The 72,089-nt window shown below is 38.7% G+C and overlaps 1 protein-coding gene across 3 annotated transcripts; it reads left to right on the plus strand.

Annotated features, from left to right (window-relative positions):
- Nucleotides 1-3,658: 3,658 nt before the first annotated feature.
- On the plus strand, nt 3,659-25,221 carry snx10 (sorting nexin 10). Of its 3 annotated transcripts, none has more exons than XM_012964581.3 (7): nt 3,659-3,788; nt 10,266-10,318; nt 12,841-12,924; nt 13,506-13,606; nt 14,392-14,490; nt 23,411-23,614; nt 24,080-25,221. In XM_012964581.3, the coding sequence occupies exons 2-7, from the start codon at nt 10,295-10,297 to the stop codon at nt 24,183-24,185; spliced, it is 618 nt and encodes a 205-aa protein (XP_012820035.1). In that variant the 5' UTR covers nt 3,659-3,788; nt 10,266-10,294; the 3' UTR covers nt 24,186-25,221.
- Nucleotides 25,222-72,089: the final 46,868 nt, after the last annotated feature.

Genomic DNA, 72,089 nt, shown 5'->3' on the forward strand with positions numbered 1-72,089 from the left:
GTGAATCAGCAGAAAAGAAGATGGGGAGCTACTGGGGCATCTTTGGGGGCACAGCTCTTCCCTGCTAAAGGGCTGTGGTTGCCTTGGGCTGGTAGAAAACCCAAAACATAATATACAATATTTCTGCCTACTTCTTTAGTTGAGCTTTAGTTCTACTACCCCATTCTGTTGATTGCCTGAGCTTGACTCAGTTGCCACTTCTTTTTGATGCCTTGTATTCTATTTTTTTTCTGCTGTCCACCAAACCCTGGCCTGTTTTTACATTGATTCTGTTCTGACCTCTGCATGAAATAAAAATTTGCTGGTTTAGCTGCCTTGGCCAATCTCACTACAATTCTGTCTATTGAAACAGGAAATGGCTGATTATAATAGAGGCAATCTTGGTGGTCGCCCAAGGCTTGTGGCTTCGGGGGGCTCAAAGCCTCCTTAATCACCTCCATTATAAATCCATTACATGCACTGTGTACAGTGTCGGACTGGGGACCCAGGGGCCCACCAGAAAACCTTAGACCCTATTTTTCCTCCTTTCCTCGCCCAACCTCTTTATTCTCCTAGTCTCTTTTATTTACATGCCAGCATCTATCCATCCATCTATTTCTCCTCTTTCTTCCCAATCAGAAATAGGGAATGACCATGAAACAGGCCAAATAGTCAGGAGCAGGAGGGCCCACTGACACCTGGGCCCACCGGGAGTTTTCCTGGTATCCTGGTGAGCCAGTCCGACACTGACTGTGTAACATGTAGGGGAGAACCATTTCTCACCACAACCACCGTACATCTCTCTCTTCTGTCTTGTAAAGGTGGTTTCAGGCAAGTGGGGAGCCATGTCATATTATAACCCCCGTGGTTGTCTAAATTGTAACTTACTGAAGCATGTAGATATTTCTGTTTAAGTGTTCAGAGTCGGACAACATATTTGTATGCCTTGTTGGAAAGAAACCTTGTTGGAAAGAAACCAAGAAGAGAATCAAGTGTGAAGAGAGCTGGTAGGATTCATCCTGGATAAATCTATTGCATTAGTCAAGCTGCTCACCCTGTAGGTCCTAATCCACTTGCAGTTGGAGGTCTGCGATATTTAGAGGGAGCAACACAACACAGCTATGGAAGATTTATGTCCTCTTGAATGAGCTGGTTCACTAGAACTGGTAAAAGACCAGCTAAACTATAAGCACTTTCAAAGTTTAGTTGTTTTTTTTTGTAGAGGAGGGATTAGCGAGGGGACATGATAAATCTTTACAAATAAATTAAAGGGCATTGGGACAAAGGACAAGAAGCCATCTGTTTTTAGACTGAAGGAAAGGCATTTTTATCAGTAGCAACGTGAGTGCTGTAAGACTGTGGAATGTACTGCTTGATCATTTTGTGATGGCAGCTTTCCTTGGTGCATTTAAGTTGGCTTAGATGGGCTTACATCTATATCAGTATTGCGGGGGTTGACTCACACAATATAATATTCTATATCACAACATAGTTCACTTCTCATTTACACAGCATAAGCAAATTAAGTGAAATTCTCCTGACACCAGAACAGATTGGTATATCAACAAACTGCTTTATGACAGTGTCTCAATTAATTTCAAAACATTATAAATATTTGTGTTTTTGTTTCTGTTTGCTGTACTTAAAGGGGAACTCCGGTCTCTGTTAAACAGCCCCACACAACACATAAACCCCTAAAATACCTATCACTGTAATTTGTTCATTCAAAAAGTATAACTGGATTTGGCCAAGATTCTGCCTTTTTTGTCAGGATTTGGATATGGCCAAATCTATGTTCCTGGCTGAACCGAATCTAAATTCATAAAATCATGTGACTTTTCACCACATAATTGCAAAGGTGAACATTTTTCGGTGTGTTAGTTTATATATGCAAATTGGGATTTGGACACATCTTTCACAAAGGATTTGAGGTTTGGCCAAATCCCACATAGTGGATTTGGTGCATCCCTAATTTTTATCTGCAGAAATCCAGCTGCAAGACATTTGAAATCCTGGCAGGGGAGGAGGGACTAAAACATTGATGTTACAAAATATAACAACTTCTCCACAGCTTACAAACAGCATGCAGGAACTACATAACCCATAATGCAGTGCACTGTGATGTTCCTTTCATTATGACGTGCAGGGAATTGTGAGATTTGGAGGATGTGGGCTGAAGGCTATTGGCTATTAGGCAGCCTCTATGCACACTATCAACTTACAGGAGGCTTTATTTGGTAGTAAATCTTGTTTTTGTGTGTATGTGTGTGTGAATGAAGAGTGTAGTGAGTGAGTGGCACTAGTGTGTGTGTGCAGGGGTATATTTAGATCCGGTGCAACCCTAGGCCCTGGACGAAAATATGCCTTTGGGTGCCTCATTATTAATACAGCCCTGTGTGTGTGTGTGTATGGTATGTGAATGGAAAGTGTAGTGAGTGAGTGTGTGGTGTGTGAATGAAGTATGTGTGTGTATTCACTTTATGAGAGATGCATATCATACTGTATGAAATATGTGTGGTAATAGTAAATGTACATCAAGTACCCTGGTCTACCTCTGAGCACAGTGATGGTATGGATCTGAGCAGGCTGGTAGAATGGGAAGTCAGGGCATGTGTAGGAACAGCAGTGTCAATTTAAGGCTCTGGCACACGGGTAGATTAGTCGCCCGCGACAAATCTCCCTGTTCGCGGGGGACTAATCTCCCCGTGTTGCCATCAGTTGCCATTACACTGGCGAACATGTAAGTCACCGGGGATGGCGACTAATCTCCCCATGTGCCAGAGCCCTTAAGGCAGGGGACCCCAACCTTTATTACTCATGAGCCATAGTCAAATGTAAAAAGACTTGGAGAGCAACACAAGTAAAGTAAAAGTTCATGGAGGTGCCAAATAAGGGCTCTGGCACATGGGGAGATTAGTCGCCCGTGACAAGGGAGATTTGTCCCCGAACTACCATCCCACCGGCGAACATGTAAGTCGCCGGTGGGATGGTGCACGCTGCGCAGGCGATTTCGGCAAATCGCCGAAGTTGCCTCGTGAGGCATTTTCGCCGATTTGCCGAAATCGTGCCGCCTTGTGTGCCAACGCACCGGCGACTTACATGTTCGCCGGTGGGATGGCAACTGATGGCAACACGGGGAGATTAGTCGCCCGCGAACAGGGAGATTTGTCGCGGGCGACTAATCTCCCCGTGTGCCAGAGCCCTAAGGGCTAAGATTGGCTATTAGGGGTCTCTATGCACACTATCAGCTTACAGGGGCTTTATTTGGTAGTAAATCTTGTTTTTATCCAACCAAAACTTGCCCCCAAGTCAGGAATTCAAAAATAACTACCTGGTTTGGGGGCACTGAGAGCAACATCCAAGGGGTTGGGAGCAACATGTTGCCCCTCGGACACTGGTTGGGGAACAGGGATAAATGTTTTTAACTATTGCCTAACTACAGTGCCAACAATCCCTGACAGCCTGTCCTTGTGTGGCTTTACACAGCATTTATCTGTAGCTAATGGGGAGAGGAAAGCCGAGGACATGGTATCTTATTCTGCACTTAACTAGTTAATAATTAAACGGTAAATAACCCTGGGTTACTCTATCCCTGTGGCCCCGCCCCATCTGTCAGTCATCCTTCGGTTTCTCTCCTGCGTGGGCGGGGCTGGCGCATCTTCCTCTTACTGCCCGCTAAAGCCTCATTGCAGTCACGTGACTCCGGTATGGTAGAATACGGGAAGTTCTTTACCTTCATTGTCAGTCAGTACTAGGAGCGACGAGAAAGAGGAAGTCTGTGTGTACTGCTCATTCACAGTAGGTTCCCTGTACGTTGTGAGAATGATGTGGGTGGAGCGGGTCATATTGAAAAGTGCTCATGTGTGATTACTTATATATGCTTGTGTGCGATTCGAACTGAAATGCTCTTTTTGGTTTTGGTGCCATTGAAACGCCTCTGCGTATTATTTAAATGGAAGAGAGACTGGGCTACAATCGCATTAGGAAGATTACTCGCCTCTTGACAAATTACACTGAATATCTAGCAATATATTGATCGGTTACTGGAATAAGATAAGTGTCTGGCATTTTTCCAAACCCCCAAGTTAAAGCCTTGGCCCTCTTGTATATAGGGGATAGAGTGAGCTGTAGTTTAACAACATAAGTGATCTGCCTCAGTGCTAGACTTAGGGGATTGCTGGAGAGCTGAAATATGTGCTGTAATTTACTTTTTTTTTTAAAAATGTCAATTATTCATAAGGCTTTGCGCTAATAAGTGAGGAATATCTGTCGCATTATGCAGTGTTACACATATTTTCTGTAAAATAATGGGCTCCAAAGCTTATGTATAAGCATGTACACACAATTTAGATAATATGGGTTTAGGGTTGCCATCTGGCCAGTATAAATGTTGCTTGATGCCAATGTTATCTAGCAGGGAAGACAGAATAAAAAGGAAGGTATATTTTTCCAGGAAAGATGACAACCCTAAATGGATGAAATCAAGGTATCCCTATCTACGTTTCTGTAGAATGTACATTGTAATGCAGAAAGTAAGGCCTGCATATGTCCTGTATTATAAGTCATTGTTAATGGTCAGATAGTGTACAGATATTGGACATGTTATACAGAATGCTCGACCTGAGTTTTTTTTATGTATAAGGGTTCTTGGATATCCATAGCCAAAGTCTACTAAAAACATTACTAAAATAACTCTTAATAGGAACATTTTGCCTCAATAAGGATTAATTATATCTTAGTTAGGATCAAGTACAAAGTCCTTTTTATTACTACAGAGAAAATGGAAATTATTTTTTAAAATTAGATTTGTTTGGTTAAAATAGAGGTCTATGGCAGATGGCCTTCTGGATAATGGGTTTCCGTATACCGCATCCCATTCCTGTAGTATTTCTAGCTTATCCCATGTACTTTTCTGTACCTCAGTGAAGTTCACGTTTCTCCTGATCATGGCAGTCCTGGACCTTAGGAATGTGCAGTGCTGGCACTGACATTGCTCACAGGAAATAATCCTATCTTTGATCTGTGCTGAATGCTTCTCGCATATTTTAGGTTAACAGGTTGGCTCCAATTGAATGTGCTCAGGATGGTGCGTCTTATTTTTTAGTGGGGAATACAACATCGTGACAAGTGCTAGCTATAGCTGTCTTTGTGGGCTGAGCTTACAAAAGTTGATTTTAAAATAGAACTAAATGGAAATAAATAAAATGACAAAAGGGACTTGTGGCGTCATCCAATTTAATTGCTGAAAAAAACAAGTATTCATGATTTCAGAAGATTGAAGTCCTTCTTCCGACATGCTTACTATTTCTGAAACCCAAATAAGGGGACAAAAGTGTACTGTTAGCTTGACTCGTACTTGTTCCGTCTTCAAGTTTCTTTATTAGCGTTCTAAAACTGCTACTATGTAAGAAGGTTATTCTCATAACTCTATTTATTTACATTGGCCGTTTTTAAATACAGGTATAGTACCTGTTATGAACAATGCTCAGGAGCAGCAGTTTTCTGGATAAAAGATCTTTCCATAATATGTATCCCCCATACCTTGTCTACTGAAAAATAATTTAAACATTAAATAAATCCAATATAATTCTATTGTTTTTTTCCAATATGGAATCATTATGTCTTAGATGAGAACTTGTGATCAAGAAAAAAAAAAAAAATCAGATTTATTTGCTTAAAACGGACTGTAACAGAAATGGTCTTTCCATAATTCAGTGCTTTCTGGATAACAGGTTTTTGGATAACTGATCCCATACCTGTATATCTACAGCTTCTTAACAAGGAAATCACTGCAAAAAAAAAAAAAAAACCTCCAATATCAGCTTACAGTTTATTCAAATGAATATTGTCTGACAAGTTCAGTGTTGCAGAGAACCTGTTCTGTGACTTTACCCTTTCTGTGTTGGCTAAGTTTCCAAATGTGTATGGTGGCAGGTAATTTTTAAATGGCGCATATATCTACTACCAATAACAGTGTAAAATTGTCCTTCTCCGCACTTTATCGTTTTTCTTTTTAGGTTGTTTGTGCACTGTTAATAATATGAATGAAAAGCTTAAAGGGAAAATATACTTCCCTTTTCAAATTAACTAATTTAGGTAACCATGATAGTTTGCCTTTAACTCACTGGAACCGTATCCCAGTTACTCAGGGTCATTCATCCTCCTTCCCTCACCTTGTCCCATTGTGAATTGGTGGGTTCTGGGACTTGACGTATCTGTTTCCATAGTGGCTGGTGCACAGATTTACTGAAAAGCAGAGAGACATCAAGTCCCAGAATCCAACACTTCACAATGGGACAAGGTGGGGAAGAGCTTGGCATATTTTGTGAGCCAAGTTCAGATAGTATTTATGTACCCTTTGTATATAAAGCCAGCTGAATAAGCTCATATCAAAAAGGGGAATTTGTTTTTCTGATTGTTAGCAACAACAACAACACAGGCCAAAAAAATGCCATAAAATCACTTGCATAAGGCCTATTACATAAGGGCATTCTTTCTGCAGTGGATCCACCATGGGGAATATGCAGCCTGTACTTTTCATTGAGGTTTTACTCACTGTTCCACTGGGAAGCTGCATATAGGGTCGTGATGTCATGCTGACCACAGAAGGGGCTAGAATGTATATCTATAGATTGTTTGTTTATGAGTGATTTTAAAAATATACTTCTTTTAGGCTCTGCCACTGTATGTTAAGGTCAGGGAGAGAGAGACAGATTTACCTAATCTAACTCTATTCTAACTCTTTATATCATTGGAATGACCAACACTTCTCCTTTGGTCTTTTTGACTTTTGTTTAGGTTATTTATGTTGCAAAATGGGGAATTAATATTTAGTTCCTGCAATGTTGGACTTTCCTTTTAAAGCTGCCTGTACATTTTAGGGAAGCGAAAGTCTAACTAGGTGTATAAGTAAATGTAGTAATCCTAAGCTTATAATAAACACTACATACTCTTCCGTTAATAACCACCTGTAAGTTGCCGTTACATGTTCATTAGTGATCTTGGAATCAGTGACAAATTTGGATTTTCTTGCATTCTTTCCACATTTCATAGTATGTTTCAGGAATTAAACACTGATCCTTGATGAGAAATGTAAATCATTAAAGAGGGGTGCCCAAATATGGGTGGGTAAATCTGATATTGGTGTTTTGATTAAAATCCAGAGGGTGCCTGGTGAAATTGATACAATAATGAATAGGTTTGGTTTAGTTTACATACATGGAAAATGGTGCAACATGTAGGCAAGGACGTTGTCTGTTGAGTCAATAGTAAAACCCAATTCACCATGTGTATGGGGATCTATGGCCAACCCAGCTTTGCATGGGATCCTACTTTTGTGTTACATTTCAGGCTAATTGGTCAGATATGTGTATTAATGTGTTTCACCTGTTTTGTGTGTCTTTCGTAACACAGTCTGGTCAAATATTTTAACTACCTTCTAAAGTCTTAGACACCCTCAAAGCTTGTTGTTTTCTAAATGATTGGTGAGTGAGAAACGCTGCAAGCGTTACTGGAGCCGCATCAAATTTCACCGCCACTGCCTTATATGTTGGACCAGTTTTTTTTTTATATGGTATATAGAATTTCATTTAAATGTAGTTTCAGGGTGTTTTCTTTATTGGTTTTCAAGAATCATTTGTGCCCAGTTAGTTCGTAAGAATAATTAGATCTGTTGTATCTTTTCCCTACACAGCCAACTATGAAACAATTTTTGCCCTTGTATATCCCCTTCTTGGTTTTTCCTTCCTGCCTTCCCCTGGCACAATTAGCCAGTTGCCTGCACGTGAGGGTTGGCAAGCGCACAGTGTATGGAGGAGGGCACCATACCAGCAGGAGATAACCAGTACAGACTAAGAGCCAAGTTCCAAGGAAATGATGTTTGTTGGTGACAATAAGGGTTTAGTTGCCTTCTATCCTTTTGTATGTCTATGTCTCTAATATTGGGCAGCTTGATACCTTAAATGTTACATTTATCCACAGTTCATATGAATTCTGTATCTAGTTTTGCTATGTTTGCATTGAACTGGCAAAAGGTCTTTTTTTTTTTTTTTTTTTTTTAAATTGTGGATTTCTCTCCCTGAATCAGTCCCACTGGCTGATACATTATATAGCTTCATGAAGGGGTTGGATGGCTTTTTAGCAAGTGAGGGAATACAGGTTATGGGAGATAGCTCTTGGTACAAGTTGATCTAGGGACTGGCCCGGTTGTCATCTTGGGGTCAGGAAGGAATTTTTTTCCCCCTCTGATTCAAACTGGAGAGGCTTCAGATGAGGGTTTATTTGCATTTGTCTGGCTCAACTAATGGTTAAGGTGGCCATACACCTTCAGATCTGCTCGCTTGGCGATGTCGCCCCCACCAACACCTGGGGGATATCAGAAGAATCCAGGCTAATATGGTCGTTTGCCCCTGGGTCCAAAGATCGAATTATAATGACGGATATAGGCAAAGTTGGTTCGGGGACGAGCCGATGCGGTCCCCGATCCGACTAAATTTTTTAACCTGCCCGATCGATATCTGGTCGGGCAGGCCCATCGGTAGTGCCCATACACGGACCAATTATCGGCAGCTAGAATCGGCCCGTGTATGGCCACCTTTAGGCAGGTTTCATGTAGACATAAAAGGTTGCACTTGGTGGACCCGTGTCTCTTTTAAACCTAACTTGCTATGTTACTATTAACTATCAATGCCATCATGGTAACTGTGTTGGTTAAAAAAATTAGGAGAGCATTAACTTATTCAAATCAAATCTAAATTTCTCTTAACAATTTTTCCAGCTTCAAAGTAGAAAGCTTTCCATTGAGCGTAAAACTGTATATATTTCATTTTTAGGGCCTGCTTTTTGTAACTGCCAGCAAACAACCAGCTGTTGGAGGCTTGAATCACATTACATTTAATAACTGTAAGCTTCATAGACTGGAATGTATGGATAATAATATCAGGCTCTCGGTAACTGGGGCAAGTCTTGTTAAAAATCAGTGGGAAGTCACCCAAGAGAGTAGTCCTCAAACATGGCCCAGTAAGCCACTGACTTGTTCTGGAGGTGCTAAGTCTGCAGCTAATTCAGATCATGTATGGGCAGCTTTACTTTTATCATTACTTTGTCTTTCTGTTTAATGGGAAAACCTGCCTATAAATAAACTTCCTGTAATCTCACAAGTTGTTTGTCTTTATTTTGTAAGTCTATTAGTAAAGAGGCTTGTTGTAGGAAATCATAGGACTGCCTGTTAACCTTTTATTCTTGGCTTAAAGCCCCTTTGGTTAATAAACAACACACTTTATACAGTGCCACAGTAATGCCTTTATCACACTTATCATATGACATTAACATTACATTAAATGGTTTTTTAGCACACTTAAGGTATATGATCAAAATTCTGGAAAGATCCCTTATCCAGAAATTCCTTGGTCCCAAACATTCCAGACAATGGATCCTATACAGGTATAGGACCTGTCATCCAGAATGCTCGGGACTTGGGGCTTTCCGGATAAGGGATCTGTAATTTGGATCGCCATATCTTTAAGTCTAAAAAAAAATCATTTAAACATCATTTAAACCCAGTAGGATTGTTTTGCCTCCAATAAGGATTAATGATATCTTAGTTGGGATCAAGTAGAAGATTCTGTTTTATTATTACAGAGAAAAAGGAAATAATTTTTAAAAATTAGAATTATTTGCTTATAATGGAGTCTATGGGACATGGCCTTTCCGTAATTCATAACTTTCTGGATAACGGGTTTCCGGATAAGGGATCCTATACCTGTACCTCTAATAGCTTAGAGACTTTTATTTTAGCTTTTATTTACCATACCTCAAGAAAAAAAAATTGTGAATGTCTAAGTTCAGTTATTCCTTAGGGCTCGTACTTGTGTTTCTTCCCACACTTCCCTGCGGTGGCACAGGAAGTAACTCATGCTATTCTTTCTAATGGGGTTGTACTAACACAGGCGTGTGCTAGTATAGCATTGATTTACTGAATTGCACTCAGGTGTTTGAGTCAGTCCATATATTGCTTTTAAATGTCCACTCTGTATGTCCATGTGTCAGTATTTTTGCTTCTCTGCAGGTATATTTAATGGCAGTAACATTGTGCCTACCTTATATTTTGGGAGCTCTAGCCCTAGATACAATTCTATAAGTCTTTTTTAATTGAACCACTTGAAAAATCCTTCAAATAAAATTAATAACAAAAATAAAATAAAACTGCACGCTGGCTCAGTATGACCTTGTTGCATTTATTACAAAAATATTTGTTGAGTATTAACAGTATTCTTTTTCTATTGCAGATATTCTGTATTTCGGCTGTTATAGAAGTATGTTGCCAAGGGACCAAGAAGGTGTAAGTGATCCTCTATGTCTATTTTAACTAACGCTTACCCATAGCTGTCAAAAATGGTGAGCATATAGACCCCCCAGTTCTTCTCCGCCTGATGGCAGTGGTGGTCAATATATTCCATGTGCCTTCATGTACTAAATACATTAGTTTCAAGACGCAGTGCCCTATTTTATGCCTCGAATAATGGGTTTTCTAAAATCCATTATTTATGTTATGTCTATATGGTTAAATGCGTTTAAACAAGCAACATGGATATCTTCTCTCTGAACTGTTCCAGTATGATACATTAGTTGTTGGCATTTCCAATCAGCATATTTAGCCACTACAGGTATTGAACCCCTTATCCGGAAACCCAATTATCCAGAAAGTTCTGAATTGCGGAAAGGCCATCTCCCATAGACTCCATTGTAATCAAATAATTCACATTTATAAAAATGATTTCCTTTTTCTCTGTAATAATAAAACTGTACCTTGTACTTGATCCCAACTAAGATAAAATTAATCCTTATTGGAGGCAAAGCAATCCTATTGGGTTTAATTACTGTTGAAATAATTTTTTTAGTAGAATTTGTTTTTTTTGTTGGAGATCCAAATCACGGATAGACCCCTTATCCGGAAAACCCCAGGTCCCGAGCATTCTGGATAACCGGTTCCATACCTGTATTAATATTTATCCCACACTTGCAAGAATGACTACAACTAATGTATCGAGTTGTGACAGCTGATCTCTATACCTTTTTATAAAACTTAAAGGGCACCTGGCCCTAAAATTGTTTCCCTACCAGAGGTGCGGGCTTCCAGGCAGCTTGTGGTGTGAGCAGCTATGTTAAGTGGGGCAAACTCTGGTTTGGGGAATCAATAGTTTTCTTTATTAGCCCACAAGCAATTTTAGGGTGATAGGTGCTCTTTAAGAGAAACAGGAGTAACTTATATGTCAAATAATTAACAGTTTAGAGAGTTGGTTGCTACTAGAAAGGTGAAAAAACAAAGCAAACCGACTTAAACTGCATCATAGAAAAACTATGAAACTAAAAAGTATTTATTTTTGTGTACTATTAAAAAACAAGTGAAGGTAAGCGGTTGACATTTAGGGCAAAAATGCTTTTACTATATTCAACTTAATTGGCTCGTTTTTAAATTAGGCAACAGAAAAAGGCTAGAAAGTTTTTTTTTTTTTTTTTTTTTTTTAAATCACAGCTTCATGTTAATGGCAGCAGTCAGGAAGCAGCTAGGGATTGAGTATTTGGGCAGATCAGGTTAGGTAAGAACCACAAAGCAGTCAGACCTGGTGTCCTGGCCATTCATTTGGTCCATGGGCTGAATTCTATAATATATTTCTATGTATATAATATATATATATATATATATATATCTAATATTAATGTAGGGCACAGAAAATATTTTCGTCAAACTGACTGGAAGTATGGCCTGGCACAGTTGTTATTAAACCCTGTTTAATCCAAGTTTTGGTAAATAATTTCCTTACATTTTTAGAATAACTATTCTATGGTAGTTTTAAAGCATGCAACTCTATAGAAATTGGGTACGTTTATAGTGACAGAAGAAGTACTAATTACAAGTGCATTTAAAGAAATAAATGGGTGGGTAAGGGGTGAATAATAAGTCTTTTTCTTTTCCTCAGTACTATAATCTATAAATCTATGTTTTGGTCATCATATGGGATCCTGAGATCTCCAAATAGTGAGACAACCTCCTATTACTTTAAAGATAAAAGATACTTGGCCTCACAAATGCTCAGGAAAGAGGTTTGGTGTATCAGAGAGAGTTAGAGAGATTCCAGCAGTGGCAGCACATGAAGTGCCCATAAATACACAGAGGTATGCCTACCTTTTGAACAATAAGCAAATATTGTGGCTGAGGAGGTACTGTTCTGATCCATTAAAAATGCAGACAGTTGAGCACACCTTTTAAGTAAAGAAATATTTGTGACCTATAGACATGCAGAAATGATTATCAGCTTAACAAGTGTACTAAAATGTGCTATTGCAATACACTTACGGCTTAAACTAGCGTTTCATTGTTTATAGATCAGTTGCCTTCTTACGAACCAAAGTGCGGTAAATAGTTGGAAGCCTATTACTAATTTATCAATTGTGCTGTGTAATTTGTGGTCAGAAAACACTGAGTCTAGTGTTCAGGTAAACACATAACTCACTCAACTTGTTATTTATTTTATGTAAACTTGAAACAGTGCAATTATAGCTGGGAGTATTTTTTTTTAAATTTCTAAGCATTCTAGTTTTTAACCATTTTGGTAAAATGGCTTAATAGTTTTTTCATTGTTTTGCAATCTTAGAAATCCTTATCTTTCTTCCTCTATAGCTCTGTGAAGACAAAAATTCCAGGGCATGTTTAGTCTGGTGCCTTTTTGTTTTCCCTTCCCGTTTCTGACATTATATAAGGCAAAGTTTGCATTCACAGTGGAGCTGAGTGAGGCTGATCAGCAAGTGCAGATTGCAGGGCACAGTGGGTGCTGGACTAATTTCTAAATCATGATCTTACAGGAAACCATCTCTGTGTGGGTGCGAGACCCTAAAGTACAGAAAGAAGATTGGCATTCTTATGTGGATTATGAAATCTGTGTTCATGTAAGTATCAGGGTGCACTCTTTTCATACTAATGACTAAACAGGACTGTCCTGTTACAGCTTGAAAATATAATCCTTATAGCATGCTGGGTAGGAGCGGTTTAAGGTTGGCTGCCACAACTAACATGCTGTTTGTATTAAAAGTTGGGTCTGGCACCACCTTCCTCTAAACTCACCTCATGTAAGGTGTTTATTTTGTGGCAGTGAAACAGACCAGCCCAAGTCTGTGCAACAACAATTGTCAGTTGTGTGTGTGTGTATAAATATATAATTGATGTATATTTCAGAATATGAAATGTGTTTCTCAATTTTTTTAAAACCCTGTGAATGCTGTCACTTGTACTGTTTCTAGTCCATTTGGCATTAGCACCAAATCAGTTATTTTTTAATGTGTGTGTATATGTATATCTTTATTTATTTGTATATGTATGCAATCCCTTTATCTGGAAACCCGTTATCCAGAAAGCTCCAAATTAAGGGAAGGCCATCTCCCATAGACTTTATTTTAATCAAATAATTGAAAAACAATCCTATTGGATTAATTTGGCGTTTGATTGTTTGTTTGTTTTTTTTTTCCCCCAGACAAACAGTATGTGTTTCACTCTGAAAACTTCATGTGTAAGAAGAAGGTTTCGGGAATTTGTATGGCTCCGACAAAAGCTCCAGAGCAATGCTGTATTAACGTAAGGCTATGTTATTTTATACATTGTTATACAGAGGTACAGCTAAGTTTGTATAATACACTATGGCATCGATAAAGCCCCTGATTAATTTTGCTGTGCAGCAGATCTTCAAAGAGACACCTTCTCTCTATGCAGCCTATACACAGACTGACAAAAACAAACTCCCCCTGCCCCGGCATGAGCTGAGGCTAAATGCTAATTTTACTAACTATGTAGGTTGTCCTGTGTTGAATTTTTGTATGAAAGTAAAATCGGAAGGGTGTTCACTACTAAATGTCACCAGGTACTTAATGCTGTGGTTAATATGGTTGTTTTTATGGTGTCTTACAGAAGATGGAAAGGTTAAACCACCTCTGGGCTGGTGGTTCTGTTGGCAGAAAACTGCACCGGGCCCGGGGTGTTTCTCAGCGAGAACCACTGAGCGATCTTCTTTCTGCTTCTTTCTGGGTGGTCTTGCACCGTGGAGGGAAAAGGTCTGTCTTTAAGCAGACTTTATCACTCTGCTGGGCATGTGTAGGTACTGGGTCATTGAAGAAACGGAAGAAGTTTGCTCTGTGGTACTGATAAGTATGGCCGGCCAGTGCAGTTTTGTGTGAGCAGGAGCACTAGCCCAGTGGATAACAGGTAAGTAATTCTGCCTAACATTTTAGCTCCCCCAAGTAATTTAGCCTTTCCTTCTCCTTTACTGCTAGTAGTGAATCTGTATTAGAGAGGAAAATGAAAATGTAAGCCATACTGTAAAAAGTCAAAATAGCTAATTTTTATAATGTGTTTGCTTTCTGTAGTCAACTACCAGAGTTGCCTCCCAGAATCCCATTTTTTAAAATCAGTAATAGTCAAAATTTGGAGCATCGTGTCCGTGGATTGCAAGAGTTCCTAAACAAGTGAGTATATAAGCTCGATATACATGGTATAAGTATAATTCATGCACTGTGTAACAGAGCCATCTTGTGGTTATCAGCATATGGAGCCCAAGAGGAAACTGGCTCATTTAGCTGGTATTTGCACAGGCCTAACCTGGAAATAGGCCAGTGGAATGTTTTTCATAACATTTTTTTCTAACACTTCTTCCTCTTGGCACATTTTTTTTTGTTTTATGTCTGTAAAGGGAGGTGGGCTGGCTCACAGAATATAGTGAGTGTGTGGAAAAAAATTGTATATCTGGTTGCAAGCATCGAAAGGGTAGGGGATCATTGACAGGGTAGCTGCCTCACCACTGAGGCAATGATATCTCTGAAGCTATTGATTTGTAGAAGTTGTAACCCCATTTGCTTTTTTGTTAGAATAAAATCGAAACTGAACCGATAAATGACATATTGGCACCTTTTTTTGGTAGAGATTTCCATAATCAGACAATGTATGTTGGCGAAGCCTCTTTTTCTCCAGTCTCAGTAGCTGTCCTCTTGCTAATTTTTCACTGCCCAAGAAACTTACTAGTTTTATTGACCTAATTTATATCAGTCTGTTAATCATAAGTAATGCATCACAACCCCTTTCTAAGTTGCTGTATCTGTACAAAATTAGTTCATGATAGGTGGGATTAAATTACATTGTAAAGTGGCCAAGCATATTTAGGTTTGACTTGAATGATCATAGCATGGTTTGAAATGTCCTGCTTTTCCATTTAAAAAGCACAAGGGACCAAGTGTTTACCAGAGTTACCATCTGCCTTTACCAACACCATCTCTTTTGTAACTCTAACCCATGTAAAGCTGTGGCTCTGGAGGCATACCCTCTCTCCATTAATGGCAGTAGCTGGGTTAGAATGGTTGAAATAGTATAATATAACAATTATAGTATATGTACAATGGTGTAGCTTTGGCTTAGGAAATAGAAATGGTATATAGCAGATGTTTTGCCCACTATTTCATCTGTTTTTGATCATTAAAGGGGTAGTTTACCTTTCAATTTACTTTTTAGTAAATCTGAGACAATTTGCAGTTAGTCTTTTTATATTTTTGTGGTTTTTGCATTGTCTAGCTTTTGTTCTACAGCTCTCCTTTGAAATTCAGCAGTTTATCTGGTTGCTAGGGTTCAATTTGCCCTAGTAAGCAGGTGGTATATGACCCTCTCCTACAGCTGGTGTGGGAGAGGGTCTAAATAGGAAGGTAAGTAATATAAAATTGTAGTCTTGGAGAGTGATTATGTGTTGGCTGCTGGGGTCAGAGACCCCTCTCTGGAAAGCTGCAAATAGGCAGAAAAAAAGCCATAGGACATTCTCTTACATAATAATTGCAATTAAAAGCAAAATATGTTTTGTTTACTTTCTCTGTACACATGGCCGAAGCCATCTTATTTAAGATGATTAAAATATCTGGGGGAGAACTGACTCCTGTAACATTGTTTTAAGATTCATAACCAGAGAACACAAATGGATAAACAAAAACTGCAATTATATTTACAAATAACTTTAAAACCATTTGAAAAAAGAAGAAATACATTTTCCATAATTGATAAAAAAAAAAAATCTGTTTCTCCCAATGTACAGCTGATCTGTAATTTCCTGCTCTGTACTGGGAAGGTTGCAGCAGTTCTTAGAACTACCCTTGCAGAAAGCAGAACTTTGTGAAAACATTTACTTTAACTTTGGACTTCGGCCAGTAGCTTTAACAGACAGGGTAGCATGTGGCGAGAGTAAATCCTTACACAGAAATCCTTATTTTAAAAAATTGTGCAGAATGTTGGACAAGCACAGGCCAAAATGGTTAGCCAGTCTGATCATTTATAAGCTTCTATATAAGGAGCATTTGATATTCTAAAAAATGAAAGATTTCTGTATAACATATAACAGATATACAGGGCATGCTTTAAAAAGCACAAGGGCTGGTCCTTGATGTGTGCGCACAGTTCCACTCATATGGGCATCAGACTGGGTTGCCATTCCCTTATTCTGGCCGTACCGATCTAGCTTCAAATGTTCAGGGAGGTGTTCACTTTTGCCATTAGGCAGATGGCAAGGGCCCGATGTGCCAGAACCTTTGCTGGCAATTTACGTGTTTGGCTGTAGTTTTCAATGCATGATTGATTGGATGTTTATTGGCCTAAGTACCAATCTTTTATTTGCAGTTTGTAGAAATCGTTATTCAGAAAAACCTAAGCTTTTAATGTCTAGTCTAAATCCTAATCAATATTCATTCTTGAAGCTTCACCTATTCAAAACTGTGCAAATGTTAACGTATACCCATCAGTATTCATTTTGTTTTTAAAAGTGTAAAAAAAAAATATATTTTACCTTGTGGCTTTTAAAGGACATGTAAACACCACACACAAAAATGTAATCAGTGAAATATTTCAATACCTGCCACACTGGTTGTCCAGAGGTTAATAGTAAGGCTGCAGCATCTCCTTAATCACTTAGATTTCCTTCTCCTCCTGTAACCCACTCACCCCCCTTCCTCAGAAATTTGCTTTGACTTCTGGCTTGTGGGCATGCTTAGTTGTTCTAAACACTCCCCCCCCCCCCCCCCCAGTCTAGCAGCCAATGAAGAGATGGCATTGCTGGTTCCCATAGAAACTCAACTCTAGCTGTCTGCTTCAGTTTTTTTCTCCTAACTTTCTCTCCAGAGCTCAGCTCAAACAAAGCAGAACTTTTATCAGAGACATTCTTGATGAAATGTATACTGAATGTATGTGTGTGTAGGCTGTTTGCAGATTTAAATGTATCTGATTATGTATCAGAGGAAAATGGCCTCGGTTGAAAGCTGCTATTTGCTTTAGGAAAATGTGATGGTGCAGGCAAGCGGAGGGGATATATGCAATACAAATATTGCCATTTGGGTGGGGGAGACGTGCTCATCTGATATATATATATGTAGGCTTTACATTTCCTTTAAGTCCAGAGGACTCATTTACTGTTGTTAGGTGTTAAATGGCTATAGAGTTGTACCATGTAAAATTACATTTAACAGAACTACTGGCACACGGGGAGATTAGTCGCCCGCGAATCTCCCCGAAATGCCATCCCACCGGCGAAAATGTAAATCGCCGGTGGGATGGCATACGCGGCGACGCGATCTCGGTGAAATCGCTGGACTTGCCTTGAGAGGAAACTTCCGCAATTTCACTGAAATCGTGCAGCTACGTATGCCATTCCATTTTTCGTGGGCGACTAATCTCCCCGTGTGCCAGAGCCCTTATTTTGGGAAGGGTATAGTTAAATATATAGCTAGTTCAACCTTCTAAAGATGCACTGTTAGGATAAAAGAAGCAGTAGGAGATAAGGGGGGAAGCCAGACCTGATAGGCTGACCTTAGTTTCAGGTAAGTGTGGGTAGACTGCAACCAGTATACAGTGTAGCATGCAAGCAGTCTATCCCTGTTGTGTATTATGAGTGGTTGATAGCAGGCTTGATAGCCTAGGTGCTCAGCAGCAGTAACCATTATATAAGACAGTAATACATTACATATCAACTCCAAAATTAATAAAAGAATACTTGCACTGGGGAGGGCTGATTCCACTTTAGGCTTTTATGTTCATGTTCATTAGTAAAATTGGGGTGCATGTCTGAGCTGATGCCAAGACAATATCAAGCATTCACTGTCTTTATGGGCTGCAAATATGGGGTTATTTCTTTGTGGGACCTCATGAAGTGGCAGTTGCAAGCAGGAAAAAAATGAAACTCCACTGTGCCCCACAGATATGTCTGCTGACAAGGCTCCAGCTGTGGGATAGTGTATATAGTAAAGCTGCACTTTACATCAGGGCTTGTATAGCAGGCCTAAACTGGCAGTCTGTGGGTTCTGACAAATGCCAGAGGGGCTGCTGTAAGACGCCATAGCCAGTAACTATTTATTGGGCTGGTGGGGGGCTGTATAGGCCTCTGTTTACCTGAAATGCCACTGCCTATTTTTTGTATCCCAGTCCAGACCTGCTGCTTAGAATCTGCTGGCACTTCTAGTCAGCCTATTCTGCTTTTAAGTCCTAACAGAGGCACTGGCCTGGTGTATAAGGTGAGTGATCACACTACTTTTAGAATCCCCCTAGTGACTGTTGACTTTCCATCTTCTGTAATCTAGGAGATGCAATCAAAATTGGATGGTGTGCCATTATACCATTATCATTTGAAAATGCTGGAGCTAGCCATGGAAAGGGACTTAAAGGAATACTGTCATGGGAAAACATGTTTTTTTTTCAAAACACATCAGTAAATAGAGCTTCTCCAGCAGAAAAAATAATTTTGTTTTCAAAAACGCGAACGGGTTTTTTTATATTTAATTTGGAAATTTTACAGGGGTCTAGCCATTTTCTTCATTCCCAAGGGTGCCACAACCATGTGACCTGTGCCCTGATAAACTTCAGTCACACTTTACTGCTGCACTGCAGTTGGAGTGATATCACCCCCCTCCCTTTCCCCCCCCAGCAGCCAATCAGCAGAACAATGGGAAGGGAGCAAGATAGCAGTTCCCAGTAGATATCAGAATAGCACTCAATAGTAAGAAATTCAAGTCCGGCTTGGGACTCCTGCAGTTACATGGGAGTAGGAGAAACAATAGGTTACCTGAAAGCAGTTCTAATGTGTAGCACTGGCTCCTACTGAAAGCTCAGACTTGGGCACAATGCACTGGGATGGCTGCCTACACATCTATATTACGACTAAAAAAAAATATATTTGTTGGTTCAAGAATAAAATTTTAAATGGTAAAGTGAATTATCTGCTATGTAAACAGTGTAATTAAAAAAAAAAGTATACCATAAAAACATCACTTTAAGCGTATTGGATAAGGCTAAATAAAAGACTTGCAAGTTCTGCTTATGAACTTTTCTTCCTTTCCTGAAGGGGTACTGTCCTATGTGATGAGTAGGCATGAATCCTGCTATGTGTGTATTTTAGCTGAATATACTCAAGAGAGGGCGCCAGAGCACTGATACTGTTTGTTCTGTGTCTTCATCTGGCTGAAATTACGATTCGTTAACCTTGTTTATAGGGAAGGTTTGTCGATTCTGTGTGGGGAAAAAATTCAGAATGTAACAGGTGCTTAATATGCAAACCACAGTGTTTTCAGCTGTAAAAATAGGAAACTACAGCCTATAAGCCACTTATGAAATAAAGCTGTGACTTATGTGTTTCCAAAATAACTTATGATTGTTTATACCTGTATTCTGTTCCTTGTAAGGTCTCTTCTATACACATTGCTGTTCATTGGCTCGGAGGGCTCTTGTATTAGCCTTCAGTAGTACATTAGTGGTAACCAAGGTATGCAAGTGCTTAGTGTTTGCATTCCAGTTATGGTCACAGAAGTTGTACCCTGGGGATTTTTTCTGTTTGAGTAGAAAACACGCATCTCTTTCCTACATTTTAACATTTTGAACACTGTTTGGGAGAGATTTCATTTTTTTTTTTTTAAAAAGATTTGCTTCAGGTTAGTAGGATATTGCTTGTGCACCTCAATTATCAAATGGTGCCCCAAGTTCTCTCTTTGGCTGAGACCAGAGATTTTGGTTGGGATTATATGCTTATGCTTAAATCTTTAGTGGTAGGTGTGGGACCTTGCTGTCCCCTCTCCTGCCCCCTACCTGACACTTAATGGAGAAGGAAAGGTTAAATTACTGGTGGGTGCAAAATGTTAGCTCGTTCTTCAATAGTCCTGGGCCCATGCATGCACAGTGAAAGAGACAGCTTTTTGCTTAAAGGGACACTAAAGAGCTCCCAGTATGCCTCACCCTTCATTATATGTTACATTATTCTGGGATTTGTAGTCCAGCAACAACTGAGTAAAGTTTGGTTGAGCAGCGCTGTGCAGCAGGGTTTAGTAAATTACAATAATAACTTGGGGGTGCCTAAAATTTGGCACCCCCCAACCCCCCAGTGATTTAACCTTCCGTTCTCCATTAAGCAGAATGAAACTGTTCTCTTGCAGTATTTGACTGTATTGTCCCATTCTTTCCATCCCGATTATATACTCCAGGTCCCATAGCTGGGATTCTTTGGTGGCTAGTAAATGACATCTTTACTTCTGATGCTTTTATGGCACCAACTCTTCAGCCTCTCTCCAGCCTTCATTTATAGAAGTATTAGGCTGTTGTAATGATTTAGCTTGGGCCATGTTTGTACTTGTTCTTAAAAGAGACGATTTGTTATTATGTGGCACAGTTGATATTTATTTGAAGGATATGTATTACATTGTAGTTAAGATGACTGAATGAAGTATTATTCAAGAGAAACCGCTGCAGCTGTGATCATTTTCCCTGTATAAATTAGCATGATGGATCTGGCCTTTGTATCTTAGAGATACAAATAATATACACCCTTTTCAGGCATTCATGACTGTACTGACCCAATCTTTAACAAGATCAGAGTGCTGGTGCTGTTTACAGAATTGATAAGATGAAGATTAATCAAATAATCCTTTTTCTACAAAATATTCTAAGAGGAAACTTCCGCGATTTTGGGGAAATCGTGGCGCCGTGTATGCCATCCCACCGGCGATTTACATACTCGCTGGTGGGATGGTATTTCGGGGAGACTAGTCGCCCGCGACAAGGGAGATTTGTCGTGGGCGACTAGTCTTCCCGTCTGCCACAGCCCTAAGGGTGAAGACACACAGAGCTACTTAGTAAGTAGCATGGTCTATTTTAGTAGCTGTGACTAGTAACTCAGTGTGTCTTCATCTTATTGCTAACAAGCACAAGTGTAACGGGACTGCTGTGTATTGTTCAGGATGTTATTACATCGCATTTTGGTTGTTCAGGGGGATCTTTCAGGCACCACTCAAACTGTACCACCTTGGTACCACTTTTGTCTTTTTATGCATGCAAGCTTTGCAACACAAATGTGATAGATCGTCACATGCTTTATCCTAATAAACCAGTAATACCAGTCTGATGATGCCAGATTGTTCTTCACGGTGAGGGTAGTGAGGTTGGAGAATGCCTCCCTGGATGATATTGTGATGGCAGATTCTATTTGGATGGCTTCTTGAACAAGCACACTATTCAAGGTTATTGTAATACTATAATCTACAATTAGTATAGTTATTGGTACAAATACTTAATATATAGATGTATAGATAGGTACCTCCTAAGAGTTTTGGTAAATTTAAATATGGGAGCAGCCATATTGTTCTTCTTTAGAGTCCTATTCATAGACTACTATGGCCAAAGGTATTGTTACCTTGGTTTTGTTAATAATAAATATAATTTGCTTAAGAGTTGAAGGCGTATTTATCAAAATTCAAATTTGTGGATTTTAGATATATTTTTTTTTTTAGTTCAAATAAACTTGAAATGTTATCAAATTCAAATGTTTGCTTATTTTTAAAATTTGATACTAAAAATGTTATAAGTTAATATGTTATGCATCATGTTCTACCCATCCTTTTCAGTGGGTCTACAACCTCAAAAAAAAAAAAAAGAATAATAACATTTTTTTTTTAAAAATATTGAACATTGGAGTTATGGAAGCCCTATTCAAATTCACGAGCTTTAGGGGGAAACAAATCAGCTCATAAGTGTAATCACTCAGAGGCCAAATACAGCATAGAAAGCCACATTTGTTGGGTGCAAAGATTTAGGCTTACAGTTTCCAAAAGTGTAGTTGATGGAACAAATTCAACTTTTGGGAATCATTAATATGCATCTTTTTTAAAAATAAAAGGGCAGATTTATCAGAATGTGAGATTAGAGCTCACCACAGAAAAACCTCAACTGCTTTCTATTCATTATTATGGGATTTTCAAAAGCGGTTTTATCAAATGGTAAAATCTAACTTTCTTCGTTTGATAAATACGTTTCAAGAAACCCATAAGAATGAAAAGAAAGTGTGTGAGGTTTTTCCAGCAGTGAGCTCTAATATCACATTTTGATAAATCTGCCCCTAAGTATATTGATTTTATAAATCTTATCAATACTGATACCGCCATTAGAGGAGGGACACTCCCTTAGCCAAAATGCCATGTAGGCCATGGTTCTAGCAAACAAATAAAAATGTACTGCACTAAAGGGGTCTTAAAGTCTATCCAGATTTAACGATAGTTCTAGTTCATTACAAAGCCAATTTTAGTTACAGGTATGGGATCCATTATCTGGAAATCCAGAATGTTCCGAATTACAGAATGGCTGTCTCCTATAGACTCCATTATAAGCGAATAATTCTAATTTTTGGAAATGATTTCCTTTTTCTCTGTAATAATAAAACAGTACCTGTACTTGATCCCAACTAAGATATAATTACCCCTTATTGGAGGCAAAACAATCCTATTGGGTTTATTCATTATTTAAATGATTTTTCAGCAGACTTAAGTTATGGAGATCCAAATTACGGAAAGATCCCTTATCCGGAAAACCCCAGGTCCCGAGCATTCTGGATAATAGATTCCATACCTGTACCATGGGGCAGATTTATCAGAGCTCACCATAGATAAATTTACCCACTTTCTATTCAATCATTCCTTTTAGAAGCGTGTTCATCAAATGGTAAGTTTTCACCCATTGGTAAATATTCTTCTACAAATCCCATAGGAATGAATCTCCCATCACAATCTAATCTCGCATTTTGATAAATCTGCCCCTAAGTGACAGTCAGTTGGTGAATTAGTGAAACAAGCAAATGTTACAAAGCAGTTGCCAAAATGTTACATTTATAATGATCTAGAACTATCAATAAATCTGGATATACTTTAACTTCCATTTAGTAAAATATATATTTTTGTAGTGTGTGTGTGTGTGTGTGTGTGTATATAAAATATATAATATAATATAATTTGTTTTGAATATGGGATTAATTATAATGTCACTTGGCATCATCTGGCCAGTTCTACAGTGCTATATAACAAAGTGTGCCCTGCTAACAATATTCATTCCTTTCAGGGTTTTGCACTGCTCGGTTCTGCTCTCTGACAGCCGGCTTCACCTTTTCCTACAAACCCAGCTAAGTACAGAAGAAATTGATGCCTGTGCATCGGGGAAAACAGAATATTCAGTTTTTGAAGCCATTCACAAGTTTGCCAACTCGAACCGGCGGTTTCCTGCGGAAGAGGAAGAGAAAACAAGTCATTACTTAGATCCCGAGAGGTACTTTCATGTGTGCTAACCTCTCTTTATTTATTTATTTTTTGTTGTTGGCATAATACGCAGATAATGAAAAAATTAATTGACTGAGATTTTATTGAGCTGTGACAGCTTTTCATAAGAGTCCTCACACACCTCCACGCTGAATTAATGGATGCAGTAGAAATTCAATTATCTGCATTCTGATTATGTGAATTTCATTTAGTCAGACTTGAATTATTCGCGTTTAAATTATCTAGCTAAAAAAAAAAAAAACCCCTAACCACACTCCAAATGGCTAATTAAAAGTCCAAATTTCCTGTCTCTCCTTCTGACTGGAGATAATTAAAGTTCTCCTCTGCTACTCAGCCTTTGAGTGTGTTGTGAAAACCAATTTCCTCGTTTTGACCCCCAGTCTTGAGATCCTTGCTGCTTCTACTCCCCTCCCATTGTTAATTATTTTTTCTCTCCTCCCCCCCCCCCCCACAGTTCATCCTCCAAGCTTGGACACAAGTGTGATGGTCATTTCCTGCAAGGATGCAATCTAGACAAAGATCACAAAGAAATATGGACTACTATTCTGCCTCCAAAGTAGTTTGGGCTCATTTCTTGCTCTTAAATGTTCAGTATTAATACCCAAGTATGGAAACTGTAAGGGCTTTCATTTTGGCATAGTGCGGTCTTAATTGCCCAACACTGGCACAGATACCCAGCTACAGCAATTCCAATGTACTTAAAGGGAACAGCATTTTAAATATGTTATCAAACAAATGAAGGTTAATTAAAATAAGTGCTTCATTAGTAGGTTTATAGCATTTATAGTATGTGTCACATCATGTGTGTTGGCAGAAGCTCCTGGCACTGTAGGTGTTCTGGGGGCTGTCTTTCCTTGCCCCCCACTCCATTGGAAGAGGCGAATGGAGATCTGCTGTAGCTCACGCTATTTATTTTACAGCTAGCATCCATCGTCATTTTCTGGCAGCGTCACAGCAGATGCCGGGGAGGTGCCGTGTAAATCTGCACAAGAAAGAAAACACTAGGAGCCAAACAGCATTTTTTTAACTTTATAAATGTCAGGGAAGTTTTTATACAGAACTTTCCCTTAAATTAAATGTTTTTCCTTCTGCGTTTAGAAACCTGGTCTGTTTACTGTAATAGAATCCATTTTTTTCTTTAAATATGAGCTATATAAGACATAATCTGGAATGGAGCCTTGAATCATGTACCCTGTAGTGGCTTAGATAACTACTGAATTAGCCTGAATTTAGCCACCACTGGGGTGTTTCACAGAGACCTTGCACTTTCCTTTGACAAACAGCACCCATTCCTTTCTTCTTAATATACACCACTTAAACTTCAATAACTATGCATTGGGGATATTAAAACCTTTCTGTACTGTCACTTGTTTGTGAATATTACATGCACTTTAGGGCTGCCCCCATGCAAAGCCAATGAAATGTTTTGTCCAAATTATTTCATTTTTTGTTTGCATTCTTGCTTTATTACTGTGATTTATTTTTGCTGCTATTGCTGACTTAATGTATCATTTGTTTTTTTTCTGTGTAAGCCATTATAAACTTTGTATGTCACATCAAATAAAAACTGTATACAATTAATGTAGTTTTAAATTACAACTGTCTGTCCATCTTGCTTAGCTGTGCACCAACTGCAAACACGGGCGCTCTGTCACACTGTGTATTATTGCTGGAGTGGCCTTGGGTAACAGGGTAGCATTTGCCCCTTCCTCTAGAACACAAGCACAAAAATATCCAGTCACAGGCATATTAAATATGTTTATACCATTTTACTGATGCTTTAGCATGGCTGTTATCAATATCTGTAAAATTGGGAGTGGGAACTTAAACTTTGCAACAAACTTACAACAAATAGAATGTAAAAATTTAAATATGCGTTTTATCCAGAATGCTTGGGTCCTGGGGTTTTCTGGATAAGGTTTTTTTTTAATGTATGATGGATCTCCATACCTTGCCGATTAAAAATAATGTAAACATTTAATTAAACCCAATTTTTGCCTCCGATGAGGATTAATTGTATATGAGTTGGCTTCTAGTAAACCATTTTTAAAAATTGGAACTATTTGATTAAAATAGTCTACGGGAGATGGCCTTCCTGTGATTTGGAGCTTTCTGGATAATGGGTCTATGGATAACCGATCCCATACCTGTATACCTTTGCAAAAAAAGCATAATTTGTATTTTTTCTTTTTTTATTATTATAGTGATGTAATATTTAACTTTAAACCTTTTACTAGGGACATGTTTGTGGTGATTTCATATAACTTGAATGAATTTGTTGCAAAATCAAGTGTGTATTTTATAGAGTTAATTGGATGAAATATCTAAGTGCACTTTTGTGAATGCTTAGCTTAACTAAAAGGAAATACCTTGTGTCCAAGGAAGCATTGGTACTGAAAGTGTGAAATCATGCTAAATGCACATACATAACCTTACCAAACCACTACTAGCTATGTGGCCTATTTATCAAAATATTTGGTTTCTGGGGTTTTCTGATAAGAGATCTTCTTGTCATTTTGATCTCAATACCTTAAGTCTGCTAAAAAAAATCTTTTGAAAAAATCCAATAGGCTTGTTTTGCCTCTAGTAAGGATTCTTTATATCTTAGTTGGAATCCAGTAAAAGGTTAAAAAATATTACAGAGAAAAAGGGAAATCATTTTTAAAAAGTATTATCATTTGAATAAAATGGAGCCTTTAGGAGATTCAGATAAAGATTAGCCTTCACCTAATTCAAAGCTTTCTGGATAATGGGTATTCAGAAAACAGATTCCATACCTGTAAAATAAGCAGTGCTTTCTTGGGTGCAAAGAAGGGTTAACCTACATCAGCAGCAGCATGAAACAAATGTAAAATTCCACACCTCCCCATACAATGTGTATCATAAGCCAAAATGGTGTGAGTAACACGTTACATCACCACTGTCCAGTATAACAACTCCAGCTTTACTACAACTCTGATGTTTACAGACCGGAACAAAATAAGAAAATTTGGGAAGTGTGTCAGTCTTTTGTTTTTTATTTTTTTTAAACTATATTTGCAGATTGCTTTTCGCAGTTGCATATATAAACCCCAGGCCTCTATATTGTGTTATTCTGTGTAACTTTTTTAAAAAAAATTCAGACTAAGCAAATAATTTCTGAAAAAAACAAGCTGCTGGAAATTTTTCTATTAAACCGAATGTTACAGGTAATTGCATATAGGATGCTTTATTGTCCTGTGATGAGGTCCCTTTAAGGGAGACCAGCATTATATTTTATTGCAAGTCATACTTATGAGCCCACCTGCTTTTTGTTACGTACCCTCTAGACTTGTGTGCAATTTATTAACATCTGGATGTTTTATTATTTTCTAACTGTGTGGCTGGAATAATGGCTCCCTAAAAGTGACTGTAGATGAAACATAAATACATATTATAATAATCTGTGTCAGATACTATGCATGGTTACCTGTAATGTTGTACAAAACCTATGCAGCTAGTGTATATGTGCAATGTATTTCCCCTAGTGTAACTAGTTGCTCTCTGCTGAGGGAGCTGCAAGCCATCTAGGGAGCACCTGACCTTTTTGTTCATTTACTATAGTAGCACACTTTTTCAAAGTTCCCCTTTAACTGCTCCTGTGTTATTGAATATTCCCATTTTTCCTGTACTGAACTGAACAGTTAAAGTAATGTGGAGCCTACCTAGTTTGTACAGTGCAGAGTTTCTCCCTACCTGGGCATGGCACGGTATCGGCTCATCGTTGCTTCTCCTGGAACAGCCTGCAACATGCTCTTGTCCTCCCCCTCTCCACGCAGGCGCCCCTATGTTTCTCCCTTTAGCCATCAGTGCGCAGGACAAGCAGACGGAGCCAGCGATTGATGAGCAGCAGATGCAGCCACTGCTGGCCTCTATTCATTAGTCCATAGCAACTGCTGCAGCCCATGGCAACAAAGGAGAATGAGGGTGGGCTTGAGAGACAATGCCTTTGAAATTGCTGCAGCAGGATGGGGAATGGAATAGAACTGTACACAACAGCAGGTCTTGTGATGCTGCCAGGTCCTGATTGACATGCGTCAGCAAATGGCACAATGTCCAGAACTTAACCCTTTGCAATTTTGCTGAACAACTTGCATCTGGTGCTCCTATAAAGGCACAATAATTCCCCCCATTGCACTAGAACCAGTGATTGGAATTCGGCTCATTGGGTTTGCCGCCTGTTTTGCTTGATTAGGGGTGTAAAAATTTTCACCTTTTGGAACTGAAGACCCTATTTTCCATTGGCCCAAAGCACTAAGGTGCGCATAGATAGCCCTGTACTTAACACCTGCCAAGTACAGAGCTCTGTAGCACCTTGTGCCCATTGGTGCTCCCAGCTTGTATGTCTGAATGACACAATCGGGGGCGTCCAAGGCAAAACACCCACATTCGCCCCACTCATAAATACAGTTCTGCTAAACACAGGCAGTGACATATTCATGAGATAAGTGTAGGTCTTTGCGCTCCATTCTCTATGGGTTCGAAGTGTGTAGTATGGTGCAGGGTGGAGTTCCCAATTTCTCAAAGTTCTCCTGTACTAACAGGTTCAATTGCTTCAGATGAGGCTGTCTCTAGTGTGTTTATCTGTGTGTTTGTGATTAGAAAATATGATTGTAGTGGGGACTAGTGTGAATCATGTAACATTATAAGTGAAAAAAAAATTGCTTTATCCAGGTAATTTCAGAATCTATATTTTCAGAGGCACAGAAAATCCAGCACAAGAATTATTCTACACTGATTTGTAATGTCAGAAACCGTTCTAAAAAAAAAAAAAAAAAAGTACCTAAACCATTTTGGTGCTATATAAAAATAAGGAGTAGATAAAGAAACTGATCATTATAGTACTGTCTGATTAGGTTCCAACAGGAGAAATGTCAAAATGGGTTAAAATGCAAACTCATCATTTAGGGGACATTTTTAAAAGAAATATTACATTTTTAAACCACATAAGTAAAATATGATTATCAGTATGAAACGTTATGTCGGTACATTAGGTATCTTTTCACTTTTTCTATATTTATATTGTACTTTCCTGCAGTAAAAGTTCAAAACACAGCAAGGAAATTGCCAGGTCAGGGACGCTATCTTCTGATCAGCTGTCGTTCTTACTTCCATCCCTCTAAGGTGCTACTATACAAGCAACTCTAACCCAATGGCTATTGTCAGAAAGCAGCAAGATATTTGCATGTTTCTGAAAATACATTTTTCTGTCAACAGAAATATACTTTTTATCCACTCTGCCTTAGAAATGCACAAGATGTAATTAAATTAAAATTATTAGGTGCAGTCATAATCTTACAGTGCATTAATAATGGATAATAATAGAAGGAATATTCCATTATGTACATCAGTTCCTAACCCAGTGGCACTCACAGCCATATTTCCCTACCACAGAATCTCATTCAGTCAGAAACCAGCAGGACATGCAATTTACACAATGACCAAAAATCCACATGGAGACAGGGAGACCCCATTATCCTGGCTGAAATCTAACCCAAGGGCCTAGTTCTGCAAGGCCCCTGGGCCAACCCAGGAAATGGAAAGAAAGAACTATAGGTAACACCTCAAGTTAATTGAAACCCTGGAAAATGATATGAAATGTGTTTATCTGTATCTCAGATGCTCCTTTTAATTTATCGCTCCTTCCCTAAATTCTTTAGTAACAAAGGACCAGGTTGAAATCTCCGAGAACCCTAATTTGATTCTTATTCCCCAAAAGCAATTAAAGAAAAGTGCAAATTTAACATCTGACATTTACCATTTTCCGTGGCAGGCAGCCTGCGCTTAAATGGGGCCTTTCCCTGGAACAACAGCAAGCGAAAGGCCTCGTGTCATGAAGTAATGTAAGACACAATCTCGTCTGGAAATGCACAATGGATTGGGAAAGATTTATGTAATTAATTGACCAGTCTTAACCTGTTATCGTGATGCAAGGAATTTGGAACTCATTAATTTGGGCTCTGACAGATTTCATATTAGACCTGGCAAATATGGATTGAACCTCTTATTCATTGTAGCAGCTAGAATTTCCATGACAGTGAGGATTAGTGAGGAAGACCTAGTGCTGGAGTCAAACTGCTTCCTTTTGTAATCAACTGCACAGCTTTGAGTTAAAGGATAATGGAAAAGAAAAAAGCCTTATTGTGTTATATGAAAGGATAGTGATAATGTGCAATATGCTGAAATTGCATTGAGTGCTAATGTTCCCATATACATGAAAGAAACTTCTTGCTATCTGCAACCTGGGTAATTATGGATCTTCTGTGCATAATATCTAAGTGAATAATCCCACCTCCGACCCTAGGAAAACCACTCGCTGGTTTACAGTACATAGAATGGCTTTAGGGCAAGAGAGATTCTGGATATTTTGCCCACCACATTTTTTGTAGAACAAACATTTGGGGGAAAAGTCACCCTCAATTGTTTCTTTTGAGAGAAGCATCTGCACTTGCCAGATGAGACTTACAGTGTGTGATCTCAAGTGAGAATCACCAATTGCTGGTACCCAGACCCAGATTTGGCAGTCTGTGGATTCAGGCAAATGCCTTTTATGGTACTTTTATTGGCCTTCAGACATGCCCACCCGCCCGGTACTATGGGTTCTGCCATATGATCTAAGAAACTCTGTTCTGGACTCTAGTCATTAGATAAATAAGTACACTGCAAAACACATAATATAATAAATAAAAATAATATAAACAAAATGCTGATTTCTAAAGCAAATTTCACAGTTTATATCTGAGCTTTGAGGGTTTTTTCCTGGGCAGTAGGTAGGTCCTAAGTCTTTTACCTGAGTGTATGTATAAATGAGGATTATAGTAAAATACCATAACTCTAAATATGGAAGAGCAATAAAATCTACAGCAATTTACTGACAATGTACCACACACATATATATATACTTCTTTACTCACTCGAGGCTCCCAACCAACATCTCTGTTGGTCCCATGATTTAGTTCTACACAGGTCCATAGTTGTGTGTGTATAGAGTTGCCAGCTTTCATTTACAGGCAATCCAGGCAGGTGGTGGGTGGTGACATAAGCAAACTGGTGGAGTGATAGTGACAAAGGCAGTGACATCACAAGCCCCACCCTGCTTGTGATGTCACTGCCTTTGTCACTTTCACTCCACCAGTTTGCTTATGTCACCAGCTTTGGCTGGTATATATGATGTCATATATCACTGTTTTGTTTAGTAAAATAAAAAAATAAAATAATAAATAGTTGTTCAAACTTACGTGTTACATATCAGCCCATACAGAAAAATACCAAATCTTTTAAAGTAACTTGAAAACATTAAAATACAAAAAAATATTTCCAGCTAAATACATGAAAACTGATGCTGGAAAGATACACTTCATTGCAGTATTTCTTTGTGGGAATCAAAGTTCTGCTATGGTCCTCACACTAAGAAACTAGGCAATCAATACTTTGCTTCAGAATTATGCACTCACATTATGCACTGGACTGTACAATAACGCAGTACAATATGCTGGTGCGAGGTTAGAGACAAGTTCAGACATTCATCAATAAAGGGTTTTAGCACACAGGAAGATTGGTGGCCTCTTGGTATACTGTGTCCATAATATGTTTATGAGTGTTTCCTTTGGTGGCATAATAGAAACCAATTTCTAGCCAGCTACAAGTAGCAGATATATTTATAAAATGACATATATTCTAAATTAATCACTCTGGTAGATTGATTCCTTCTATTTGTAGTTCGGTAGATATAGATTTTATTGTTGTCTATAGAAGACGGAAAGGAACTCTGTCGTCCGAATCGTCCAAGTCCCACACAATACAGAAATGCTTCATATACCTATCACTGTAATCTGTCCTTCAAAATGTATGAAAACATACCGTTTTAATAGGTTAATGTTCCTGGGCAAACTTTTATTACATATGGGGGATAGTGTCCTAATGTATTTGGCCAAGGCTCAAAGAGTTAGAATATTGCTTAAAGGGATGGTTCACCTTTAGCTTAACTTTTAGCATGTTATAGAATGGCCTATTCCTAGCAACATCATTCCTTGCCATCATTTCTACTTCCTTTTCTGTTTTTAAATGGGGGTCACTGACTCCGGCATCTAAAAAACTATTGCTCTAGTCAATTGTTGTTTTACTTAACTTTCTAGTCAGGCCTCTCTGATTCATCTTCCAATCTCTCATTTAAACCATTGCCTAGTTTCCTGGCTAAATTGGACTCTAGCATCCAGCTACCTCCCTTATATCCAAAAATTAAAACTAACTGCAGATTGTCTCAGTTAATTTAAAGATAAACTACCAGTGGCATAACTATAGAGGAAGTAGACCCCATGGTGGCGGAGGGCCCCGGATCTGCTTCCTTTTGACAGGGGGCCTGCAAGGGGTTGTTGCGGGAGATCTGTGATTGCATGTGCTATCTATAACACACATGGAATCATGGGTGACCAGCAATTTTTAGAGAAATATAAGGTCACTTGCAGTTTCATGCGCGGGGGGTCCAGATTGGCCAAGTTATGCCACAATATACCTTTAAGTATTGCTTAAGGGATAAAGCAGACAAACTGATAGATTAGAATGAGATACATTAACATATTACCTATTCTTCAACTCTATTCTTCTACAACAGTGCAGTCCATCTTCTGTGTTACAAACGGCTGGAATTTTTCTGGCCTACATGGCAGAGGGCTGCTAATAGAAGCCAGTTTTGACCACTCCCCCCTTTTAAACTGCACCCACTTCAAACCACACCCACGTTATCACAAGAGCTTTTAAAACCATACCCACATTAATGGTGGTAGTGCTGCAAAAAACAAAATGGTTGGTGCTCACTGAAGGGATATCAACCATCATTCATATGTGCAAAAATTATAGTAGGTCATATTAAGACATTAAATCTATATGCCTCCCCTGTTGATAGCGCGGCAACCAGCACATAATTACACACCTTAACTCAACTGATAACAAACTCCAAGTACAAACCTCTGCCAGGTTCACCTCCCACAGGCAGCATAGGGCAGGCAGAGTATGGTACACACAGGCAGCATAGGGCAGGCAGAGTTTGGCACACACAGGCAGGGTAAGGTGGGCAGAGTATGGCACACACAGGCAGGGTAGGGCAGGCAGGGTGTGGCGCACACACAGGCAGCATAGGGCAGACAGAGTATGGCACACACAGGCAGTATAGGGCAGGCAGAGTATGGCACACATAGGCAGCATAGTGCAGGCAGAGTATGGCACACACAGGCAATACTCTGCCTGCCCTATGTTGCCTGTGTATGCCATACACTGCCTGCCCTATGTTGCCTGTGTATGCCATACACTGAGGTCTGAACAGGTAAACAATGTGGGTTCTTACAATCTGAGCCTGAGTTGTGAACAATACAGGGGGTGGATAATGCAGGGATTAAAAGGTGTGAACAACCTGAATCTGAGGTTTGAATAATGCAGGGGGCAAGTTAATCTCAATACTGATACCATTTGAGGCTCACATAAAGGTAAGCAGTCATAGCAGCCAGACAGGTGGGGGGCCACACAGAGAGGGGTCGCAGGCTGCCAGTTGTACAGCATTGTTCTACAACATCAGCTCCTACACCAATCCCAGAAGAGACTTCCAATAATATATCAAGGGAACCAGGGTTAAAATATTTTGTCAGGGGATACTGAATGCAAATTCAGTAATGGAGAAAACTGGGGCCATATGCTATGTGTCCTTAGAAATGGGTAATATTAGACCTGTTCAATTATAGCCCCAACGAGATTTTTATGACCCATGCCCTCTCCAATTATTTTAACTGTGTTATTTGTATGACATCATTGATTTATTTCTGTTAAAGTACAAATAATGAAGCAGACTATCCCACTACGTGGAAAAAGTTGAACAGCACTGGTTTAAGTGTCTGAGGTTTTAGTACAGGTTAATTGCCCTAAATAAACATATCCATAGCAACCTTTTCTTCATAAGAAAATATCTATGCCATACCCAGCGCTGCGGCGCTTTATAAATAAATGTTAATAATAATAATAATACCCTTGCTTGCCAGGGTGTATGTAATCAGAAACAGTAATGTAACTAGAAGTTAGTAGGTCCCACAGAAAAATCCTTTTATCTTCCCAAAACTTTGGGAAAATGACACAAGGCTAGAAGTGTCAGGTATAAACACGTGCTTCCCATCACTGCACCATAAAAAAAGTCTTTAGTCCACAGGTATAAGATTTGCTGTATTATATACCAGTTTCATAATTTGTATAAATATTTACTTTGATTGGATTTTGGTTCTATTATTAGAGAATAAAACTTATGAAACAAAAAATAATATTCCCTGATTCTGTTTTTTATTTATTGAAAGTGTTGCAAAACTAAGTAGGAGACAGGGGTTTTAGCTTTATTTGCTTTAACTACTTGCCTATGCAGCAGCAGCTTAGGTTCTATAATATATATATATTTTCTCATCAGCACTTATCTGCCTCCCCTGCTGGAAATAGTGGGGAAGTATTTAAATCTCCGGCAGCAGAGCACTGAGACAACACTGGGCTGCTATCATTTCACTGCAAATGTTCCACTAAAGGCCAGAGCTACATTCATTCTCTTTTAAAAAGGTGTTAACTAGCAATGGGATTCTCTAGAGCAGACATATTGCATATCTGACAGCTATGTCTAAGGAACCATCTGCCAAATGAGATGAAATGTAATGTAAGAAAGTGTTTGAGATGAAACTATGCTGATGAGGGTGCAACTAAGTGGAAATCAGACTAAAAATAGGGCAGCAAAATAAGGGCTGTGCTTTATTTTACAAAGACAACGTGTTGATATAACCAGTTGTGCTCCTCACTGGGCATTAATACAGTGTGTGCTGTGCTGTGTATGGCAAGTCGGCGAGTCGACCGATATCGCAGGAGGCTGCTGATATCGGTCGACTTGCCGATCGGGCGGGTTAAAAGATTTTGATTGGGCGCCATAGAAGGCACTTAACCAAAATCTGCCTTCAGGGCTGAATCGGCAGAAGGAGGTAGAAATCCTATTGTTTCTACCTCCTTATCTACCGTTTCAGCCCTGAAGGTTAGTGGCGGATTTAACGATCTTTTTTGCGACCAATGGTCGCACGAAAGATAGCAAATCATAGTTACATAGTTACATAGGGTTGAAAAAAGACCAGTGTCCATCAAGTTCAACCCATCCAAGTAAACCCAGCACACCTAACCCACACCTACCAATCTATACACTCACATACATAAACTATAAATACAACCACTAGTACTAACTGTAGATATTAGTATCACAATAGCCTTGGATATTCTGATTGTTCAATAACTCATCAAGGCCCCTCTTAAAGGCATTAACAGAGTCTGCCATTACCACATCACTAGGAAGGGCATTCCACAACCTCACTGCCCTCACCGTGAAAAACCACCTACGCTGCTTCAAATGGAAGTTCCGTTCCTCTAATCTAAAGGGGTGACCTCTGGTGCGTTGATTGTTTTTATGGGAAAAAAGAACATCCCCCATCTGCCTATAATCCCCTCTAATGTACTTGTACAGAGTAATCATGTCCCCTCGCAAGCGCCTCTTTTCCAGAGAAAACAACCTCAACCTCGACAGTCGCACCTCATAGTTTAAATCTTCCATCCCCTTTACCAGTTTAGTTGCACGTCTCTACACTCTCTCCAGCTCATTAATATCCTTCTTAAGGACTGGAGCCCAAAACTGCACTGCATACTCAAGGTGAGGCCTTACCAGGGACCTATAAAGGGGCAAAATTATGTTCTCATCCCTTGAGTCAATGCCCTTTTTTATACAAGACAGCACTTTATTTGCTTTAGTAGCCACAGAATGACACTGCCTGGAATTGACAATTTGTTATCAACAAAAACCCCTAGATCCTTCTCCATTAAGGAAACCCCCAACACACTACCATTCAGTAGATAGTTCGCGTTTATATTATTTCTACCAAAATGCATAACTTTGCACTTATCAACATTGAACCTCATTTTCCAGTTTGCTGCCCAGTTTTCCAATTTTGCCAAATCGCTCTGCAAAGCGGCAGCATCCTGCATGGAACTTATAGTTTTGCACAATTTTGTGTCATCAGCAAAAATAGAAACAGTACTCTCTATGCCCTCCTCCAGGTCATTAATAAACAAGTTAAAAAGCAAAGGACCAAGGACTGACCCCTGCGGTACTCCACTAACCACACTGGCCCAATTAGAAAATGTTCCATTTACCACCACTCTTTGTAATCTATCCTTCAGCCAGTTCTCTATCCAATTACAAATATTATGTTCTAGGCCAATATTCCTTAATTTGATCATTAACCTTCTGTGAGGTACTGTATCAAACGCTTTAGCAAAGTCCAAGTAGATGACATCAACTGCCATTCCAGCATCGAGGTTCCTACTCACCTCCTCATAAAAGGCGACTAAATTAGTCTGGCAAGATCTGTTACGCATAAAACCATGCTGGCACAAACTAATAGTATTGTGAACTGCAATGTATTCAACTATCCTATCCCTTATTACCCCTTCCAAAATTTTTCCTACTACTGATGTCAGACTAACAGGCCTATAGTTTTCAGGCTGAGAACGAGATCCCTTTTTAAATAACGGCACCACATTAGCAATTCGCCAGTCTCTCGGCACCATGCCAGACCTCAATGAATCCTGAAAAATTAAGTGAAGGGGTTTGGCAATCACAGCGCTCAGCTCATTTAATACCATGGGATGAATCCCATCCAGTCCTGGACCTTTGTTTACCTTTACATGTTCAAGTCTCTTTTGAATTTCCTCCCGAGTGACCCATGTGTCAGTAGCTAAATTACTAGAACTGGGCATATTTAAAGGGAAGCCTTCATTAGGTGGCTCCTCAGATGTATAGACAGATGAAAAATAAGAGTTCAAAATTTCAGCTTTTTCCCCGTTCTCATCAACCAACTTACCCCCCCGTGATAATAAGGTTCCCACCCCTTCTTGCTTCATTTTTTTACTATTCACATAATTAAAAAATAATTTTGGATTCTTTTTACTCCTAGCTGCAATATCCCTTTCCATTTCTATTTTAGCTTGCTTGATAGCTTTTTTGCATGCTTTATTTGCCTCCTTGTACCTTGATGAAAGTTTCTGCTGTCCCAGCTAACTTGAATGCCCTAAAAGCACGTCTTTTCTTACCAACCTCAAGACTAACACCTTTATTCAGCCATAAGGGTTTTGCTTTGCGATGCCTCTCCTTGCTTACAAGGGGGATATACTGTTGCGTATACCTGCAAAGCAATGTTTTAAAGATATTCCATTTTCCTTCTGTGTCTAACCCCATGAAAAGCCTTTCCCAGTTGACACATTGCAGAAATGCCCTTATACTGGCAAAGTCTGCACGTCTAAAATTGAGCGTTTTAGTTACTCCCTTATAGCGCTGTCTCTGCAGCATTATCTCAAAGGAGACCATGTTGTGATCACTGTTCCCCAGATGCTCACCCACACAAATGTTAGAGATGAGTTCATTATTATTAGATATCACCAGGTCCAAAATAGAGTCATTCCTAGTAGGTTCTTGAACCGCCTGAAATAAAATCGCCACGTGTGTGGCCACCTTTAGGATTTGAAGCACTGACCACACATGTAGGAGTAATTTATAATTGCCCTGGATGCAAGTGCTCGAGCTATAAGGCATACAAAATCACAGCCCTTTGTGCTTATTCAACATGCACATCCATGACATAGCTGCATACGTCCCCCTCATGCTGGATTACAAATGGAGCTTAAGGTGCAGAGAGCAGTACTACAGCCTTACTGCCTGTATGGCGCTCAAGGGGGCAGATTGATTGACACCTGAACCTATGTGCAAACCCCAGCTTGCCCTTTATAAATACAGCACTGCTGCATACTAGCAATGTCACCAACAATACCATATTAATGGGAAAAAAGTGGGTCCGTTCTGCAGTGCAAAGACCTGCATTTATGGTACAAATTGTGGGACAGTTAACAAATGTGCATACAAAATGGAAGTTTTTTCTTTTCATTTTGCACCCTGCACTCTGTAGAGAAGGTCATTAGAGTCTACAGCACCGACAATATGGGGCTCCACAGATTTTATGTTTGGTGGCACTGAAACCAATCTGTAATACAGTGCAATTGTAATGGTATTATTTTATGTCTAAATCTGTCATTTTATACAATGTGGGGATCAAATCAGAATAAATAACCAGAAATTAGATTTAAAGATATTATATTAGGGCTGCAAAAATGGCCAGGAGACGAGCATACTCCCTTACCTTTTGGTCTCCGCCCCTCTCTGAGCATGTGTGTCCACCGTGTGTCCAACATCACTATGTGGCGGGGTGTACCATGACATGCCACACTGTTTCAGGATATTTTTTATACATTTTTAGATGTCATTCACTTCCTTTCTGTTTTCATTGCAAGTTGGTTTCAGTTTACTGATACTGCCTAAGCCTTCTGTTGTCCTTTGATTCCCTGGTTCTTGATTTTTGCCTGATATTGACTATAATACTTGTCACCTACCTTGGCATTTCCCAGTTCCGGTTAATGATTATGTCTCATCCTACTTGCCAATACTTTGTTTTATTGAATTAATCTCTGAAGTGTTCAGACTCCCTTGCTGGTCTCTGCCTCAGAAAGTTTTGGGGTCCCAAAAGGGTGTCAGTGAAAACTAGTACAGGTATGGGACCTGTTATCCAGAATGCTCAGGACTTGGGGTATTCCAGATAAGGGGTCTTTCCAAAAAGGAAATGCACGGCGCCCGCGCACCTCTCTAACAGGCGCTCTGTGTGTGGCGCGCTTGTCCGGAAAGATCATGGGGGATGTCTGCCTGCACGAGCGGACCAGGGCACACGTGAACGTCTCTACCTGCAGCTCTGTGTGTGGAGCTCTGTTTGTGGCACTCGTCTGGGAGGATCAATAACTTGTGGTATTTACAATATTTAAAATGGGCTCTTATTCTGGCAATGACAAGCCTGTATGTCTGAAAGAAAAACTGACTGATTTAATGTCTACAAAGCATGGTTGTCAGTGGTACATTCTCAACTTGTTAAATGGTTCTTAGTGGGGTTTTGCAGGGTATTGACCACAGTTTTATTTGTTCATTAAAGACTTGTGGGGGGGTAGGGCATTGTAAGCAGTGTATTTGTGTTTACTAATGCTAAGCTAAGGCAAATGGACCGAGTTCTGCCACTGCGACAATGGACTGCCTCGATGTCATATTGTGCGTGTTACAGGTGAAAAAGGGGGTTACTTCGAGAGGCATCGAGGTACATTGCTGGGGGGCACAGCACCAATATTTTCTTCTTCTCCCTGATGTTCTTTACATGGGCTTAGGCTGTCCTGCCAAATACCCCAGGCCGCTCCAATTTTTATAGAAAAGGGTCATTATTTTAGGCCACCTTTCCCTAATCTGCAGCTGCCAGCATTATATATTTATGAAGAGTTCACAGGGGGTCACGCTGAGTGTCCTTTTATTATTTATTTGATTATTGAAACTTAGCAGTAGCGGCTGCATTTCCAACGCTAGGCTTATATTTGAGTCAATAAGTTTTCCAGTTTTCTTAGGTAATTATATCTCAGGTGGGATCTCAGGTGGGATCTGTTACAAGGTACTGTTTTATTATTACAGAGAAAAAGGAAATATATTTTAAAATTTTGGAGTCTATGGGAGATGGCCTATGAAGCTTTCTGGATAATAGGTCCTGGGATAACGGATCCCATACCTGTACCAACAGGGGTTCATATGTTTGCAAAGAAGTTAATTCCAGCTGCCTTACAAGGTCCTACTACTACTGTTCATTACAGGGGCCTCCTTATACTTTTAAATATATATATTGTTTTAATTCAGTGTAATTGTTCATGCTATTTAGATTTGTATTCATATATTTGTGTGCAGTTTTATTATACAGGTACATTACTTTTAAAAAAGTGTATCCTTCCTGAACTATTAAAATTCTGGAGGCCAGTTGTCAATAATGCACTACAGTTCATAGATTGCAATCTGTATGTATATTATGTAATTACTAAAGATCTACTCCTAATGTAGTTGTAGACTTTAGATGTCACACAGACTTAATTGCAATGAAAAAGAAATGTGTAGGGAAAAGTGGAAACTGCTCTTATTAAGTGCCTTTGTTAAATGGCATCATTACTAGTTCATATATTTATCAATTGTTATGATGCTTTTTTATGGCCCACAAGTAGTTTGACGATCTAAAGTTCCTTGACAAAGTGAGAGGGTTACTGTAATGGTGAGAATATTCCAGTCCCCAATGAGTAACACATATTGATGCTTGTGTCTTATTTAATCATTGTCAGGGGTAATGCCCGTTCTGTTACCATCAGTAATACAGCATTTCAAGGTGATAAATCCAATCTGCAGAATGATATTCTGTTGGCATTTCTATAATATTAATTAGATCACCTTGTCAAGCCATGTGAAATTTCCCCAACATTCATTAGAAATTCTCAGCTGATAGGCAGCAGCCTCCTTCTGCATTTTTACTTCTTATGAATGACAGCTGAGGTCAAGGCGGAGACATCAACCCCTTAAAAATCCTGAAAGGCTAGGTCGCTGGACTCCATAACAAATGCAGAGTGGGCGGACTATTGCTTGAAGATATCTTATTAAATTGGACAAAAGCTGTCTGGCGCACAACAATGTCTCCGAATGCCCTCTGCTTGGATGCAAAATGCACAAGTGTGCCGGCAAGCCATTTGCATTACCCTGCAGTCATTTTATATGCAGAGGTAATGAAGTTGTCAGCAGAGCCCAGACTGTGGCAGAGTCTGATATTCAAATAACTCCATGGCTTCTGTTCCTTCTCTTGCCCCCCCTCCCTTCTTCCCTTCACACACCAGATGATGATTTCTGAGAACTATTTTCAGGTCTGTTGATGAGTACATTTAAAAGCAATTGGTGTTAGAGAGACATTCAGTAAGGAAATGACTGAGAGTGTCACAACCTGGGATGCACTCCATATACTGTAGGAACCTTCAGCTTCGACCTGCAGAAACAATTTATGGAGAAAAGAAAGGGAACAGAATTATTCTGTCATTGATTTTTTTTCCCTCTTCTCGCCAGTCAGAGACTAGTGGTTACTTTAAATGTCTCTTTACACCTCAGAACTTCTTTGCTTCAGTGCTGACAACGTGCCAGCTTCCAATAGACATCTATAGCTCTATTGTAGAAAATCCTGTCTGCAATTTCATAGCAACTGTACAAAGTTCAGCTTATTTTATAAAGCAGCTTCATTAGATGGTGCCATAATTTTAGTATTTTCTCTTATGGTTGTTAAATTGCATATTTGTTGCTATGAAAATGGTGGCTGTCCATGGGTCTTTTACATGACACAAAAATATCCCAGTACAACCCCTAATTCACCTATTAAAACTTTTAGACATACAAATTGCCCCGTACAACCTCCTAATCCACATATTAAAACTGTTAGACCTACTCCCTGTACAACTCCCTGATCCACTTGTTAAAATGGCGCCCATGTGGTTAGCTGGCAGCTTGCATAAGGCTGATAAAGATAGTATGCCTAAAAGTGAAACACTATGGGGCTGATTTACTTACCCACGAACGGGTCGAATGGAGTCCGATTGCGTTTTTTTCGTAATGATCGGTATTTTGCGATTTTTTCGTATGTTTTGCGATTTTTTCGGATTCTTTACGAATTTTTCGTTACCAATACGATTTTTGCGTAAAAACGCGAGTTTTCGTATCCATTACGAAAGTTGCGTAAAAAGTTGCGCATTTTTCGTAGCGTTAAAACTTACGCGAAAAGTTGCGCATTTTTCGTAGCGTTAAGTTTTAACGCTACGAAAAATGCGCAACTTTTTACGCAACTTTCGTAATGGATACGAAAAACTCGCGTTTTTACGCAAAAATCGTATTGGTGACGAAAAATTCGTAAAGAATCCGAAAAAATCGCAAAACATACGAAAAAGTCGCAAAATGTTCGTTTTCAAGTCGGAACTTTTCCAATTCGGGTCGGATTCGTGGGTTAGTAAATCAGCCCCTATAATTTAGAGAAAAAACTCTGATGGGGATTTGAGATTACACTACTGATACTTCATATTTCCCATGAGAAACAACTGGCAATTTCATATGCACGATAAACATGATGAATTTTTAAGTTAGTAAGATATTGGCTCAGTGCAATGGCAGTTCTGAGGGAGATCAGAAGGTACACCTAATATCCCCAATGAAATGCTGGGGATATATACTTATATACAGTTCTCAATAAAACTCACTTATTGTGTTGTGAATAATCTCCCTCTTGAAGTAATGTGCTGTGGCCATGAGCATCCTGGGTATCAATATGCAACACTGTGCAGTTTGACAATGGCAGCTAACATTGGCTCTACCACCTCTCATACTGAAGCAAATCAAGCCATGCTTATTTCATTGCATTCAACCCATTGCCTCTAGCTTGAGCAGATTAGTAGAGCACCCATACTGATAATTTTATCTGCTGAAGTTGTCTGCTGATCTGGGTGTGCTGCCTGAGGCATCACTTTGCATGCAAGCAAAATAAAGGCAGTTGTAGGAGCTCAGAGTTTACAGCTAATAAGCCTAAAGGCTGCCTGAAACTGCAGAATACTGTTTTCTGAAAGCTGAGCTAACACGCCCTATTCCATAACTTCATTGGGGTAGATTTCCATATCACAGAAGGGGCGGTTTAAATAGTCTTGAGCTGCACTTTTGCATGGCTATATATATTCATTGGTTATCACATGACCATATCTTCCTTTTATACTTTAGTATGTAGTCTGGTGATAAAAGGTAGACATTTTTTTTCATCTGGTCTAATAACCAATAGTAACCAATCAGCATTTAATTCAGTAATCAATATTTTGTTTCAAACAGGTGACTGCTAATCACTTGATTGGTTGCTATGGGTAACTAGACTATTAGCAAACTTTGTAACTTATTCTTTGTCATGGAAGGCCATTTCAGGCAGTTCCCCTTTTAAATGAATAGAGGAGTGAGAGTTTAAGTCATTTTGTGGTTAGAGTAAAATGCAATATGCTCTCCTGTTGCATTTTATAGATGCAGCACCTTGTACTCTACTTTTTGTGAATTGTCAATATGCCTGACACCTGAGAAATGAAACCAGCATCATTATGAAGTATAGCCGTGGACTATATTAGGGCTACTACTAGTGATGAGCGAATCTGTCCCGTATCGCTTCGCCGAAAAATTTGTGAATCTTTCAAAAAATTCGCGAAACAGCGAAAAATTTACGAAACAGCAAAAATGTTGCACGTCAAAAAAAATTGTCACCCGCGGCTATTTTTTTGTCGCAAGGCTATTCTTTTGTCGCCCACGGCTATTCTTTTGTTGCCCGCAGCTATTTTTTTGTCGCGCGGCTATTCTTTTGTCTTTTGGACGCTCTGCGAATTTTTCTGCAGCGCATTTTTTCATCTGTTTTGCGAAACAATTCGCCAATGGCGAAATGCGGAATTTCGCCGCGAATCCATGCCTGGTGAAACATTTTGCCCATCACTAGCTACTACATGTGGGATATCAGAAGTAGCAGATGGTAGCCACCATGTTTTTCTTTCACTTTGCATCATACCCCAACCCACAGGCATTTGTGCTCCAGAATTGTGTCATTCAAACATGTAAAGTAGGTAGCCTACACTTTAATCTAGTACAAGGTGTAGAGGATAACTGTTGGCCAGGGCATTTGTAAATGAGTCCATCTAACTGCACAAAGAGATGTCCAGAGAGACAAGGATGCATATAAATAAAGAACTATCCTGTTATGTTTTATCGCTCTTCTGTTGGTGTATTTTAGACAGTTCTGTGCAAGCTACAGTAGGTATAGACTGACTTTTCGTATGACATTAATTATAGATAAACTATAGCTAAAAAACAACTGCTGATATTGTCAAATAAGTGATGTTTAATCATTAACAAGCACTGCGAGAACACAACTGTGCCATTGTAGTCTGAGAGATGCAACCACATATCTGACTTGACAAAATGTTATTTTTAGGTACAATTGTTATGGGCAAAGTACCGACACAACATTGTTGACATGAACTTAATACTACATGAAGATAAAAAGCCTTAGCAATTAGTACTGAGATTGGTTAAGTACACCTTATAATGAATTTGGACAAAATTGAAAAATGTTGTTGACCATATGCCTCCCTTGACCGTTGAAGCTTTCGATTTTTTAGTGTGCCAATTCATCACTGTCCTCCTGGTTACACTTAACACTTTCCCTTGCTTCCAGCATGTCTTGTGAGAGTCACATGGTAACAGGCTTCACAAAAGGCACAGCAGATCATTGTGCGAGTTCATACTTCCCATCTGTTTTCGCCTCTCCATGACTATAGGGGAAACAAAATCATAATAAATTGTGGTCTGAGTTTAAACTGAATATCTTGTAGTTCGATAATATGAGTTTTACCTACAGTATGTAATAGAGATTAATTTAGGCATACTGTATATTTTCCGAATTTGAAATCCTAGATCATTAATAAAGCAGCGTGCCAAAACTTTGATCCAGAAGTGTGAGCCTTAAGTAAAATAAGGGCATGATCATAGCAGCCTTAAGTAAAATAAGGGCATGATCTTCCTGAATTCACCTTTTTTGCAGTTAGCTCTAATTTTCATAGCAGCCATTCGGTTCATCAGCACATGTAATAAGGCTTATGGATAAAAACGACTCATTCTGTTTTACAATACTTTTAATTGTATTATTATAATTGTTATCTGCTAAAAAAAACAGTTATTATTCACAGCTTTTATTACAAATTATTTAGACGCAGAAAAGTAGACTGTTTAAATCCATATTTGAAATGGTACTTGTTTGTAGATTATCCACAAATTCAAATTCATCAGAAAGACAAAAAAAAACCTCACTGCATTATCTGAGAAACAAAATATTATTATACAGATTTATGGTATAATTTGGCTTTAACACTTGCCTGAGGCATGTGAGGAACTCAATTGCTTAGCCTTGTTTTAGACAAACACCAGTGTTGTAAGTAAATGGGAACAGTTCCCCCATGAATTTATTGAAGCCAAAGGAAATTCGTTTTGGCATCTCTTGCTCAGATCTCTAAGCGTATGCTCTTTGCTTTTGCACATCTGACCCTGCCAATACTTCTCTGAGTCAAAGCTATGCCTTTGTTTTATGAGGATTCTCTGCATCTGTGGATTTCAACGGCTTGCCACAGCAAATTTAGCCAAATGGAGGCCCTTAGACTAGGTGTGGCCCGCTAAGGGATTTTATAGTGTTCTGTTCAAAGACTTCACAATTTTATATAATCCCCCTCTCCCCTGTTTTATTAGAAATAATTGGCATGCTACTTGCAAAATGTTTAAAAGCACTGCTATAAACATTAAAAAGTTGTATTTCCTTACTGGTACCGCTCAGGTTGCCTTATGCACTTGCATATTAAGGGATGTGGTAGGACAGCCGATCAATGAAACGCTCACAGCTGTAGAAGAATAAAGCAGACACAGATATGGAAATCCTTGTGTCCCAGTGGTTTCCCAGTACCTCTCTTCCAACCATAAAATAAGTTCTACTATGAAGGTCTATCTATCTATCATCTATCTATCTATCTATCTATCTATCTATCTATCTATCATCTATCTATCTATCTATCTATCTATCTATCTATCTATCTATCTATCATCTATCTATCTATCTATCTATCTATCTATCATCTATCCATCATCTATCTATCTATCTATCTATCTATCATCTATCTATCTATCTATCTATCTATCTATCTATCTATCTATCTTTTCTTATGGAGAAGAGATATTCAAAGCAAAGTGCAGAAGCAAGTGGTGGAACATTTTAAAGATGGCTTTCTTTTTACTCACATGGCTGCTGTCTACTTTTACTTCAAAAAAACTGAATTCCTTTTTGGCTTCTTCAGTTTAAGTTGTGAGTCAACCCTATCCAAAGTGCAGAGTTTCATGAAATGTTTTTGTACAACATCTAGTCCAGATGTGTAAAGCCCTATGGAACCACTGTTGGTATGGAAGCATGTCTTGATTGTCATGATGTACTCATAGTCACATAGTAAGTTAGGTTGAAAAACCACACATCTATCAAGTTCAAACTTTTATGCCTATATGAAATCTATATGAAAGAGCTCATACAAAACCTGGCCATGAATATTAGCTTATATTGGCTGCTGACTTGGTCACTTTTGACAGAGTTTACAACTGGCTCCCTGACATTTATATTACAGCTTGGTCAGATATTTATGAGGAAAGCTAGAAAACTGTCAGGTGACAGAACATATGTGTGTACTATATACACATATTGACCTTTCTTTTGCATTCCTCTTGTTTCGGTATTGTATTATATATTATTACATGTAGCGGTTATATAAAGGTTGCATTTTTGCAGTGTGCCTCCTCTAACAGAAGAAGCTTTCAAAAACACTTTATGCAATGCATTAGATACAGTATTTGCAGTGTCAGACATTGTTAAAGAGAATATAGATTTTTTTTACCTTTGCAAAGTATGTTCTGTGTAGGAAATATGTTTAGTCTGTGTCAGTAAAATTCATGCGTGAAACTTTTACACAAGTTTATTTTTAATAGAAAATCCAATTCATCAGTCTAAGGAAGGCTGCAATCCACCAACTTGGGCCTTGCCACAGACAAATGGCTGCAAAAATTTTAAATCAATCATTAACAGATTAGCTGTTGGAGCAAAGTAAATAGCAATCAGCTTATTAGGCACCAGGCAGAGTGAGATAAAGCAGGGGAGTTATTGAAAATGAGGATGTTTGCCATGCTGTGCTGATGGAGCAGAACATTATAGGCTGTTCCTTTGTTGCGACTGCAGTTGCAAACAGCGAATATGCTATACCCTATCTAACTTAGCTGAATAGCTGCAAGGCACTTGTTTTCTATCTGGATATATTTTAATTATAAAGTCATTTCAGTGACATTCTATTTTTAATTTATTCGCTTCTGAATCATTACTGTCCTTAGCCAAGTTGAGGGACAACATGTTTTATAGACAATAGAAAGCTTGAGGCCAATCATATATACAATGTCTTGTGGTGGGTTCATTTTCTGTTATGGATCATACACTTATTCAAGTTAATTACATAAACTCAAGTACACAAGATCTTTGCTTGATCTGAAGCACATTATAGATATGCGTTAGAGAATTGGAATATAAAGAAAGCTCTAGTTGGTATCTGAAAGTGGGGGGTCACAATGTGTTTCTCATATTGTCTTTCACTGGGCATTACCTTATACCTTAACATAGTACATAAATGTAATATTTTATACAGTTTAAAGAAAATAACACTCTTAACCCAAAAAGATTATAGAACTGGTTTTACAAACTTCATTTATCCTCCTTATCAAATCTAAATGTTGGCATGCAAGTGTGAGGGAAAGATGTGACAAACTATGGGTATCTGTCAGTGACAGAACATTTTCATCAACCAATGTCTCTGGCATTTCAAAATATGCAGGGCACAGGCATTAGTGATCATAGGCAGTGTTCTCAAGTATAGACTGTCAATATCTGTACAGAGGAGGACACTTTTAGGGCGAAGACACACGGAACTACTTAGTAGCAGCTACTTGGCTACTAAACACCAGAATATACCCTGCCATAGAAAATACTGAGAATCACCTCTGCTAAAACACACGTAGAGACAATTATCAGTAAATGATCAGCATTGTCTATATTTGTAGCTGTGACAAGTAGCTGCTACTAGTAGCTCCAGGTGTCTTTATCCTTATAAAATCAAAGTATACATGCCACTTATAACACTGGAAAACACATTTATAAAGATCAGAAAAGGTAATCTATAGAGCAAAAGAAAAGCAGCCCTATGGTTAGCCGAGTCAAGGTTGCAATTATTGTATTCTAATGTTATAATGAACAATAATGTATTGGAGCTCTTTAATGCAGTGGTGTATATTTTCTGGGTTTAGATCCACACATACTAAAGACATGGAGGTCAATGAAATAAATTTATTATCATTGTAAGTTATCACCTTGGAATACATATTCTGCGTTTAGCTCCACTTATTGTAAAGATGTAAAGCTCAATGAAAATAACAAAACATTTCAGTTTTTAAGAGAATTCAGTGCTCCCCACCAACAGAGCATAACAGGATACCAAATAGTGTTAGAATTATGAAATGCATTGGCCAACCAGTGACCCAGTTCCAACCAGGTCCCATTTCCAAAATATGGTAACTGCAGTGCCATGTCTGAATTGAGTTTAACAGAACATCAACTAATGGAATTTCTTGTAGTGTGGGACATACATGTAGGGCATAAAGCAGTATATACGCCTCATATCCATATACTCTATTGCTGTAATGCTGATCAACTAATTAACTTTTAAGGGGCTGTATTGCAACAATCAGGTTTATAGTGGCACCACCTGCAGCATTTTGACCTACAACTTGACCCCTCCGTCAGCCCTATATACTGACTTTCTTTGAGCTGTGTTTCCTTCTGGTTGTCCTCTACTGCATAAATGTTGTCCTTTCTGTGCTTAACATCACTGAAAACCTTGAAATGACAAATGCAGAAGGGCTATCTCTGTATCGGAAGATATGTATTTCCAGTGGCATCCATTTATTTCCAGGCTTAAAAATGTAATACCCACACTAAAACCATATGTCATAAAAACAAATAATAATCATTGCAGCAGTTTTTCATTTCCCACAAGCTTAGCTAAGGAGATAATGTCAGTAAAACATAGTTTAAAAACAGCACTATTGGAAATCACTTGGTTATAGAAAACTGCCTGTGTTATCAAACCTTAATCTGCTTTTATCAATGGAAAATCAGCTGTAAGTGGGGTATCTTATTTATCTGCCATAACTCGTCCTCTGGTGATTAAAAAGAGCCATCTTCCAATGGCGTTATAATGTAAGTTTTAGAAGTTCTTTACAAAGCACTAATTAGAAATTCATAGAAATAAGAACTTGTATATGTCATTAACAGTTAATATTTTAGCAGTGAAGGAAGATCACAAATGGGATGCCATTATGAAAAGTCTATTAAGGTTAAGTTAGATATTTGATACCCCCACAGGAATGGATACTGACTTTCTGCCTTAACTGTAAATTAAAATAAATATTAAACTTGCATTATCATTTCAATAAAATCAGGATCTGGTTAAATTAGAAGTAATATGGTTTTTTACATGATCACATCTGGTTTTGTATAGTACATTGTAAAAAGTAGGCCAGAAAAACAATACATATAGCCATTCTAGTGCTAATAGTTCATTAACACACACACAACAAAGTTATATAATTTAAAACGTATATATTTATTTTAATATATATGTACATAAATGCCATGGAATAGGGGAAACCCTTCTTTTACAGCCCTGTCATAGGTTGTGCAGTCACACTAAAAGAAGTGGATTATATAATTTCTGTCCTTCTAGTTCTACCCATTTCTTACATTGTGGGGTAAAGGAACACATGGGGGTATATTTATCATGCTGTGTAAAAAGTGGTGTAAAACATTACCAGTGATATTTCTCATAGTAGCCAATGAGATGCTTTGCTTTGGTTTTCTAACTGTTGAAATCTAATTGCTGATTGGTTGCCTTGGGCAACATCACCGGTAATGCTTCACTCCACTTTTTACACAGCATGATAAATATGAAGGGGTATATAAAAAGTGTAAAAAGTGGAGTGAAACATTACTGGTGATGTTTCCCAGGGCAACCAATCAGCAATTAGAGTTCAAGAGTTAGAAAATGAAAGCAAAACATCTGATTGGCTGCTGTGAGCAACATCACCGGTAAAGTTTTAATCCACTTTTTACACAGCATGATAAATATACCCCATTGTGTAATGCTTGTAGATGTATGTCTTGTAGATGGGCACATTAACCTTCAGTAATTAATAATGTCTATGCCTGTTCTGGCACATATTGGGGCTTACCCATACTCTTCAAATCATGGCAGTGCTACCAGCTTTGTGCTTAAAGGGGTAGTTCACCTCTGAACTTTTAGTATGATGTAGAAAGTGCTATTCTGAGACAATTTGTATTTGGTCTCAATTAGCATTTTTTATTATTGGTAGTTTTTAAATTATTTATTTTATGTTCTGAAGCTCTTCAATTTTGAATTTCAGCAGTTATCTGGTTGCTAGGGTCCAATTTAACTTGGTAGAAGTGGTTTAGGCTGAGAGTAATTGATATACTGTATGAAAAGTAGAGGGGCTAAATAGAAAGATAAGTAATAAAAAGTTGCAATACCAATAACATTGTAACCTCACAGAGCAATAGTTTTTGGCTGCTGCATCAGTGACCCCCATTTGAAAGCTGGAAAGAGGCAGAAGAAGGCAAATAATTCAAAAACTATGAAAGATAAAAAATCAAGACCAAATTAATAAAGTTGCTTAGAACCGGGCATTCTATAACACATTAAAAGTGAACCACCCCTTTAAAGAGTAAAGTTTTTACTTTTGTCACAGTGGTCACAGATTTGAAATATATTTTGCATCACTGCAGCCTTTAGAACAATTTATTGCTGAGTTACAGAGCAAAGGAAGAGAAAACGAAAGCACAGTTGCTTGAAAGAGGTGTAAAATAGTGTATATGGCATAGTTTATGAAAGTGAAAACTACCCAGGACATCGGTGTATATTTATCATGTTGCCCAGGCAATTAGATTTCAACAGTTAGAAAAACAAAGCAAAGCATCGGATTGGCTGCTATGAGCAACATCACTGGAAATGTTTTACTCAACTTTGTACACAGCATGATATAGCATGATAGCATGGTGCAGCCCTTAGTGTACATCAAATAGTAAAGAGTGATTCATGGTGATTAGCTCTGCTACTGTGCAGCACCAGGAATCTGAGTGCAATTCTGACCCTGGCCCCATCTATATAGTGTTTGTTTGTCCTCCCTGTGTCTCTGTGTAGGTCTCTTCTAGGTGATCTGCTTTCCTCTCACATTCCAAAAAAAAAAAAAAAACATGCAGGCAGGTTAATTGGCTCCTGATGAAACTGACCCTGTGTTAACGTGATGTGAATGATGAACAGTCCCTATAAAGCCCAGTCTAAATGTGTCATTGCTTTGTAAAAGAAAACTATACCTTCAGAACAAATATTTAAGGTAAAAAAAGATTATCGACTGAAAGAAATAAGTTAATTTGGTCATGTATTGTGTATCATACACTGATCGCACAACAGGAAAAATGCTATTCTATAACAGGAAGAAGTGTGGGAGTTGGAATGTCCCAATAATAAAGTATATTTTTCATAATAAAGGTATATTTTTTGCACAGCTCCGTTGAGTATTCTAGCATGTATGTGTGCCCTTGGTTTGTGTGTGAGCACATAGCACTTTTACTATATGAAATTAGCCAATGGCTCATACTACAGGTAGGACCTGTTAGGGCTCTGGCACACGGGGAGATTAGTCGCCCACGACAAATCTCCCTTGTCCCGGGCGACTAATCTCCCCGAACTACCATCCCACCGGCGAACATGTAAGTCGCTGGTGGGATGGTACACGCTGTGCAGGCGATTTCGGCAAATCGCCGAAGTTGCCTCACGAGGCATTTTCGACGATTTGCCGAAATCGCACCGCAGCGTGTGCCATCCCACCGGCGACTTACATGTTCGCCGGTGGTATGGCAACTGATGGCAACTCGGGGAGATTAGTCGCCCGCGAACAGGGAGATTTGTCGCGGGCGACTAATCTCCCTGTGTGCCAGAGCCCTTACCCAGAATGTTTGAGACCTGGGTTTTCCAGATAAGGTGGCTTTCAGTCATTTGGATTACCATATCTAAAGTCTGCTAAAAAATAACAAACATTAAATAAACCCAATAGGATTGTTTTGCCTCCGATAAGAATTCATTATATCAAAGATGGGATCAAGAATAAGGTACTCTTTTATTATTACAGAGGAAACACACTTTCTGGATTATGGGATTCGGGATAATTGATCCCATACCTGTACTAATGAAGTATATTTTTCATAAGAAGGTTTTTTATAAAACAGTGTTTTACATATGAGCTATTTTATGTGATATTACAAACTCTTGTTACCAACCCTTATTAGCAGTGTTAGTAGAAAATCAGCCCTGGCTCAAGCAGATGTCAGACTCTACAAGTCTGTAGAGACCTTGTACACCTCAGATAAGTGCCCAGTATAATCACAGACAAATGAAGATCTGGGGCACTTTCTCTATAGAGAATTGTGTCCGAGACTGAACTTTTTTTCCTAGTTTCTATATTGGACAAAGTCAGGATTTTGCTTGAGAACAATCTTTCCCATTTTTACTATTTATAATCATTTATTGATTACTTCATTATATTTCATACCTCGAGATAGAAATAAATAGGAAGCAATGGTGCAAATGTTAAGAAGTGGGAGTGATGGTTTCGTTCTCATTCACTTATCAGATATATTTGTTTCTCCAATATTTCCCTAACTGGAATTGACTGTGCTATAATTGCCAATTTCTTTGGTCCATTGGTTGTTAACCTTGAAGTGAACAGGGTAAAACTGGTGAGGCCTTCCCTGTCAGGCCTGACCTCTCACTGTGAAGGAAGGAGGCTGCCATGACAACGGCGACAGATGTCAGCTAAGCAATATGTACCACAGAAAGACTCCTGTATTGAGAAAATCGATCTTGCAGTGGTACTACTGAGCACATTCAGTAAACTGCCAAGCGTTCTAGGTTTAATCATTTATTTCATCTAACAGAGGGAGGAAAACATAAAAGGAATGAAATGAATTTGACCCCTGTTTCAGGTTGACTATAGCACAAGACTGAATGCAGCTACTGCCTCTCATGAATTAAAAAAAAAAAATTACATTAGGAAAAACATTTTGAAGTGAAATGACTGTTATAATGCCAGCCCGGCAGAACATGTTATTTTAAATGTCAGATACATAATAGATATTTGCTTGTTTTTTTAAGCATGCGTCTGGAGGCTATTCTTATATTCATGACATATTACTGGAAATACAAATGTTATTCATTCATTATTACCATGTACAAGCTAGAATTTGTTTGCAATTACATATTTACATAATTACAATTTTATTTCCCCTTTAGTTGGCTTCTACCAAATTTAGAAGGTAAGCTTCTCAAGAATAAATCCCTGTGCAATATTATATAATTATTGATGAAGCTGCCAGTAGTGCTGAGTGAATCAGTCCCATTCCGCTTTGCCCAAAAATTCACAAAACTGCTGAAAACTTCACAAAATGCTGAAAACCTCCCAAAAAATGTGGCTATTGCACAGCTTTCTTGACATGATGGCAACTTTTTTTTGACACAACCGCAACTTATTTGACATGCCTGGCAACTTTTTTGACATGACCGTGACACGTTTTGGACACAACCACAATTTTTTTGACACAACCTAGACTTTTTCTTCACTTGACAAATTTTAGTTGCAGCAAATTTTTGTAGCAGTTTCATAGAAAAATTTGCCAGTGGCAAAATGCAAAATTTCTCAGCGAATCCATTTGCTCATCATAAGCTGCCAGTAAAGTGGCACTTGTGCTAAGGGTCACATGATCATGGATGAACATTATGAGCTTTTTCGGAAAAAAAATCAGATTCCTTAAAGGAGAAGGAAAGGCAAAGTTTATAAATGGTACCATTAAATAGTGAAGAAAAACGCTACACTTTTGGCTCTATTATAGCAAGAAAAACTTATAAAATCTTACTTTAAAGTTTCAGGTCGATGTAAAGAATGGCGCGGCCATCTTGGAAGTGGTATGCCCACTTCCTTTCCTTCAGCATCTACTCTGCACATGCGCAACCTTCCTCCCCCCGCCTAGGTGCGCGTCCTCCTGTGCGCATGCGCAACCTTCCCTCCCCACAGCCTTGCTTGCTCCTTGAGTGAATTATCGCCGCCGGTTCGCTTCTGTTTACTGGCGTCACCATAGCAATGGATGCATGCTAATGGTGCGCGCCTGCAGTGAACGCTCATTGAAGAGGGGATATGCGCATGCGCCGCCTCGTTGCTTCAGTCCTATGGTCCTTGCAGGAGCGATGCATTCTGGGAACTTTATTTACACAGGTCAGCGCTTTTTTTTCCCTCTTCAGCTGCAGAACTTCTGAAGCATCGCAATATGGGGAGACTTAAGGGCACGAGTGATACAACTGAAGGTATGCCTGCATTCTGAGATTAACTCATAGTTAGCCTTTCCTTCTCCTTTAAAAGACTCTAACTTGATCCCTGTAATGTTCTAGATCTCCCTTAATGTTTGAGTAAAGCTAGCCATACATATCCAGGTATGGTCAGGCAGCTTGACCAATTTTAACCATCTTGCCTCATTGCTTGGGCATGTATTTCATCTCAGTGTCACCATAAGGATAACCTGTAATCTTGTGATTAATAGGTGATAATTTGTGATTATAGGTGCCTATCATGACTTTTCCTCTGAAGCATTTAAGCAAGGAACAACGAGAACCTCAGCTTGGCAGATTCAACACATTGCAGTCCTGTTGGATTGCCACTAGTTTGTCCAAACTGAAAATGTAAGCTGTCAATGCTACAGCTCCACTACAACCACTTATTAGGGTTTTTGGCCTTAATGAACAAAATAATGTTATCTGACCATCACTTTGGATAATCAAACTGCACTAAATCCCCTCAAGGTACGCCAGTTTGTACCTACGTCCCAAACAGTGAATTGGTTCCTGATGAAAATTACCCAACTGTGATAAGGATCTTACACTGTTAGCGCCACTGGGGCAGAGACCAGCGTAAATGCTCAAACATCTGCATTGCATAACTTAGGGTTAGGGTCAGGGTTATATAAATACAGAATAATAATACAGGTAATATTATTCCCAAGGGAAGGATTAAGGCGTCCATTTATTAAAGTTGCTAAAATTATGTATAGCTCATCCTATGGCTGTATTTAGGACCAGTGCCACCCTAGCCAGACCTAAATTCACCCCCTTAGGTTGCAAAAGTGATTTGCTGCACATTATGTCACTTCCATTGGACGCCACATTTATCCCACTATACAATTTCTGGCTTTTTAACATATAATGGCATTCTCTGGGGGGAGAGATTTAAATTGCTGGCAATTTTGTATTTATTTTTGACAATTTTGGAGCTTGTCTTTAGTATACCTCGCGTAAGTCTTATTCTTTAACTTCCAATCACTTGGCTGTCTGCATGTTTCTAGGTTAAATCTTTGTTACCTCTCAGGTTTTATTTATTTTTTTCAAAGAAATTCACAATATCTGCCTTATTCTTCACATAGTGCAATTGTCAACTAGTTTATGGCAGCTCTAAAATTTGCCTATATATCTATATTTAGAAGCATTATTAGGTGCCCTCTGATCCTGTGTACAGCTTATAGGTAATCTCTGTTTTATGCTTTGAGACATTCAAGTTTAGTTATTATGTTGTTCAGTCAACTGTGTATAACAAAATGTTAAAAAAATGTTATGGGCACATATATCAGTTAGCATTATCCAAACCTTTATTGCCACATGAACCAATTTACAAGCAATCAAATAGTGTTATAGGTTTTTGGCCCCCCATACTTGGATGTCCAAACATTCAATAACAGAATAACTGAGCTTTTTTCACTTCCATGTTGAATGAAGACCCCTCCAGCACATGTTGACAATATTTTGAGCAATCTTATACAGTACTATCACACTTATTATTTTCTGAATTATTGTGCAGAGATCCACCCAGTGGCTATTTATACTGGCGTATAAATACGCTACTCAGTAGCCATGGGGGCAGCCATTCAATCTGAAAATGGAGAAAAGGCACAGGTTACATAGCTGATATCAATAGCATATAAGATCTGTAGAAAGCATAGGTTTAGTTCTTACACAAGAAGATAAATAAGGGCAAAATGTAATTCATGTCTCTTTGTGAAAACTTCTCTTATATAAAATAGTATATTTCTTGCCAATAATTGGTTTGTTTGTAAGTTCTAGATCAAAATATTCAAACTTGAAATGGAAAAAAAACCTTTGTGTCATTACTGGTCCATTTTTCTGGCCTACGTGGTGGAGGGCCGATAATGGAAACCAGTTTGGGCCACCCCCCCTTTTTAAACTGCACCCACTTCAAACCACACCCATGTTATCACAAGAGCTTTTAAGACCATACCTACATTAATGGTGGTAGCGCAGCAAAAACCCAAATGCAGGGAAATCCCCCATCACTTATATGTGAAAAAAGTTTATAAAATCATTATAAGCCACATCCTTAAAAAACAACAAAACAGCAACCCTTAAAAAAACAGCAAAACAGCAAAAAATACCCCCTAACAAAACTATTTCCAAATACTAGCAAACTCCCACAACAACCCACACCAGGTTCACCTCCCACATAGGGTGTAGGGCAGTGCTGGTTCTAGCCAGGTGGGCGCCCTAGGCAACCCAGCCAGCCTCCTTCCCCAGCCCCCACAGTGTGTCAGAAAAAGGGACCGAAACTAGGAGTAGGCAAAAGAAGAGGTACGTGCTTTGTGCCACCTGCAGCGTTGGACCCTAGGCCTCTTCTGCTTACCCCTAGTTCTGACCCTGGAGTAGGGAAGGAGACAGTGAAACCTATCACTGTGCAGGTAACTGATCATGACTACTTCAAGATGAACAGTTTGTACTGCAGTTTGTACAGTGACACAATACTGGCACTGCTCCTACAGTCTGTTCACCAGGTGTGCATAGGTGAACAGCTTACAGTTTGAGGTCTTATGGGTATGAACAATGCAGGGCCTGAAAGATGTGAACAATACAGAGGATAACAGGTGTAAACAATACAGGGGTTTACAGACTCAATCTGAGGTGTGAACAATGCAGGGGTGTCAGTTAATCTCAGTACCGATACCATTTAGAGATTACACAAAGGTAAACAATCACAGCAACCAGGCAGGTAGGGGGACACACAGGGAGGGACCGCTGGCACTGCTTTAATGGCAGCCATGCCTACAACTGTAGCAAAGGGCAAATTATTGGTTGACTCCTAAAAAGTCTAAGCATAAGATGTTTACATTTTTCACATTGGGTTAATGGAGTGCCATATTGGTCTTTTCACACCCCTGCACTCAATTATTTGACATGACACACATACACACTTTTGCCCTCTGACCTCTGTTAATCATGGCTTCCATTGGTTCCAACAATAAAAAAAAACTAAATTAAAGGCTCCACTGTATTTCCGATAAAACATATAATAAATAAATAGCAAAACTGCATTATCCAAAGCTTTCTTCAGCATTATGTAAACTCGTATTAGTTATGTTTAAAGGCTATCTGAAATGAATGGTGATTATTAATGCCATCCTGGAAACCCCTGCAAGCCTAGTTAGGCACTAACAAATGCATTCCCGGAATCCACTGCACTTCTGACCATTTTATAGGTGTCAAAGCACCACAGCAAAATAAAAATTCTAAACATAGCAGTGAGATAACCTTGTCCGAATGAATAAATAGCACCAGAAAGTGATAGGGTAAAAAAAAGAATTTCTTCAGGTTTTCAGAGCCCTACGGCTGCCTCTGCTGCTACAGGATATTTTATTGCGTTTTTGCCCTCAAGTGAAGCTGATGGGAGTAAGGCTTGTAATTTAAATCAATAAGAGGCCTTAACTGTGACCATAAAATACTTGGATAAACCTTTGAAGTGGCCACAGCTGAATGCACAGTGAACACAATGTAAATGCTCGTTCAGATATATTGTACAGAGAACAGCAGCTAAAATGCCAGTGAAAAGGAATCAAGGGTTTTAGCACCTTTAGTGAATTATGGGAGATAGTCCCTGTCCCGGCCTGTTTTGATCATTTTCATTCACTGTTCACTGTTGGCATGTAAAGCTGTTATAAACAAGCACTCATAATTGGCACATTACCCCAGCTGCAGCTGTCAGCTTCTCCCAGGAACAGTCTTTCTGTCTGACAGCTTTCTCGGGATCTGCATCAAGTTCTAAACCAATAATCCACATCTGATATGTTTTTATGTCAATTAGCTTTTTATATTTCACTGACGGCTTGGGGAATATGAAAAGGGTATTTTGTTCATAGCTTTACAGCTGCACAAGCTGACTTTCCACTTGAAAGTTTTTTTTTCTCTTCACCTAGTAAATTTTATACTATCAGCTATAGAAATATTGCAATAAATATTGTTGGAAGGTTTCCAGCCCCTTGGATTGAATAACTATACCATAAAGTTAATACATACACAATAAAATCACAGTTACCCCAAGATTAAAATATGCTCAGTTTATTTTCATGATATATTCTCACAACACTGATTAATTATAACAGTCAGTCATAATCTTCCAAACTGTGAATTTATTGACCAGGTTACAATAAAATGGGGTAGGGTGGAGATAAAAAAATGGGAGATAACTGTCTTTGTAATTGAGATACATTATCCTGTATCTCCATTTTACCTTCAGTACTCCAGTTCTTTGGCATTCCCATCCTAGACCTCTTAAATCTAGCTTAAAGAAGAAGAAAAGGTTAGGCACCCCCCCAAGAGATTGTAATTAGTGATGATAATCGAATCTGTCCTGTTTCGCTTTGCCATAAAATTGCGAAACGGATAAAAATTGCCGAAACACATTTGTTGTACAATTTTTTTTGTCGCCGAATTTTTCCACCGCGAATTTTCACAGAAGTTTCGCAAAACAATTCGACAATGTCGAAATGCGGAAATTCACTGAGAATTCATGCCTGGCAAAAAATTTCGCTCATCACTAATTGTAATCAGTGATACCCTGGGCCAGTGCTCGTTAACAGAAACCTGCACTGGCCGGGGTACCTGCGAGTGATTGATTTTTTTTTAATATCTCTTAACTTAATGAAAGGAACAATTTTCTTCTTTTACATGTATTACAAGTCTCTCAAAACAGGTGTTACCATACTATAACATGCATGGGCCCCAGGATCAAGAAGAAAGTAGACAAAAGAAAGAGGATAGCTCACTTGTAAGTACCCCGGTCCAGGGCAGTTTTCTGCTAACAGAATCACTGGCCCGAGGTACCAGGTAAGTGATTACAATCACTGGTGGGTGCCTAGGATTTGGTACCCCCACCGATTATACCTTCTCTTCTCCATTAATTAACTTCTCCATACATTTTATATGTATAAAATGCTAAAGATTTCCTGCACCTTCTCTTATCTTGATCAACATGTCATCATTATCTCCCTAATGACATGGGGTTGGTTGACAGCTCTTCATATCCTTCAGTCTGCATCATCAGAGTGAAAAACATATCACGTGTTTGACCTGGCTACCTGGATACCTGCTGTGTGATTTGCTTCCCAAAGAAATAGTTCCAGTGCTGTGTATGGTTTTTCATATAGACATAGGCAACATACCATAGGCAAAAAAATCATCAACAGTATCTCTAAATGGATATGTGCTCCAGACAAAAAAATCTTTGCACATAACTGGCATGCATGAGATGCAACTGGCCAATGATGCTTCTGCTTTACTGCAGGTGTTTTCTCCTTGCCTGAGCAAACATGATGTTATGGACCATGCAATTTTCATCGTAATTTTTTGAGGCCCACTAACAAAGTGAGTGAGACTTGATTGGACTCCCACACATGGCACTAATGCTACTATTTCAATGCAGAGTTATTAAAAAACAGTACATTATAATGAAGAAGAGCCATACAGAGCTAGATATTTTCAAGGAAACAAACCCATTTATTTACAGGCAAAGATAACAGATAACAGGTAATCCATAATTCCTACTGTCTGGCTGAACTCCTGTTCATTGGAATCCTGAGCACTGTTGCCTAAGGACCTACACAGGTGGTGCTCCTGGTTGATATTGGGGGAATGTCCCTAGGTAATCATAAAAATACACTAAACTTTGCATTATGGCTGCTTTGGCTATAGCTTTTTGTAAAGGGGTGTTATTTGTAGACTTTTTTTAACCCTAACTTTAATTTTGATAGAGGTGATTCATGTGAGTGAGGTCTATGTTTCAACCCCAACTACAGGGGTCTTTGTCAGGGGCACCTGATAAACACCCCTGTAAATAGAATTCTAAGATACTTTCCAACATGCATTACATAAAATGTTCATTGGTTCTAAAGTAAATGTACTAGCACTATACATTGTTTTGTATTATCTTGACTTAAAGGAGAAGGGAAGGTCAGTCAGCAACTCAGTGGCATACTTACATAGTTACCAAAGTCTATCAAGTTCAAATCTGTCAATCTCCTCTTTCTGTTTATCTAATGTACAAATTTGCCAACTATTGGCATAAGTGATTAGCTGCTAATGATTTGTCTTATGAGCAGCCAGTTTAAATTAACCCACCAAGATGTCAGCAAAAATATCCAACACCGTTGTCCTCTTGCAGCTGTGCACCCTGCTGTGTCTAAAATTACTGTGTTCTTTCTCCTCAGCAATAACTGCATGCTGACACTGCCACGCCAGGTATAGAAATGATGCTTGTGGCGCCATCAGAATAAAGATTTGGGAATTGCATTGTTATTTGCTAGCATCCATCTGGCCTACAGGCCACAGTTGGACAGTATTTACTAAGCAAAATGTAAGTGCTCTCCAAAGAATTTAATCAAGTTTCTAGAAAAAAGCTTTGGGATATATTAACTTGGATTTTGTGAGTGGATCTATGTAAGTAATTTGTTACATAAAATATACATAAGTAGCGTGTCAGTCCATATACTCAGATGGTTTTATAGGTACTGTAAAAGTGTAATAGGCAATAGTATAAACGTAATGTGATGCCCCTACATGTGCACCATAAAAGCAGTATGATTTATCTCATATAGATCACATTGTTACTGTTTGTCTGCGCTAATATTTATACAATTGCTCGTTTATCAGACTGCACTTTTGCCACAATTTATACACATATCTCTATGTGGCTCTTATTCACTCAGGAGTAGTAACTAACAGATCTGTCTTCTTTATAAAAGGAAGATTGATCCCCAGGGGCCTTATCCAGTGTGTTTTAGCTTCTGTTAAAAGCTCTGAGATGTTGCAGTAATGATGTTTATGGGCTCATTTTCCACGAGTTGAAACGGCTCAGTAGTTCTGACCTGGGCACTGTCTGCAAGGGGCTTGTATGGCTGCATGGGATTCCTTCCACACTTACAGTCAGGTTATTTGGCTTTGGTTGATATTGACCTTTGTGTGAATGTGATACATTGCCTTAGGGGGAAATATAATAAAAGTTGTAAATGGAAAAAATTGCACATATAAGAATAAAAAAATCATATTTCTCAATGTAATATTCTTTATTAGGCTGTATTGTAAATTTTAATTGTGCATTGTGCACATTTAGATTGTAAGCTCCACTGGGAAAGGAGTAAGGTGCATGCTGAACATTCTTGGTGACGTGTTACATAAATATGTCACTGGCAAATAAATAAGAGCAATACGAAAATCCTATAAGAACAAAGGGCTGGATTTGTGGTTAAAGGGAAACGTGGTTATCTGACAACAAAATCACTACAGAATAAAATCACTTCAAATATGAGAAGGTATAGCTGAGATACATTATCATGGGCCTAATTGTATTTTCCCACAAATAACATGGTAAGTTAAAGGAACCTATAAGGACCTAAAGGGGCAGATTTATCAAAATGTGTCATTAGCGCTCGACATAGGAAAATTCACTCACTTTCTATTCATTCTTATGGGATTTTTAGAAGTGTTTTTATAAAATGTTGACCTCTAAACTATGTGACAGTATGAAAAAGTTGCGGTTATTGTGCATTTCTGCAACTTTTCCCTCATGTGCTTTACCAGTTCAGATTTTTTTTTTTTTTATAAATGTCTGACATTTGTGGAAATTAGTTTATTAATAATTTAAAAAATAAAATTGAGAAAAATTTGAGTGATTTTAGCCCACCCACCCCAAATAAAGAATGTTTGAGGATCCCAAGTGTCTAGCGAGTTCTGGTATCTGGGAAAGATTGCCCACAGTGACTGTGCCCAGATTCATACAGGCCCAGGTAGAGAGGTCTCAAGGGAAACTCAGCCAGAATCACAGCAATCTCGGAACATTTACTTTTAGTTCTCCTTTATTATTTGACTTCCTGTTATTTATATATTGCTGACACATCATCCACGTCAGTTCCTGCCCCAGAGGAGCTTACAGTCTAATGTCCCTATTGTATTCACATACACACCCCCACACACAAACTCTTTGTAGACAGTGCCCTCAGGCCCGTATTTGTGGTGAGGCCAGGGAGGCATGCCGCCCAAGTTTTTTCTCACATATGGGGCAATGGGGACCTGACGTGCAGAAAACTTCAGCGAGTCCTCTCCCCACTGCTCATATGTGAGTTTAAATGGATACTAACCCAGGTGGGGGATGGGGGCAGGCTCGGAGTGCCCTCATAACAAATCCAGCCCTGAGTGCCCTGGTTGGTATTTAACCCAGGACCCCAGTGTTGCAAGGCAGAAGTGCTACTCTCAGAGCCACCAAGCTGCCCTTCATGTGTGTTATTAGGGCAAACAATAAAATATGAGTTATTATCTCTATAGAGCAGGATCAGTATTTTTGCCTTTCAGAAAACTGCATTTCATTGCTCTTTAATTCTACAGAAATGTCATTAACCTATTTATGTGGATTAGGACTAGACATTGCTAAGAACTAGACATTCTATAACATACTAAAATGGCTTGTATGTTGACAAGGGGCTTATAAAGTACAGGCTCCAGTAGGTTGCCTTTTAGAACTATTGTAATACACTATCTCCCTTTCTTACTCTCTTTGGGACATAAATGTGAAATGTCAAATTTTGACATTTTTTTTTTGACAGAAACAGGGTCAGACTGGGCCGCCAGGAAAAATCCCGCAAAAAAATCCTGCAAAAAAATCCCGCAAAAATCTCCACAACATTAACAGTTTAAAAAATGGAGTACTGCAAGTTTTGGCTCATTAACATCGCATTGGCAGAGATTTCCGTTATTTTCGTCAGGCGTAATTATGTAACTGTGATACTTTGAAAATCAGTATCAAGAGTATCACTGCATTTTGTTTGCCAAAATATATTCACCAAATCCAGATTTGTGAACTACTATTATAAATATTTAGAAGCATCTTAAAATCTATGTCATGGGTAAAATATGCTGGAGTAAGTATGCAAAGTATTTAAACTAGCAACATTTTGGCAGATTAATAGAGTAATAAACCCAATAAAAGTAGACTATTTTATAGCAGAAATATTCTCAAGGTTAATTTTGTCGCCAGAATATTCGCAACACGCTAAAATTACCACAGATGGAAATAGGAACGCTTGCGTAATTAATGCGAATGATTGCAGTGATTTTCACGCACATTGCTGCTTAGTAAACTTTGACACGGCAAATATTCTGGCGCAAGAATATTCGCCGCAATAACCTGCAGAAAGTCATAGATAATTTTAATGCACTTTAGTAAACGGACCCCTAAGTGATTAAAATTTTGGCAGTGCTTTATAAGGTAAAAATTCAGTTTAGTGAAATGCCTCTTTGTTCCAATATATAGACACACACACATATATACAGTATATAGTCTAATCACAAATGATTTATCTTACTGCTTTATAATGTTATTTTTACCTTGCTGTAGATCTTTCATCACAGACAGAACTCTTAAAAACAAATGTGATACTAATGGAAAAGTCTTAAAAATGCCAGTTGGAAAGCAGTGAATTTAGTCCTTTATCAGACTTGAGAATGGAATGAATGGCGTCACAGCTTGACTTCAGTATGTACATTTGATGATAGTTTTGCAGGCTGAAAGCCCTTTAGAATGGCTGACATCCTTTCAAGTGAGATGCTATAAAAGCAAATACAAACAGCACATGTTTCAGAAAGGATCTGTCAGTCAGCTTTCATTCCGCATGTTCTCTGTGACACTTCTTTTCCTGGTTGGTTTATTTCATATTAAAAAGGCTGTCAGTTTGATTCAAAATAACACATTTAATGTTCCATCACATATACACACATCTAGCTTTGCTAGATTTTAGTCTAAATCCTTTAGAAAATCACTATGTATTGTATATTGATATAAATATATCAATATATATAAGCAAGAAAAATTCTGTACTCATGGGTCTTAAAGGAAAACTATACCCCCAAACAATGTAGGTCTCTATAAAACTATATTGCATAAACAAGCTCATATGTAAAACCCTGCTTCTTCCAAATAAACCATTTTCATAAAAATTTACTTTTTTAGTAGCATGTGCTATTGGGTAATCCTAAATAGAACATAGTTAGTTTAAGAATTAAAGGAAAAGTAACACTAAAAAATTTTAACTAAAAAATCTATTCTACCCTCCCCCAATAATTGCCCTATCCTGAAAACCATTTGTTTTTGTGAATGCTTTAGTAGGAAATACCTGTAAAAAAACTTGGCTTCCGGTCATTTGAACAAAGGCGATATGGCGATGCCGGGGGGAAAGTATCAGGGGATGCGTGCACTATGCGGCAATCGATTGGTCGAGCCTAGCCTTCCTTCTGTATAGGAAGGAGCCAGGCTAGGCTCGATCAATCGATCGCCGCATAGTTGATGCTCACTCTGATACTTTCCCCTGCATCGCGTATCGCCTTTGTTCAAATGGCTGGAAGTTTAACAGGTATTTTCTTCTAAAGCATTCAAAATAACAAATGGTTTTCAGGATAGGGCAATTATTGGGGGAGGGTAGAATAGATTTTTTAGTTAAAAATTTTTAGTGTTAATTTTCCTTTAAGGGCCGCCCCCTGGGATCATATGATTCACAGTGCACACAAACAAGCCAAGGCACACATACATGCTAGGTCCCATCAGCCAATTAATGGACAGAGTTCTGCCTTTTGCTTCCACACTTTTCCCTGTAACAGTTAGAGCTGCATTATTTCTGGTCATGTGATCTCTGAGGGAGCACACAGCCCATCACTAAATGGTGGATTAAGGGAAAGGATATAAAAGGGCAATTTTTACTGATATATATATTCCTGTTTGATGAGATTCTTTAATAGGTCACTTAACATAATATAAACACAGTGTGACAGCATCAAGGCTGGGTTTACAACCCCTTTAAAAGCAATGGTCCCGCCTTTACACCCAAACAGATTAGGCAACTATTTTCATGAAATGTCTTATAATTTGTAACACCTGTTTGGCTTAGATATGGCAAACCCAGGCTAGTAGCGTAGTGTAGAGCATGTGTTACATGCGACCTTAATACTTAGGAGTGGGCCTCCGCTAAGTGGGAGATAGATAATGGAGCTGATGGTGTGTGGTGCAATAGATATAAATGGAGGCCAGAGGATTCTCGCAGATGAACTAGATAATACTTTATTGTCCAAGACAATGATATTTAGGGTATTTCAGTATACTCACTCTGATGTTACATAGACCAGCATGCAGAAGTACAATATGAAGTGCAGAGGATTAACAGATGGAATATGATGCGTCCCTAGTGATCCTTTCTCTTTTGGAGGCTAGGTAGGTACACATCAACAGAAGGATAGGCATAGGCAGCTCACCGGCATAGTCCCATGCTCTTGTAGAGGTTAGGGCAAGGCATATTTGCTAACCTGATTCCCTAGCACTTCTTTGTCCCTATAATAAGGCAATTAAGGCCTAGTAGGAGGACTACTCCTTTCCTATTATCCTGGATGGGGCTAAAAGACTGCCCTTGCTAGATAAGGCTGACTGAACTCACACCTCCTAGAGGGTGCTATTACATATGTTGCTATGCTGTCTTTTCCTCATTCACGGGGCCCTGTCCCCGACTTTAATTTGAATGGAAGTGGCTACTGGGCTGGATCTGTACCCAGGCTCAATGGAGTGGTGCTTCAGGTAGCAGACCGGCAGCCAAAGAGGAAGTCACACCCTCCTGCCAGACACTATATCAGTCTGCAGGGGGCGTGTACAACCAGGCTAAAACTATAAGGGATTGCTATACAACTGTAAACTGAGTACAAGGGCTTCTGCCCAATAACAGTAAAGGTGTGAAGAGGTAGGGGATAAAGCCATAGGGAGCTTATCCCTATGGGTCCCTACTAATTTAAATGTAAATATTAGATTCCTATATGTCATTGTGAGAGCTTATCAGGATTCATTGATGCTCCTGCTTTGAGGCAATATGAGAAAAGTCAGTTTTTAACTGAAAGTTTGTCTCTTCTATACATAATATACATTGTGTTCTCAGCTCTGGCACTGTGTTATGTTTTTTCAGTTTCTTCTCTTTTTTTTATCACTTAACAGTATCTCCCTATTTTCCTTGTTTCCATGTGCCATTCTCTCCTGTTCTGTTTCACTTACCTTACTTATGCTGTTCCTCCCCCCCACCCATTTTGTTTTTTGTCATTTTTTATATCAACAAGCAACATGCCCCACACTGCAGGAATGCATGCTCTTGCACATCTACACAGAAAAATAATCACTTTACCGTCCCACCTGACACTCTTCTTTACCAGGGCAGGGGGTATCCCGTATGTTTCTTATACAGGATACGCCACTAATTTAGATTCAGGATAGTACTGGTGCACTAATAGTTGAACTATCCACACCTGCCAGGAGCAGATGGTTCAACATTGGTGTAGAACACATAGGAGGAGCTGCTTTTTAAAGTCAAATGAAAACGGCACTGTAGGGCACTGCTGACTGCACTCCCTATGGTCCAGCACCCAAGCCAGGTGCTTTGCCTACCCCAGTTCCAGCTTTTCCTCCCACAGTCCATAACCATAGAGGCAAAAGGGCAAGTCAATTGACAGTGACTAGGTGAATAATTTATAGTGGGGCATTTACTAAGATTACATTTTTTTTCAACAATTCATATTTGTCTGTGAAAAATATGATCATGTAGAAGTCAATGGCTGGTGTCCTTTTTACAACTGGAAGATCTTTCTTTGATTCATAGTTTTAGAGGTTTTCAGGTTTTTTTTACGCTTTCATTTGGCAACAATACAAAAAAGTTTGGTGGTTTTTGTGTTTTTTGTGCATCTTTTTTAGTTTGTGCTTTTCAATTTGGATCTTTTAACAAATGACTAGACATTTGTGTTTTTTGCAGCAATGAGTTTAATTGTGGTTTCAAAAATCTCTAATACCACGTATATCCGAATGTTAAGTCTGCCCTGTAATCTCTGTTAAGTACTACAGAATGTTTTGGTGCTATATAAACAAAGGATAATAATAATTCTTTATTCTAGTATACAAATGCATTGGAGGTAATGGGTTTTTTTTCTGTGAGTCAATGGGCATTTGGTTTTGGTGAAACAAAATGCACAGTGAAGTTCTAGTGCAGATTAGTGAAAAGTTTTTCTACTCACAAAAACGTTAATTTTGCTCTTCCCTAATCCCTAGTTCAATGGAGTAGGAGAGCTGGGAAATGCTTTAAGAAGAAGCAGCAGCTACTCTTATGTACAGCTTCCCCTTAAGCTGCACCAGAACTGGAAGATTTGCCACAGGTTCAGAAATGCTGTGTAAGGAAATACTGGGAGTTTCCATTCAATAACTGCTATAAGAAATGTTGGATTTTCCATCTAATCTTATTTTCTTATGCTTCACCAAGAGCAAAAATGCACTGCAGAGAAAGATATGAGTATACACAAAAATCAGATTAAACCCGTTGAAGCCTTGTCTGGTTCTTAGCATGTATAGTACCTTGCTTTTTATTATTAAAGACTCTCTAGATTATTTCTCGCTCTCTGCTTCCATTATACCAATTTTACTGATTTTACGAATTCTCTACTCATTACATGACTGTGCTTGTCACATGTTCTCAGAGGAGACATTCATCACCAGGGTCAGGGGGTGAAACTCATGATCTATTATGCACACAGAAACCTAATGAAAAGCCACATAATTATCCAATTTAAAGGGATGCATGTAAAAAAAACGAGAGGCAAAGGAGGGGCCTTTGTTATAATTTAAATTGTTTTGTTTCCCTGAAGCAAAATTGAACAGATGATTGACAGCATGTAATGATAATTCTTCTTGATATGCTGATGCTAATTGTGAAGAGATACTTAATAAGTTCTGGAGGTAAATGCCTGTTTTAACCTGAACCTGAACCTACATTTTGATGGGTTGTGAAGATGAGGTAACGATTCAGATAAGTGAACACAAGTGGATTTCCAGTCTAGTGTGGCAGAATAGAAATTGGAATCTTTGAAGTCTATTAGGAGCATAATTCTGTGCTTCTTTCCATTTCTATAAATTAGAAAGGCCGTGATACAAAGACACAAGTTGGGAAATTCAGACTGACACAAATTACATCTGAGTTTCTCTATCTGTGAAAGAAAATGATTTCAAGGGAAAGGGACTTTTTCTTCTCGTCAACAGAATTTTGATATAGCACATGAAGCTCGGCTTGATGAAGCTCATATTAAAAGTGAAGATTATCTCTGTTAACACTTTAACACAAATTACTTCACACCTGTCCGGCAATATCCAAGCAACATAACTATTCAAATCTACGTTAATTGCTGGAAACTGTTTAAACTTACTTTATGCTATTCAGGCAAGCCCCTGCTACTCCCAGCAGAACAAGTTGATTCAACTTTTTCTCTAAAGTGAGCCCTTAAGCTGGCCATACACGCACCGATAATATGGTACGAAACCTCATTTCGTACGATATTCGGTGCGTGTATGGCATGTTGGCGAGTCGACAGATATCGCAGGAAGCTGCTGATATCGGTCGACTCACCGATCGGACCGGTTAAAAAATTTTGATCGGGCGCCATAGAAGGCGCCTGACCAAAATCTGCCGTCAGGGCTGAATCGGCAGAAGGAGGTAGAAATCCTATTGTTTCTACCTCCTTATCTGCTGTTTCAGCCCTGAACAGTGTGTGGCTGATCTGACGATGTTTCGTGCGACCGATGGTCGCACGAAAGATCGTCAGATCGCCACGTGTGTGGCCACCGTTACTGTCAGAGACTGGGGAACCTGTGGCCCACCAGGTACTTGATTCTATCTAACTACCACTGCACCCTGCTCCACCCCCAGTCACTGCAGCTCCTGCTCTGCTGGGCTACTAACCTCGCTGTTAAAAATTAAAGATGGCCGTGCATTCCACAGTGGAACACATGGCATGGTGGCTCTGAGCGGCTGACTTTCATGCAGGGCCGCACAGGGCCTTTTCCCAGGCCAGTCCAACCCTACTTACTGGAAAGGGCTTCCAAACTGATATTCAAACACTTTACAGATTTTCAATAACTTGGATCTTAATGGTTCCTTGAGGCCATTGACATACAAGGGATCATTAGGCAGTGCCTTTAAGCTGTCTGACTGTCTTTCTCAGTTCCAATTAACTTGAATGGAAACAGTTTTAGGTGCTGTTGCTAGTGTTTTGCTTCCTCTTGTTTCCTATTCAAGTGAATGGGACCTGTTGAAGGTATTCACAGGCACTTTACAGCTAGCTGAAATCCATCTGCTGAAAAGTGATGCTTGCCCCATTGGACTTATATATAGCAATATATAGCAATTAACTTTATCACTGGAACTTGATCTATAAACAGGTTACAAAAGAACATTCTTTCAGATTACCAACAGGTGGCCAGCCTCTGTCTCTGAGCTTTTCTAAACTCCTCGCACAGTGGGTGATGCCTGGTGTACTTACCCTTCTATGCATAGTGTACTGCTCTACTCTTTAAAGCTTTTTGCTCTACTGGTAGCTACCATAAGGCCTCATCATGAGTTGTTACAGAAGCTAATCCTAGCCACCTGCTGAGGCTTCCTTGCCTCTGTCTCCAGCCATGATCCTTCATTGAACATACCCTAAAGAGGCCTAACACAGTTATCTGCTTGTGGGGACCATGGGGAAATGACTTAACAATCCCCCAAAGCCAACAGGAAATTCCAATATTCCATAGAGAAAGACTAACCTTGATGCAGAAATACCTAACATAGAGTACAGGAAAGTGTAAAAGTCTAAACCTCTCTATTTTATACCTGCAATGTAGCATTTTTCCCAAAATGTTCATTGTTCTTGTTGTGATGGCAGTGCATTGAATTTCGTTTTGGTTGCATAATTATATTTTTTGCACCCCCACAACCCCAACCCCCCACATTTTCCTCACTGCAGGCTGTTCTCATAATGATTGCTTGAACTAACCTGCATGATACATCAGGACTCCCACTCCAAAGCACACTTTCATACATACATATATATTTAGATTTATATAAAAATACCTTCTCATCATTCAAAAAATTATCTCAAGTCCCTTTAGGGCAAAATCCTTGGTAAGTCCTAATCACTTGCTAATATGAGTAATGCAAGTTTTAATTCCTCTTTGCATGTTGAAATGAAACTTCTACTGAAACCAGACATTATATTTTGTAACTTTTTAAAAGATATTTGAATATCTACAATGGAATGTCCTACCCTTATGTATGTACTTTCCCTGTTAGATGGGTCTACAGGCTTCCTGTGTTGCTAGAGGCCTGCTCTTCTCAGACCCTGACCACTAGGGTAATATAAGAAATGTCACTCTGGGTTTAGTAATCCAGATTACTGGTCACCTCTCTGAAAGCAAATATCTGATTTGTTATATTACCCCCATGCTCTGATTTCAGTCAGTCATATGGTAATACCTGTGGTGTAGACACAGACATCAGCATTAGGCAACATAAAAATGCCTTTCCAATTTATCAGCGAAATCTGACTTTATTGTTTAAACCCCAGGTTGTAGCACTAAAGATTATATTAGTTCTTTATAAATAAGCAATAAGACTGCATTGCCCCATAATTCATAAAAGACTAAAGAAAAGTACATATTAGAATGCAGCTGATTTGTGAATCGTGTCAGCGATATGCAAGCTTCTGAGTTCTATGCAATTCCCTTAACCTTAAGAAATGATGTCTGGTTCCAATAATATCCATGCATATTGGATTGCAGCTTGAATATAATAACTCCAGCTGTATATTAAACACGTAACATAAGCTCAAAGGTTTAGCCCCACAGTGTTTCCCTGTATTTATGGCAGCCTTAGAAAAAAACCATAGAGTGCACAGCATGACAGCACTTTAGAAGTCACAATAAATAATTACTCAAGTTGTTCCTTTGGTATTTGTAGCAATAACATTTATCACGGCAAACTCATTTGGTATTAATGTGAATATAATTTGTGTGCAGGAAATCTATAGCAATTTAACACTGGGAAATGTACACTTGTAAAGTAATACTGAATAATCTCTACTGTCTGTTAATTGCAAAACTGCTATTTTTCACATTATTACGACCTCTGGACATTTTTGAATTAAAAACCCTTAAAAGTCATAGTTATAAATTAACGGAGTATTTAAATTATGGTCTGCTTGTGTCCAGGCCAGCTTTGTGCACTTTTTTCTTAGAATCGGAAGCTTTTCAATTCATTATATTATTCTAGTGGCCATTTATGTTATGCCGTCAATGTTTCAAAATTAGCTAAATGATTGCAATAAATATTGAAGATTTACCCTTTTCATACCATGTGTTTGATAGTAGAGGATTTCTGAAGAAATGCAGTATTCCCTTGAATGTACGCGTCATCTTATTACTTTGTAGAATGTTATAGATTAACCTGTTCTTAGCATGCCATGACTGGGTGAAGGGGAAGGTAGAGCCATATGCAATGAAAATAAGTGTAAATAAAATTGTATTAACATGAAATATTTTTTTTCACTAAACCACGAACATTGACTTTAGGCAAATACAAATGATTTTAATTTGGTGATAATCACTTTAATAATAGAGATATGGGACCTATTATCCAGAAAGTTCAGGACCTGCAATTTTCTAGATAACAAATCTTTCCATAATTTGGATCTTTCTACAAAAAAAAAAAAAATTAAACATTAAATAATCTTTAAATAATCTCAATAGGATTGTTTTGCCTTCAGTAAGGATGAATCATATCTTAGTAAGGCTCAAGTACAAAATACTCTTTTCTTATTATAGAGAGAATTAGTTTTAAAAAACTGAATTATTTGATTAAATCAGAGCCTATGGGGGATGGCCTTCTCATAATTCTAAGCTTTCTGGATAATGAGTTTCCTGATAATGGATCCCATACCTGTACTTTAAATGTGCTGAAATCCATACCTACTGAAAACAATATTGTTCGCTTATCTCACTCTATTTCTGTATTTGTTTTAACATCTTACAGACATGTGTATTGTGTGTGAATATAGACTGATTCTTTTATATTATACCAAGGAGAAAGTTGCTTAACTTTCCTATGAGGTCATTTAGAATGAGGCATGCTTATTGGTCCTATATCTTTTGAATTTGGTGCTCAGAAGGAGCTAAGATAAGAAACAATGATACGACTGACATGCATGTTAACAACTGTTAAAGGAGAAGGAAAGGCTAATAAAGAGTTCATCTCAAGCTGCAGGCATACCTTCAGTTGTCTCAATAGTGCCCTTAAGTCTCCCCATATTTCACCTGTTTAGATGATCAGAAGCCAAACAGGAAGAAAAAACGCTGAGCTGTGTAAAGAAAGTTCCCATAATGCCTCACTCCTGCACCAAGACCGAGACTAAGGGGTATATTTATCATTCTGTGTAAAAAGTGGAGTGAAGAA

This window comes from Xenopus tropicalis, chromosome 6 (assembly GCF_000004195.4).
Source record: "Xenopus tropicalis strain Nigerian chromosome 6, UCB_Xtro_10.0, whole genome shotgun sequence".
NCBI classification, from domain to species: domain Eukaryota; kingdom Metazoa; phylum Chordata; class Amphibia; order Anura; family Pipidae; genus Xenopus; species Xenopus tropicalis.

Bases quoted from the DNA above. Each gene is read 5' to 3' on its own strand.
- snx10 (XM_012964581.3), top strand. From the start codon at position 10,295: ATGTTGCCAAGGGACCAAGAAGGT. The intron at 10,319-12,840 runs GTAAGTGATCCT...ATGATCTTACAG, and splicing joins TGCCAAGGGACCAAGAAGGT to GAAACCATCTCTGTGTGGGT. The intron at 13,607-14,391 runs GTAAGGCTATGT...TGCTTTCTGTAG, and splicing joins CAGAGCAATGCTGTATTAAC to TCAACTACCAGAGTTGCCTC.